Below are 72,089 nucleotides of genomic sequence, written 5' to 3'. Positions count from 1 at the left end.
AAGCAATAAAAGCAGTGGTGACAGGGCGGGGGTGTGGAATAGAAGGAACTTTAACATGAATAAAGGAAGGGGAGCAGAGAAAAAAAGTAGTGAAGGAAGAATAAAAATGATTAATAAAAAAGGGCCATTAATGAGTGGTACAGCAAGTAAGAACACAGGGGAAACCTGATGAAAACTAAAGGCCCTATATTTAGTAATTCAAAATGAGAAGTGTTTGAAGTGAAAACTCCATTAGCTACTGAGTATTTGGGAAAGATCTTTCTGCACGCAAGACAAGGGAATACATCAACGATAGACGGAGGTGGGAAAAGAGAGAAAACCTGTGCATCAGCATGCTTCATTGTCCCTTCATGGTTTGTGAACCTCAAGGCCATGTAATTGTAAGCGTACAAAAGCACAGATATGCAGCGTGTTACTAAAACGCCACACAGGCTTCTCTACTTCGCTGCTGCTTCAATAAAAATCTTCACGGTAACATTTTTGCACAGGAAAAAAAAAAAAAAAAAAAAAACCTTTCAAGTCGATCGCTTCTCAAGGTCAACGTGCCCCATGCTTTCAGCATATCAAACAGCTCCAAGATCTTTGTATTCACGCGACACTTTCGGTTTGCTCGGTTGCATTCAAGTCGCCCTTTTCTTTGTGTCGTGATTATTTCAAGAGTTTCCAGTACTAAAATTCACATCACCAGCCTGGTGTGAAAGTGTGAAAGATACTGACATAGAGCAGAGGAAAACAAATGGGAGAAAGAAATATAAAATGTCACTTTTGCATCGTGTGTAAATGACAGAAATTGGAAGAGGAGTTTCTTACTCGATATAACCAGAAAAAAATGAATAATGTAAAGAGTGGATGGAGGCAGGAGTTTCCCCAGTTTGACTGAACGCACAAGCGAACTCTATATTCTCTATATTCATGGCAGCTAATAAAAAACAAAAAAAATTACTAACAGAGGAAAAAAAAGAAAGAAAGGGAAAACACAGATGTCATCTTAGACGTGAGGGAGGAAAACATGCCACGATCCTTCTAAGAACATTCTGTATGTAAATCTGTAGGCAAGAGGCACAATTTATAACAATAATATCCCTTCTGTTTTTTTTTTTTTTAGCTGTTTTGACAAATCATGGTTGAGCAGTCATTTGGGTGTTTGAGATAAACAGTTTGTGTAGAGAGTATAAAGAAACCCATTAAAAGTAATGCATGCCTATAAGCTTGTAATTATCTGCATATGAATGTAGATAGCTAGAGATAGAGATAAGCCAAAAAAAACCACAATAGTTCTGGTTTTAGATGTTGTTGCTCAATTGCAACTTGGATTGTAAATGGTAAATGGTAGAAGTCTTGAGTCAGAGATTCGCTGTCTACACAAGAAATATGCCCCTGTCTCCAGACGGCGATTTGTCACCAGGCAATAGCTGATTTGACTAACTTGATAACATCACAATGGGAGGATTCAAAAGATACACTTTCTTTTTATATACACTAGTGCAGTACCCGTGGGAAGTATGTGCAAATCAAATCTTGTAAAGCAATTCCAAGATGGCACCAGTCACAAAATAGCTAGTGACGCTAATGCTAATTGTAGCCTCGCTAGCCTAGCTATGGAACCAGGTTCGCCAAGTTAGCCGCAAAATAGTAGCATGCTAATGCGAAATAAATATGTGCTCGCGTATCGGCGAATGGACACTTAACACCATGTTCTACGTTGAAACCTCGAGGACAGCCTCTTCACTCCCACCGCCCCGCTCCAGACAGCGCAGCCGCTGCTGATGAGCCGCTGCCTGCCTGGTGTAGGGTGATAAATCAGCGAACATTAAAATGACTCCAAAAAATGTGAAAATCACACCATAGGGCCATCTTAGGCTGATCTGACTAACGGTCAGTAAGATATGCCTGTCACAGACAGACGCACAACTTGCTTTATAGATGGCAACATATGCATATCAATATCAGAACATTCATTCATTCATTCAAGTATGAAGATTATGTCACACTTATGTAAAAAAAAAAACAGCTTGTGTTTTGCAGGTACAGCAGTATATATAAAAGTAATTATTGATTTTTTTTGTAAGGGATGACATGATATGCATGCAAGCTTCCACACACACCCACACACACACATACAAACTCACAGTTTTTCTTTTTTTCGGACACTGCATTGACTTCCATTCCTTTGGACAGCCGAAACAAAACATTATCCCTATAACCTTAACCACAACCAGGTGATGCCTGACTCTAACCTTTACTTCACCACAATTCAAATATTCGCCTCAGATTGTTACCGCTTTCCTCAGGTATTTCCGTTCTGCCTTACTAGCACCAGCCTTTGGTCTCCATGAGGACTACCGGTCCTGACAAGGTCAGTGTTTATGCCAGAAAAAGGTCCTTAGGAGGTAACAAAATACAAGTTCACACACTGCACGAGATACACAGAGCGAGAGAGAGAGAGAGATGCTGTCTTTCAGAGATCTAGCAGAGGAGGGAAACAGACATTCACTAATGGCTCTCTTGTTACATGACCTCTCTGCTTAACTCTTCCCCCTCTCATTTACATCTCTTTCTTAGTTATTTCACACTTCACTCTCCGCCACCCAATCCCCTGTATAAGAAGGCAGGAATGACACACAAGCGATTTTTTTCCCACTCTTTAAGACCTGGTGCAGCCCGATGACCTGCAAAAATACAGTAATGAGTGTTTATTTGGGTCTGATGGCAACGACGAGAGCAAGATGTACATTATAGTTTATAATGTGGCTCAGGGACGAAAAGGACGTGCTTGTTAAATATCACAGGAAGCAAAGAGCAGCATAGTGTGTATGTGTGTGTGTGTGTGTGTGTGCGAGCATTACAGTAAACCTGAGGCTGCGGTTAGTGTTACGGGCGAGTGCAGCGCGACAAGCATTAATGTACCGTGCTCGTGGCCGCAATCACCTCATTATCTACTGTACTGACAGCGAGAGGACAGAGCGTTAGAAAGACGACACAGAGAGCGACGGGGGGGGGGGGGGGGGGGCAGACAGTGAAAAGGAGGAGAACAACAGAAGGACATAAACAACTGTGTGAGAGACAGAAGGTATAGATAGACAGAAAGAAGAGTGGGGAGAAGGACTCATGTAACATGAGAGCCATTAGATAGCTTCTGTTTCCCCTTCTGTGTGTGTATGTGTGTGTCTGTTGTAGGTTGTGAGGGCATTTTTGACCCCACAAAGAGCGGGTTTCGGAGTGAATACTTGGTTTTTTGGCGTGAGGTGTTAAGTTGTGGTAGTTAGGGGGAAGGAGCTTGGGAATTAATTGTCTACGAGAGTCCTTACTAAGAATGCTGCACAAGAAAATGTGTGTGTGTGTGTGTGTGTGTGTGTTGGATCCCAGCGTTGTACTCGATCGATATCGGTGGTGAAAGTCTGTCTGGGCAACTGTTTATCCACAGGGTATGACTGTGTGGATTTGCAGCTTCTGCAATGTGTCGTACAGAGAAGGATTTTAAAAAATCGGACAATACTATTATGTGAAGAGACTGTGATTGTAACAGTTAAGCAGGCAAATGTTTCAGACTCATCTCTATTGCTTTCCTGTTACCTTTTCCCCTGTGATTTCTTGACTTTTTTGTAACCTCTGTATCTGTAGCTCCTTCCTCATGATCGCTTTTTTCGATGCTCACATTAACCAGTTTGTGTTTCCCATGATGTGGGATTATATTTTAACTCTCTCAGGGCCTGACAGTTGACACATAACCAGAGACCTCTTTTTTTGTCCAGGCCACGATGTTCTATGTGGCCACATACTTACATTGTGGAGCAACACTGGTGTTTTTCCAGTGGTGGAGAAAGGATGTAGGCTGGTGGTGGTGGTGGCGGCTGCAAATTTAATGTAATGTGTATTCTCTTGCAAAAGTCGTTCCCTTAAAGGCTATTACATTCATCCTGAGTTCCAGAAGCCGAGCAGTGATATAAAGTTTCAGGTTCAATAAAAAAAACCTTTGGAACTTTCCATACCAGTCTCCAAACATGGGTTCAATCATGCTTCAGTGTGTCATCAGCTAACAGCTATATATTATACATTATATATTTGTGTCAGTGTCTGGGAGATAAAAGGATCGTTTTTTTAAACCAACAATTTAAGTAAGTTTAATTTTCCTTCAAGGTCATTCATAAGTTTTTTGTTTGTTTTTTATTAAGCTGAAAACTAAACTAAAACTTGCTAAAAATGTGAACAATGGTATTTTGCCCTCTGAGAGGTTCAACTCAAAGATGTTTCTCGGGGTTAAATATGAGGCATCTGCTGCAGTGGGAGGGAAAAACAGCATGCATTTCACCAATGACTTTACAAAGAATGATCATCACATCTCATAGGCTGTAATCATGTTGATCCCCGCTGTGAAAGTATCCCACATCCCACTCCATGGGAAGGTCTGGGTCAGCAACAGAAAAGCACAATCAGAGTCAAAGATGTTTTTTTTCATTTTTTCTTTTTGAAGGGCAGAGTCTGTCACCCACAAGGGTTTTTCCTACATGTCCTGACAAAGACTGGACCAAGAAGACATTATCAAAGCTTCATGGTTGGCCCAAATGCCATTTAAAGGGGTAACATTATCCCCTATTTCCCCAAGTTAACCTAGTTCCCTGGTGTCCTAATGAACATGTCTGTGACGTCTGTGATGTCATGCTTTGGTCAAAATACCATAAGGATGAAGCACCACAGCAGTTCAATCACCCTGCCAAAACAGCCCTGTTCAGAACGCTCTGTTTAGTAGTATCTCTTTAGGTCCACCTTTAAAAAAAAAAAAGTAAAATGAAACTTAAGGGACAGGAAATGACATCAGCCACAGTGGCTACTGGGAGCTAACAGCAGTTAGCATTTGGAAAAGTGATCATTTGCAGGCTCTAGCAGGCACATTGCCGTCATATATAACATGTATCCACCGGACAGATGAATCCTCTGAGGCTGGAAGTTTGTGTAGAACTCTGTGCTGCACTGTGGAGCCAAGAATAGAACTTTTCACAGACTTCTGGTTTTTGGATACTGTTGCCCTCGCCAGCACTCTCGCGTGTTTTACGGACAAAGCGGAGCTCAGCGAGACAACAATTCCAGGGATTTAGCGCATTGTGACGTCCCAGTGAGTGGGGAAGTCAACACCGCATGTTTTATCTCTTGTACTTAGACTGAGGAGGACCACAAAAACATGAGTGAGTCATCTTTTTTCACACTTTGCCGAATGATAGGACTTCCACAGTCCCAAATATAAGGATGTAGATGATTAAAAAGTAGATTTTGCATAGTATGTCTCCTTTAAAACACTATAAAGTTGTTGTTGGGAAGTAGTCAACATATCCTATATTTAGTTTCATGCAACTATGTAGAAAAGTACCTGTCAAACAATCCTACAGTTATCAACTGTCAAAAAATAGGGCATATTTGGAACGATGCAAAGTGAAAATCAACATCAAAAACATACATTTGAATAGAACATCTTAAGACTGAATAGTGGTTCATGTTGCATTGGTGGTTATCCAATATTATTTATAGATTTTTCATACTCCACAGACATTCTATATCTTGTTTTTGGGTCTTTTCTTTGAAATGCACCACTTTGTTTTAAGCCATTATTAGGGACACATTTTCCAAAGAGACTGTGGAGAACAACCAGGGAGAGAGCTATTTATTTACTAGACTGCAAACTGTTGCTAGGTTGCAGCGACTGTTATCTCGTCGGAAACACAAAATCTTACTCTAAACAAGTTTGACATGACATTTTGTTCAGACATGGAGACGATGTCGAGATATGGCTCCACAGTCAGAATACATGAGCTGCACTGTGAGGACACCGGTTGACAGGCCCTGGTCTCTTTTCACACACTCTTTGGATTATCTCAAGATCAATTTTCAACCAATCAGTGGTGTGAGGTTTTCTGCATCTCATTAGCTTGCCCTGTTTCATAGACCAGCAGTTGACAATACATTTATTTATTTCACTAAAATGTTGTCAGAACACTAGTCAGGGTGATAAAGTGTGACCAAAAATCTTTGGTGTGCAATTCTCCTCCTCCCAAATGTATGTCCACAAACCACCGTCTTCTCTACCCTCACTTGCTAAAACTCACCCTCTCAGAAGGATGACATTGTAGTCAAAAGCAAAGACAGAAGTGGACAGAATACTTAGTAGACCACACTACATCACAGTGGCAGCAACAACGCCAACAAAAGAAGGCAACTTCTGTTATGCAAACGTAAATAATGACTCACACAGTGTATGGTGTGTACCTGGTTAATTACATTCTGTGTACGTATGTTTCATGGGCATGGACGCTGGTAAAATGAGTGTAGTTCACTGGTTCCGTCCAGATTCCATCCCAGGGAGGAGGATCTTTGTTGTTTGCTGCTTGTATTGATGCATACAGGAAAAGACAAAAATTGTAGCAGTGTAGAAAAAAAGTAGAAAATTGGATTCACCTAAGTGTTGGGATGGTCGACTTGAATGAAAAAGTTAGGTGCACCACTGCAACCATTGCAAAAAGTTTGCTTTTAGTGCACTGTATGTTTGAATTTATGTTTGATGCAAACGGAACCTTGAAGCAATGTGTATCTTGGATAAAAACCAGTATCACTGCTTATCCTCATACAACAAGTGCAGCCTCTCTCTCTCTCTCACTGTTTCCCTCTCCTCTGAGCCTCTCTCTGTCTTTGAAAACAAAACTCCACATTCATTTCTTGTGAGATCTCCAGACCAATCTCACACTTTCTCACAGCCCCCATACACACACACACTCTCACTACTCCCCCACAACCGTACAACACGCACACACACACACAAGCATGCACTTCCCACCTCCTCACTGTTACCATCCATGTGTCATTGGTCGTTGCTAAGTTACAGGCCCCTACCAAGTTTTTTTTTTTTTTTTTTCATCCAATAAAGGCTTTGCTTTTTGTCAGATACCCCATTCTGGAGGAGCCCTTTTGTCTTTGCTTGGCTCTATCCTTATATTTTAACATTGCTTTGCCTTCCTGTGGTCTAGTCTTGTCCATCATTCGCTTGTTGTCATGTTTTTCCATGTTTTGACTCAAGTATTTGCTCACAAACTTCAAAACTTGCTCAATCTATTCATCAGCAAGACAGGGATAAGATGAAGAGGGTTTTTTTTCTTTTTCATTGATTGTTGACATATTGTCAATTCAACTCCACATAGATTTGTATCATGGTTGATCACTAAAACATTATAGAGATATTAGACTGTAGCGGAGGGCTGAGCGATTATTGCTCCATGTACTGGGTAACATCTACTGCACGTCTGTCCGTCCAGGGAGTGGATCCCTCACCTGTGGTTCTCCCTAAGGTTTCTACCCTTTTTCCCTGGTAGTTTTTCCTTACCCTGGTCGAAGGTCTAAGGACAGGGGATGTTACCAACCCTGTGAAGTCCCGTGAGACAAACAATGTTTTGTAAACTGTGGGCTATACAAATAAAGATTGATTGATTGGCACATATGGACGTAAACACACAAGATTGCACTCAGTTATAGTTCAGTTTTAGCTGAACTTACAGTAGATTTGATGTTTGCCTGTAAATATGTACAACATGGTTCTGTGAGAATGCAGTTCTATGGTCGTTAAATAAATAAAAAAATCTAATATCACATGGCTAGACTGTACACACATGCACACAGAAAAAAAGAACAAAAACATACACAAAATCTACAAGGGGGAAAAACCTCCTTACAAGCTTTAGCACTGCAATGAGGAAACTGTTTCTAATTTTTAAATCCACTCACCATTATATCAAGAGCCATATGTGTTTATCTATTTCCACTAATTAAAGCACAACATTGCTTTCAAGATACAATGTGTCTTACTGTTGTCCACAGCATTTACAGGCACCTAACCTCCGCCCACCATCTACTGGTTTTACTGTATTTTTGTTTTGTGATAGCTGAAATGTTTTTTATCACTCAACTCCTTCTGTAAGGGGATGCCATGAAGAACAATCTCGACTTGGTCATCGAAACAGAGATTAAAACGAAAGATATGTAGGAGCCTGATAAATCTTATTTGACACACCGACGAGATAAGCACTGTAGGTTGGAAAAGCAGGTTGAGCTGAGACTTACCGTGATTGAATTTACAGCAACACAATGCAATGTTACACAGGTGGAACTATTCTTTGAACAGATCTCACAAAGAGGGTTAAGGTTTTGTCAGAAGTGATAAAATAAGAGGCCTGAGAAGGAAGAATATAGGCTTTCAATTGTTGGAAAGAAGTGGCAGGATAACTGACTGAGGGCGAACTGGCCCCCGTTACTGTTGGACTAGTATGTTGTACTATGCAAACTAAAGCACCATTGTTCTTTTGCCATTCTTTTTAGGGATAGTTTTTGACTTTATAATCAAAACAAAGGGGGGGGGGGTACAAGGACAGAGCCTTGAGGGACACCACATCTAAGCTGTGGATTAAGTCATTTAAATCTGGAGTTATTAGTGAGCCATTATTACCGCAGTTTGTAAATATTAGTATTCACCTCATCAGGACCTGGAAATAACCAAATGAAGAAGAATGTTGGTCATGGCTGTTTCTAGATCTGAAAATATAATAAAATAAAATCATTTCCTGTCTTAAAATATTTCTGCCAAATTAGTAGTCGAGTAGAGTAGAGTAGGAGTGGTGCCGTACCGGCAATATGACAAAACATTTATATGACAAAATGTTTCCAAACTTCAACAGTTTCATGGTACACAAAATATTTTTTTCATTCTTTTATTTGAGTTGGTGGAGCAAAGTGCTCATTGCTGCAGTTACTACCACAGTTCTTCTTCAGATACTCTAGCATGTGTGGTGCAGCAATGAAAAGGGTCCCCAATCGAACTGTGTTTTGCCACGTTCCGTTTTTTCATATACCGCTCTTGCGATATACGAAAAATTAATATAATTAAAAAAAAAGAAATACCTGTTTTGGGTATGAACAGTACATGATCCAGCACTAATTTAAATGGTAGTGAATGCCAATGGCTTTAAATTGTTATGATACAGAGCCTTCAATGGTAAGTCATCATACTCATACATACAACTCATTAATTTCCTATAGATAATGGGACCTTTTGGCACCAGCTCTTTATCCACCAAACTACGAGCTCGAGGATTAATCAAAACGTAAAAATGTCAGACTGACCACATATAATCCATACAAAAGAACGAGGACTCGGTGTATAAGTACGTGTGCAGATACATGCAACGCAATCATGCTTTAGTGCAGGTACAGTAAATCACATACAAGACACAGTAGTCCATCTCCATTGTGAGACAGTCTACTGTAAGACGAGAGTTTGCACACACACACACATACAGACGCAACATAGACATATATAGAAATAGCATGTGCTGAGTGCAAAAGCTCACATCAGTGAATTACTTTAACTTCAAATTCAGAATGATCTGATTCAAGTGCTTATCATAATTGAAAATGCTGATATTACTCTCATTTTACATTTAATCATATCTAGAGCTGCAACTAACGATTATTTTCGTAATCGATTAATCTGTCGATTATTTTCTTGATTAATCGATGAGTCGCTTGGTCCATAAAATGGCAGAAAATGTTAAAAAAAACATCGATCAGTGTTTGTCAAACCTGGAAAATGACGATGTTCGTGAATGTCTTGTTTTGTCCACAAAGCAAAATGATTCAGTTTTAATGATTTCTTTGTTTTGTGGAGCAAAGAAACCAAGAAAATATTCACATTTAAGAAGCTAAAACAATCAGAAATCTTGTTTGAATCATGAAAAAAGCTTCAAACCGATTATCGATTATCAAAATAGTTGGCGATTCATTTAGTAATCGATTAATAATTCTAATCACTACTTCTTGCTTGCATCGCCAATGGCCATTGGCATTATATTCAAGTAGGTGGAGGATTGTCTTGGTATGGTGGTGTGACTTTGAAGTGAGGCGGTGGAGATGAGCACTAATGGGCTTTGGGCCAATCTAATCCCTGTATGACACCACGATGTCACTTCAGTGCAAGTGAGCCTTGCAGATTGTGAGTTCAAAGGCTGAAGGAGTTAAAGCGTATCGCTACCCTCCGAGTAAAAAATGTTTTCTTTTGAAACCCGCGAAGACATTACATAGTTAGGACTTGTGTGCTTGTAGCACACGCCGCCGCTGTAAAACGTATCTTTCATTGGGCAATTAAGGGAGCCATAAGATGACATTTGCCTCCTCAGAGGTTACGGTCCTTACCTCATTAAGCCAGGCATTGCAAATGTGGGAGCAGAATATGTACTCCTGTCTGGAAGTTCACATATCATCTTGAAAAACCATCCCCATAATACTACTGATCTGGGGTATTAGCAGAGCAAGTGGGTCAAGTCAACCAGGTGACGGAGAGCGCGTCTTCCTCACGATTCAATTATTTCAAACATTCTTTTGCTTATCTAGATATACTGGGGGGTGATGGAGCAGGAACAAGTGCAATTGACTCATTTCTCAGGGATCCTATTTGACACAATCCCCTTCTATTTGCTTCTTTCTTTCCTCACATCATCCTTCCTCACTACTCCATTCACCGTGATTCAATTTTAACTATCTCGGTTGCACGTCCAATTGTTCTCTTTTTACGGTGAACACGGCTCCCCTGCGGTTTCTGTCTCCATCCCTTTCGTGAGCTCATTTCAGTGTGTCTGTATTGCTACCTGGGAGCTGCATGTCACTGCTTCTTAGGTTTTTTTGGTTTCATCTTGGTTCGGCAGGTGTATTCTGCATTTTAATGTCATATTTGTTATTGTGCTCGCCAATATACAACGCTGTTGTTTCCAATTTTCCATGGTTATAATGTAAATTCATTTTACATGCAAAGACGCTAAAGAGCTTTAGTGGACTTAAGGTTACTCAGATCACATTTCTGACTGAAGAGCATTCATTTACTCAGAGGGAAGTCCATTTTAATCAAGACTACGCTCCTTTGTGGCTTTTTTTTCAAACAAGGTAAACACATCACTGCAGCCGGTTATATTTAAGATGAACATATTCGTAAAGGCAGCTGCTTATTTTCATTGATCGGGTATAATAAAAACTGAGGGGACCTTCATTTGATCCTCACAGTGTTGATATCACCTGTGAAGGAGTTTCTTTTCTTATTAAGAAATATATATGTGGTGCTTTTACACTAAATGTTTCTAATTCCTGCTTTCTTCATAATTTCCTTTTATAACCGAAGTTAAACAGCTTTAAACCGTGCTGCCGTTTTCGTTTCCACAAAGGCAGTGTTAGCTGAATTTCTCCTTCCCCCCCCCCCCCCCATACCTAACAAAGCAATGCAGATTTTCAGTCAGCTTCAATATCAACTATAAACACATTGAAAATGTTCTGCTGCTAGTGAGATTGGTCAGCGGATTGATTCACAAATGCAACGTAGAGATCATTTTTGCTTGTGTGTTTGTTTCTGATGTTGTTTTACATTGCATTGAGGAAAAAAAAAAAAAAATCAATTGTCCCTGCTGAAAACAAGCTCAGTGTTGTTCTGGCAGCGTTTACTGTCGCTTCTAGAAAATGATCAATGCAGAATTCCCCACTAAAATAGTTTATAATATGGAGAAAGATTATTTCAACTTTGAGCTCCCTATAGCTGTTTAATGTATTTATTTTTTTCTTTCAAAGTGGACACCGCCCCAAGGCAAGAAATAAAAGTGTAGTAAAACTCTAATAATAATATGCGTCCTATGTCTACGTCAAATGCGACATTAACAACAACAATCTGAAAATATGGAATATGAAGTCTTGAGTACATGAAGGAAGTACACATTTGGAGCCCATACTACACACATACTGCTTTTCTCAAACATCAATCAATCAATCAAATTGTATTTGTATAGCCCACAGTTTACGAAACATCGTTTTTGTCTCACGGGACTTCACAGGGTTGGTAACATCCTCTGTCATTAGACCTTCGACCTTCAAACATAGACCACATGTACAATCCAAATGGTGTTTTATTTATTTCAAAGTGGGTAGGCTCTGTAGACTATCCTTGGTGAAAATCAAATTTTTCAAAATTGGACAGCACCGAAGTTGTGCTGTCCACGTGCACCCAACGTGCTCTTTGCGCGTTGATTAAGATTAAGATTAAGAACCCTTTAAGTCCCGCAAGGGGAAATTTAATTCTGCAGTGAGTTAGTGAACACACACAGCACACAGTGAGGTGGAGAACATGCTAACCCAGCGCAGTGAGCTGCCATGCCAGTGAGCGGCGCTCGGGGAGCAGTGAGGGGGTTAGGTGCCTTGCTCAACAGCACTTCAGCTGCGGACTGATCGGGGATTGAACCGGCTACCTTCCGGTCTCGAGCTCGATGCCCCAACCACTAGGCCACAGCTGCCCTAATGATGCAATCGGCGCCATGCACACTATGCGCGCTGGGTCCGTGCGCTAGAGTTTAGATTCTCTGCCAATTATTTCCCACCACTATCCTCGGGCCGGGCCGGGCCGGGTCAGGCCCTTGATCAAGCATTTGCGTTTTTTCTCCCTCGTCGTGTGTTCACGTGGTATGTTACAGCACTTCGTATTGTGTGAAGGTGTAAAAACCTGCGGCCATGAACGCATCATTTAAAAACCAGGAAGCGCATCGTCACTAGCAACATATGCGTTTCATGGAAGCGGATCTCAGCGGCTCTGTTATTGTTGTAAATTAGACTGTTGGGAGGACGTACGTGTATATTTACTGCTCGCGTATTTTTTAAAAAAAATGTCGGGTTTAATTCGGGCTCGGAATTACAGTTAATGTGTCGGGTCGGGCTTGATTTTTTGGGGACCGATCTAAGCTCTACCGTGCGCGGAAGTATTCCTGGGCCTTAACCCCACCTAAGTACCACCAAACACAAATAACTTACTAAAGACAAGAGTAAGAAAATAGAACGAGATTAAATAAAAAACCTGATACTTTCAAGACCATCTTTTCCATATGACTTGATTTTATAAACTAAAGTATAGCCTCAAGAACCATGCTGAATAATGCACTTATTATTATTATTATCAGCAGTATTTCGACTATCACGCAGCATGAAACTTTGAGTGAACACAGCCAGTGGCTACATCACGAGTGATTTGAAAAACCAGGTGCAGTTTTAATTGAGCTGGGACAAAACAACTGTCAAGGTGTCTCAACAGTTATTGCAAAGCATTAGTTTGCAATTCAAATCAATGCCAGAGACTACAACGGTCCTGTGTTATAAACCTGGTTACAGCTGAACAGGCACTGCGGGGAGGAATGTTGTGTGACCGATCACCATCATCCACACTGTGTTACACAGAAAACAACAACAACAAGCACATATTCAAAGCTCTTCTATACTCATTGATTGCTCTAGCATGAAAGAAAATGTTAATAAATAAGAAAAATTAATTTTTCTGTAAATAATAATAATACTGTGGCGGCGACAAATATTAATGATTGGGCATTGTGCAAAATCACTTCCACCTCGGGGCTGTGAGAGTGCACCGCTGCTTCCTCTGAAGACACACAAACACAAGAATGACTTTATAACAGTGGAGGTATGAATAGTATTGTGTAATTCTATACCAAACTCAGTATAGAAGCGGGTGATTTATGTCTGAATGTTTAAGACAGCTGCATTAGTTACAGTACAGTATATCAAGCAGAGGGTTTAAAATAACGGTTGGGAGACATTTGTACACATTAAATATACATTATGCACAATATACATATAAATAAACAGGGTGGCACAGTGAGCGATGCATGGCGGGGCGGAAATATGGAGCGAGCACAGGAAAGAATGAGAGAAAGAGAGAAAGATCGAGGAATGGGGTTTGTAAGATAGTTGATCATGAGAAAAAAACAAGAAAATGAAAAGCACGTTGGTTGGAGGACACGATTAAGAATGAGAAGTCAATCGTCTGCAGGAAACCATTCTTTACCTCGCTGACACTGTAAACTGCTGCTTTGCACGACCAGTTTCAGAGTGCACACTTTGTACAGTCTTTTATCTCTGGCTTCGACATATTGCACAATGCCCAAACTGCACAGATTTTTTGGGGTTTGTTTTACATTCATATATCTCCTTTGGAAAGAATTGTGCTCTACTCTTTATTTTCTGACTAGGGTCCAAGCGCACAAAGGAGTTATTTTGTATTTTGGAGCAAATTCCTTGTATCGTGTAAGCTTTACCTGGCAATAAACCCGTTTCTGATTCTGGCTCTACAAAAAAAAAAAAAAATAGATAGTCAGAAGACCTGAAAGGCAGGGGCAATGAGAAAAATAAGGGATGTGTGATAGAAATGTAGATTAGGCCGAATGAAGAAATGCATTAGTTACAGAGAATAGCAAACAGGAAGAGAAAATGATATAAAGAAAATGGGAGCAGGGATACCGTGAACCTGAGCCAACATTACAAATAATCAGAATAGTGAAAAAGCATGTGTTTATAATAGATGTGATGTATTCACATGAGTTTAGAAAAATAGGGACCATTGAATGAGTAAAGCATGAAAAGAGAAGAGAAAAAAGCCTACTGGTATGAGGTTTTCTCAGAACAGGTGAAAAAGGTCTGCGCACAGAAAAGGAGATGGGGAAGGTGTTGTAGAGGGAATTATCAACAGTATAATACGTAGACCTTGAATGATAGAACATCATCAACAGAGAATGCACTGAAGGCTGACAGAGGACATTTTGTGTTTCTGTTCTGGAGAACCACTGCACATCCAATCACAACTGATCTATACACATTTAGTCAGGATAGAGAGGTGGTACACATGCACTTTACTTCAATGTAGCTCAATGCTATCGATTAGCCCCGTAGCTAGGCTAACACACTGCTGCCGACAGATAAACATGCATGGACATGTATTGATTGTGCCTAACTTAGCTTCTAAATTAGCAATTAAATCATTTATTTTCATAATCCACAAATTGCTTCATTACAGGGAACCAGCCATGATTGTGTGCCACCACATTATGGTATGGGAGTCACATGTCAGCCTATAATTTAATTACAGGTTACAGGAAGGGATGTTCCTGGGGAGGTTTATGGAAAGAGGCGTTTTGTGACAGTTATTGAAAGCCCAAAAAATAAATACATGGACATAGTCTTCCATTTTGCCAGTGAAGCTAATTAGGAGATAAGAAGTAAATTGAAGAGCCACCAGGGGGCAACTAAGCTGGATGCAAAAAAGAACAGTGTATGAATAAAAGTCCAAAGAAGAATAAGTCTACTTCACACCTAATTTACAACATCAGTAAACACTAGGAGTTTTCCTCTGAGTTAATGGTCTTAATTGCGAGTTGCAGATCTTCTTCAATCAATGTTATACAAAATGTTCCCATTTAGAGGAAAATAGACGATTAAGCAGAGTACGTGAATGTGTGTGGACACCAGTTTGATTGACAGCTGGTATTGCTCAATAGACTTTGCATTTGCAAAATCTTAACACGGATCAGATTGTGAATTTCAAGGCTTCAGAATGTGAGTCCTATGGGTGACATCACGTTTTTTTTTCTTTTAAATAATAGTCAAGTGTGTATATATAACGTAAAGTAGATGGTGGCTGAAATGGGAGGGGACAAATATGATATGGATAATATTTTGCACACCACCGGGTGTGATTGAGATGTAACCATAAGGCAACACTTGTATGTTTTACTGACTGTGACTCGCTGACTTATTTCTTCATTTTGTGTCACAATTTAATAGAAAAGTAAATAATAGGTACGGGTTAGTCACATCACAGCACGACGACAGAACAGTCATTTGTATTAGCGCGGCGCCCAATTGACCAGTCGACTTACTGACGATATGCACCTTGCTGATAATTAGACATATTTAGCACGTAAGCAGACAAGGAACCCATTTGTAACACCTGTGGTTAACAACTCTTTGACTTTGACTCACAAGTATGCAGCATAAGTACTACACAGTGCAGAATGGAATAGTATGCCAGTTAAACTGTGTTCCTTGTATTACTATATAGTATTATTTTAACATTTTAAACCATTAAGGCCTGAAACGCCAGGAAAAAAATGCCTCCAAAACCTGAGGTTCAATGCCTACTAAATGACTGATTTCTCAGCCTCTGTAGCAAATGTAGGAACACAATTGAAAAAGCATTTGAGAGCTTACGCTTGTGGCTTTCCAGGGAAATTGAGTTCATTTAGATACAAAAAAAATGTAAAAGTAAAGTGAATAACTATTTTCAATTAAAAAAACAGCAGGAAATATGAACAGCATGTAATGACTGTAACAGTCTGCTTCACATGTGACGGTGATAGTGCTTACAGCGCTGTGGCATCTGCAGGTAAATCCACTGTCACCCCCTGGTGTGCGGTTGAAAACACTCCGCAGATTACGGTGGTAATTCTCCGTCTTCCGTGACTTTCAAAACCTTCAAACTCATCGTCGTTATCGCCGTTCTCGTCGCCTTCAAACATTATTGTGTCTTAACCATAAATCCCGGTCGATTCGTTCAGCGCGTTCAATGTTATCAGCGATGACGTCATCGAAGCCGAGAAAAAATCCTCAAAATCACTGCCTTCAATAATTTCTTCAGTGTCAAAGTCCTTGAAACAACGCAGCGAGGAATCCTTATACCCCCCCGGAAATTGACGTATCTGCTTTACCGGCGTCTATGGTAGAACAAGCGTAGCCGCGCTCCCGACTCTAATGGTAGAAACGCGGCAATGCTTTCCCGGCGTCAATGGGTTAACATACAGTGCACTCCCTACTCCACAGTACCACTACACTTTGATACTGAAATATACTTCATGTTGTTAAAACATAAAAAAACAACGTATCACACAATGAGAGTCCAGTATGAACTGATTGCAATTTGAATTCATTTAATTTCCAGTCTTCATTCTCTGTCTTGACTTTAATTATTTGTTTATTTATTAAGTTTTTAAGAAAGTGTCTTTTTTTCGCGACCCTCCGGTGGAGGATAAAGCGGACATTAACAGTGTCTCTGAAACTAACCCACCTTTTCTTTAGTGACACCATATTTGAAAACCACCCAAAATGCATTGCTGTGTTTCTATCTGTTTTCCAGGTGACCTGTTTCCATTGGAGGATAATGGAACGGCTGTGGCTGTCTTTGCTGTTGCTGGCCGCAGCATGCAGAGGACAGCCGTGTCCAAAACGCTGCATGTGCCAGAGCCTCTCTCCGTCGCTGGCGATCCTCTGCTCCAAGACGGGCTTGCTGTTTGTTCCTGCAGCCATTGACCGGCGCACCGTGGAGCTACGACTTCAAGAGAACTTCATCACAGGTAATGTACCTGCCAGTCTTTATCGGGATATTATTCAATTTAGTACAGCATGGGAATTCAAATCACACATTAGAGCGCAGCATGTTTCACAAGAGTGCTGCAACGTTCTTTATAAACTGGTCCATTTGTTTCACCTAATTTGCCATTAACTGTAATTTGATGGGTATATTTGGATTGGTTGTTCACATGGAAACAGATTCAGTGGCTGCTTGTATGTATTGTGGCACATTCACCTTACCTTGGAACAATTGCTTGCAACTAAACTACTCAACTGAGTGCACACACAAGGCACATCTCTTTTCAGTCCACTACAGTAGTAGAGTACATCATTTTTTAATTGTATTTGCTTATTTTTAAGAACTGAAGTGTGACTTCGTCCTTTCATTTGAATGTTGATCGTCATTTGGTCCGTCCAAAGTCATGCACCTAATCATCCGAGGCGTGACTGAAAACAATTATACATACTGAAAAACTATTACTGCTTTCACATAAGATAAGATATTGTGATGTGCCGTGCATTAAATCACACAGCAGTGTTTCTCCTACTGTGCATTATTTCAGGTCTGCCACTGCTGCAAGAATATCGAGGACAATGCAAAAATGTCACATGATAATTAATATCATTGTACCGCTAATGATTATCACTGATAACTTACACAACAGAGCACCTGAAAGCTGCAAATGAAGATACAAAAGATAGCAAATGCTAATCTACAATGATAATCAATTGAAACAAATATGGGCCTTGCTGTTCTGGCATCCTCACAACAGCACTGCTGCTGAAACAAATTGTAGGGAGAAAAAAAAACTTTAAGTCAAATTATGCATGTCACATAACACTCCTCTTCAAAACATAAGTTACTGCTTGCTATTTTAGACAATGGACTAAAGTGACTCATTATTGTTGTCCAACATAAGTGCGACTATACATTTGTTTTCACTCCACTTCAAGTGGATTCCATGCTTCAGAGCCATCCAAATCTCCTTCAGCTCTACCTTTTCAGTATATCTAGCCCTTTGCATTTTAGCTTATGGAGTTTTTCCTTGTGTCTTCTCTTTGTGTTTTTTTCTGCTCGCCACCAGCTGTCCGAAGAAAGGATTTTGCCAACATGACCAGCCTGCTACATTTGACCCTGTCCAGAAACACTATCAGTCAGATACTCCCTTCAGCATTTAGTGACCTGCGACGGCTGAGAGCGCTCCACCTAGACTCTAATAGATTAACTGTGATAAAGGTAAGACTGATGGTGCCAAACAAGCAAAGTGTATAGCAGGGGCATGGATACACTTCTTCTACTACTTCTTCGTCTTTTGGCTTCTCCCTTTAGGGGGTCGCCAAAGCGGATCATAAGCCTCCATCTTGCTCTATCAACTGTCCTCATGTCCATGAACCTTCTCTGTGGTCTTCCTCAATTCCTACTGCCCGGCAGCTCCATCTTTAACATCCTTTGTAAAATATATTCTCTATCGTTCAACCTGAGCTGTCGCTCGGATATGCTAATTTTTAATCCCGTTCATCCTGTTCACTCCAGGATCTCAATATCTACGACACCGTCTCTAAGCCATACATTATAGCTAGCTTCAGTTCAGGTTTGAAGTAAATAACAAACAAATAAAACGAACTATATGAGTATTTTAGATGGAGGCCTGACAATGTTGTGGTTTGTAAACTCTGCAAGTTGGAAAAGGCTCGTCATCACAGCAGTAAAACTGCTATGCAGGAACGCCTGAAGCAAAAGCATCCCAGAGCGTTTTGTCAAGATGTTGTCGTTGCTGCCAAACTATAAATATGTCATATCTTGATACACAAACCACATTTTTACATTCTAAATGACATAAATTCTTAAAACAAGTTCTGAGCCAGGGGATAATATGACAATAGGACGGGCCGAGAACGCTGATCCGTGCTGGGCACTGTGCGCACCGAGCACCAACAACATTTGCTGCCAAACTAACTATGTCATATCTTGATACATAAACTTGAATAGGACAAGCACTTGATTTCATTTTATTTAGGAGAGTATCATGTTGGACTGTAAAACAAAGATTACCAGTTAAGAGTGCATATTTATTAAATTTTTTTTGTATTTTGTTGTCATTTTATTTGAAAGAGAAGATGATTATATAACATATCAAAATATTAATGAGACAAGCATTGCATTGATATATTAAACATAGGAATGGAGTAATAAAATAATAATCATTAGAATAATCGCTAAATGAATCGATAGAAAAATAATCGTAAGGTGCAGCACTCGTCTTGACCCACATCACCCTGCCTGCATTCACTTCTTCACCTCTCTTGAGCGCTGTCCATTACTTTGGATGGTTGACTCCAGGTATTTAAACTCACCCATTTTTCACTGCCTCTACTCGGTGCATCTTAACTCTCCACATGTCTCACTGTCATTCACACACAGGTATTCTGTCTTGCTCCTGACTGACCTTCATTCCTCTTATCTTCAGTACATAATTCCACCTCTCCAGGCTCTCTTCCACCTGTCCCCTACTTTCACTACAGATTACAATATCATCTGCAAAACGGCGTAGTCCACGAAGACTCCTGCCTGACCTCATCCGTCAACCTGTCCATCACCATTGCAAACAAGGAGGAGCTCAGAGCCGATCTCTGATGCAATCCCGCCTTTACCTTCAACTGCAAACCTCACCACTGTTTTAGTGTCTTCACACATGTCCTGCACCACCCTCACATACTTCTTTGCCAATGCAGACTTCCTCACACAACACCACAATTCCTATCTTGGCACCGGATCATAAGCTTTCTTCTAGATCCACAAAGACGCAGTGCAACGCCTTCTGGCCGACTCTATATTTCTCCATCAGCAGTCTCAAAGCAAAAAAAATCACATGTGCGATACTCTTTATTTGGCATGAACCCACACTGCTGCTTGCCGATCTTCACTTCTTTCCTTAAACGAGCTCCAACAACTCTTTATCATGTCTTCATGGTGTGGGTGATCAACTTAATACCTCTGCACATCGATCCACTTCGCCTTATCGATCCAGTACTTTGGTTCTTATTTGTTCAGAAAGCATACTGTTGTAATAGAATCACATTTTATCTTGTTCTTTTCGGGTCGGACCAGGAGAAGTAAAGAGAGACGTAGCTTGATTTGCTGCAGCTGCTACAATTAAACCAAAATGTTGCAAACTTTAAAATGGATAACGTATGTATTTATAGATTCAGTTTGGCTATTCATTTTATTAATGATGTATTAATGAATTTGTGATTGAATTAGTATGTACTTGTAGGGGCTAGACTCAATCAATAGCTTAATTACATATTATCTATTCATGATACAACTGTATTTTCTTTTCATATCAGGTTTTAGTACCCATCCCTTATAGACACCTTTAAGAGATGTGTGTTTATGGAATGATACGGATTCTCACTGCATTTACTTCACTCATCAGGACGATCATTTCAAAGGCCTGAACAACCTGCGCCACCTAATACTGGCCAACAACCAGCTCCACAACATATCGCCCCACGCCTTTGATGACTTTCTGTCAACACTGGAGGATCTTGACCTCAGTTACAACAACCTTGCCCACGTGCCATGGGACACGGTTGGGCGCCTGACCAATGTCAATACCCTAAATATGGATCATAACCTCATAGAGAATGTTCCCCAGGGGGTGTTCACCAACCTGCACAAACTGGCAAGGTAAAAGGATGTATAGAATGCAGAGGAAAGAAAGTGTGATGTGTGTTAACTCAAGAATACAGTTATGACTTTAATGATGATTAAACGCATCGTTAATTTCTTGAGTTATGGACTTATTTATCCCGCTGATTATGTGTTGAATGGTTAACCAATTAGCTAAATTAATTTCGATCCATCTAACATACATTTAAGTCTCCATCTCTTCCTAATGTCCCTCACTGTCCATATACAGGCTAGATATGACATCCAACAAACTGAAGAAAATTCCCCCTGATCCCTTGTTCCTGAGAATCCCAGTTTATGCCAAGTCCAAAGGATCGCCTCTGTCCTCGCTGGTGCTGAGTTTTGGTGGTAACCCACTTCACTGCAATTGCGAACTTCTGTGGTTGAGGAGACTTACCAGGGAAGATGACCTCGAGACATGCGCCTCTCCCACTGACCTCAGTGCCAAATATTTCTGGACAATACCTGAAGAGGTCAGGTTTGACAAAATAAAAAATGCAGCTCAAAACCAATGCGGATTCGAAATCGCGACTTAAGCTGTTTTCTATCCTTTAGGAGTTCATTTGTGACCCACCTGTTCTAACCCGGAAGTCACCTCACACCACGGCAATGGAGGGCCAACCTGCCAGCCTGAAATGCAAAGCAAATGGCGATCCAGAGCCCGAAGTCCACTGGATCAGCCCCGAGGGAAGACTTATATCTAACAGCTCCAGGTATTACGTTTTGAACTGCAGTATTGTATAGTTCACAATCTTTCAAAAGGAAATGGTGCTAATGTAATATCCACTGAGGCCACAGGTCAGAAACTTGTCTCTGAAGGTTCTCAGTCATGCAGGTCATATCTTCAATGGTCAGCTATAGGCGACCAGACTTGCTTGAGTTATGTTGAAAACCTTTTTTAAAAAAAAGAAAAAAAATACTGCTGACATTGTTCAGCATTGACATCTGGAACAAAAAAGCCAACAGTGCTCATACAATAACTGTGTGGGCAGAAAATATGCATGTCAAACCTTTGCAAATGTGCAGTTTGGCATTGGGCAGCAAACACTCGCTCAAAGCAGTGCTCGCTTCACTTCTCAGCTATGAATTGAGAATTTACGTAAGTAAGCAAACACAATAACACAGCTTTGTGGGTTTTTCGGACCAGTACAAGTGGGAGGAGACCAGGGAGAGCAATTGGATCTAATATCAAACATATTATTACCAGATAGCCATGTAATCATGTTTAGAACATCATAGATTTCAATGCCAGGGTTGACAGGGTTTTTCTGTATGTTGTCCCACCCCTTTAAACCTTTTTTTTAATTGGGTTAGGGCTAACCCTTTGGAATTTCTGTTTTTCATTCTGACCAAAAAATAAACCGAGCTTGTGGATATAAAGCGATGTTGATTATTTTTATTTTTTTTTGGCAAGTACCATTTGGGCTTATGCCTAAACTTGTGGGGGTAAAGCCATAAATCCTCAGGCTGCAAGTCATTATAGTGATTCTGGATGAGAATCTGGATGGATGCTGGCATGCCACACTGGCAGCAGCATCAGGTCCTGCAGGCGTCAAAGTGGAGGTGTGGGTAAATGAGTTGATTTGGAGAAAAATAATAATTTAACAGTTGGCCCATGTATGGGTGACAAGGGAGGCCAGCTTAAGTCGTTTGATGGAAAGAATGAGCGTTGGGTGCATACATACATGTACCTGAGTTTGGCAGATGGACAATATTATTTTTCTTCAATTGATTATTCATTCAAATATGAAGGTTGTAAGTCTTTTTTTATTTTTGTATTAATTTCTTACAGAACTTTAGTTTTCCCAAATGGAAGCCTGGAGATCAACGTAACATCACTGAAGGATTCCGGAAACTTCACGTGCATCGCCTCTAACGCAGCTGGCGAGTCCACGGGGAGGGTGGAGCTCGTCGTCACGGCGATGCCCCACCTTGCAAACAGCACGAGTCGAAGCCGAGACCCGTCCTCTGAGCCCGCCCCCTCTGATAGTTTAACATCCTCCAAGGTAGCACTGCCTAACAATGAGACGCGGGGAGCAGACCGGAGAGTTTCGTTGGTGGAACTGAGAGGAAACTCGGCCCTCATTAGATGGACCAGCCAGACGCCGCCTATATCCGGAGTCAGGATGTTCCAAATTCAGTACAACAGCTCTGGGGACGACGCACTGGTTTACAGGTCTGTCTATCCACACTCCCAATTTGTGATCCGTCCGTATGTCTCTGTTAAATTTACTGACAATGACGCATGTTAATTTTTTTAAAGATGTGTTTTTAGTAAGAAGTGTCTGTAAGTGCGTATTCAGCAGATGTCACCCACTGCTGTGAGGGTGACAAAATATGACGGATGACGCAAGTGGAGATAAACCATTCGTCCAGTCATAAAAGTCTAATCATCTGAAATGATTAAGACATCTGTAATGAAGCCGAGCCATTGTCAGGTTCAGTGACTGCAGTCTGGGTCCAAATGTGAGGAGAGTTGCCGTTAACCAAGTTTCAATGCTTTTCCCTGTCAGTTTGCTTCATTAATGCATTGCTCTGCTGATATTTATTTTTTTTACTGTGTGGTTTCACTGCTGGTTATGAACACTACAGTTTTGTGATGTGTATGTTTGGTGGAATTTTAAGCGACTGGGATTTCAGTGGGTGTCAGATTTTTTACTCCGACTGAGACTTCTTGTGTGTGTGTGGGCATATTCTACTGGACATAAACATGTTGTCACACATAACCAGTCTAAAATGTGTGAATGGACACAAATAGAGTTTGAATAAATATATGGAATACAGTACTATAGTAATTCTACTTGATAGTTGTTAGGACATTATTGAGCTTTATTTGACGTGCAGAATTTGATCATATTAATCAATAAACTTGGTTAATGTTGTCTCTTGCATTGAAGGCATGTGGATCTGCACGAGATTCTGAGGAATTAAATTGATGGCCCAGTTAGTGCTTTATGACAGATATTGACAAATCAGTCATTTTGTGTCATGTGTCTTCATAATGTCCAGCCCCATCACATTTGCAGCAAAGTGATCAATGGCAGACTGTCGCAGCCATTGGACGTTGAAGGCAAATCATTAAACTAACAGTATTACCGAACATTCGCTCAAAGATTCCCTGTAGCAATACGTCAAAACGTTGGACTTGTCGTATGTGCTGAAGCTTCAGCATTTGGCTCACCTGGTTCGTTAACTGGGAGACAAATTTTAAATATGATATGTACTCACTCTTTCTGTTTTTTATGGATGGATCATTTTCTAATTTTATATTACAGTAAAGACACTGTTCCACCCCTTCGTTATTAGGGTGCGAGTCACGAATGGCAGGGGCTGAAACGGCTCCTGGCACAAATTTTGTGCGATTAACCCGTTTTCCTTCAGATTATTATCATATCTGTAGTTTTGCGGTCTTTGCGGGGGTTAACTTGCGTAAAAAAAACTCTTGAAACTTGGCATAAAGGTCAGGTCTGGCGAAAAAAAGAGGTACAATTGAGTTCCACCGAATTTCCCGAAACTTGGTGGGAAGATTTTATAGACCAAGACGAACAAAAAAGTCGACTGTAACCATGGCCTCAACTCAAGAGGAAATAGGACGTTTGGAATTTTGGCGTCCAGTTTGGCAATTTGCACCCTGCGTAAATGAGCTAGAAAAGTTGTCGAAAGGTTTTGCGGATTCAAAAGCGAGGTCAGGGAACTGCTGCACTTTCTTCCACTTACTACTTCTGTACAGTGTGAATGTTGCAGGATCTGTGCTACAGTTGTGAGAGGGGGAAAAAACACAACATGGATGAACTACTGAGCACTAATATGTGTTCAAGTTAAGTTCTCCTCTAAATCTGTGCCCTTGCGAATCATCCATTGTGCAAAACCGAAAGCCCTGCCAACATCACTGCAAAATCCCTCAGAAAGCCTGGAAATACCGTTTCTTTCAGTATTCGTAGGAGCGTTCATATGTTGTGAGGTCGTCATGACAACAGGGTAGGAAAAAACAGAAATCCTGATTTATACTCCCTCACTTGACACCTTTGAAAAGTGTCACTTGACAAACCAAAAGTCTTGCGACATTATGATTTTATTCTGTGGAGAAAGGTTTCACTCATCTCCTTAAAAGTAGGTGTAATATAATCCCAGAAACCACTGATTATTGATTTATCTCACCTTTTTTCCAGGTGCCGATGAAATGACAAGATATATCTGTTGCTACTGACGATCCTATTACTGTTAGTACAATAGTTCCCAAAATGCTTCATACAGCGTTACGCTTGTAACCACATTAGCTTTTGTCAGCCTTTTAACTTTGCCTCTTGGGAAAATGAAAATCCTCTCACAGAATATACCAAATGCATTAATTTGACTGAGGATCCAGACAATCTGTGCAAATTCAACCACTTGTGGGATATGGAAAATGATAGCACCTACTTTAAAAAAAAAAATGATTATAGTGGTATATCAAAGTAAGACAGCTCTCTAAATGAACACTAATTCATATGACAGTTCATCTTATAGTGAGAGACAGGCAGCTTCACTCACCTCTAACCATGACAACTATTCCATTGCATAGCAACTACCCAGCTGCACCTGTGTGTGTTTGAGGTTGGATGTAGATAGTGGGCACAGGGGCTAAGAATAGAGGTGAGTGTACCCGTGTGTATGCATGTCTCTGAATCAAGAATAATTGAAATCTATATTCAATCTTTAAGATTTGAAAATAAACAAAACAAGACAAAATATCTTGATAGTAAATGAGAATTTGAGTTCAGCCAATAAACATAAGCGTGAGGGTGAGAAGATAAATCACTGTGATGTGGGGTTACATGCCTTTCTGTTTCCTCCTCACGTCCCTGTCTTGATGCAACTTCCCCTCTTGTTCTCTCGTTTGTCCTGCTCTGCAAGATTTCTTAAGAGCTGTTATTGCTGTGTAATATAACATGTTTAAAGAGAGAGACAATGTGAATGTCATTCAAATGTGTCGACAATTCTTAAGGAGGATATTTAAGAAATACTCAAACGCACCCACTTCCAAAATCGACACCACAAGTTGTCAAATAGACAAATAGATACCAAAAAAGAACAACTTTTTCAAAATGTTACCCATTGATTTACTTGATCCTTAGGCACAAGCAACAAAAAAAAAACATGCCGATCTATGTGTTCTCTCATGGGTTAAGCAAAAATAAACGTTTCAGATTACACTGGAGGCCAAAACAGTGATAACACATTACCCAGTCAAACACAGTGGCATCAGATAGGGATGCAGTCTGTAGCTCATCAGGATAAACCCGACTACCTGTTTCATCTAAGCAATGATTTATGTTGGCTTTATTGTCAGATGTTTAATTTTAACTGTGTGTCTACTGTGAGTCAGTCTCTGTCACTCTTCTGCCACAAGTAACTCACATAACCTGTGGTTTTAGAACATGACTTGGTGCAGGGTAAATCCAGATTAATGAGAGCATGTAAATATGTCAGTAGGTAGTTATTGTATATTGTACACGATAAGTGCAAGGGCTTAGTCAATGTCAGGTATGAATATGCAACAATGGGTTCAGTTTTGTACTGCGAGTCCTCTGGTCGCATGGGTTTACTTATTTATTTATTTATTTATTTAATTCAATACATTTATCATACAGTGTCCTGGCACACTGAGCTGTAAGCATCATTCAGTTTGGCATTTTGCAGGTTCAAAACCAGGGAAAGTGCATCAGTATTTGACAAAGAGAGGCAGATTGACTTAAAGAAATAAAACAATAGACAAAACAACATGCAGGTGCTTCGACTGCAAAATCTTAAAATGTTAAGTAATGTGCAATTGCGTTTTTTCGCAGTGTGTTAGCCTCCAGACAGACACACCTCTTCTGCATAATAATAATAACGATGAGGGAGCAAGACTGCCTTTAAGGTGCAGATATAAATACAGCTTGTGAAGAGATTTCTTTGAAAAAAACAACAACAACAACAACAACAAAAAACAACCTACAGTTACATTTAAGGCTTTGATTCGTTTTTTTATTCCACACCACCTTGCTCCATCTAGGTCAGGTATGACTGAGATAGCATGTGGGCTAAGGTTTTTGTCGATATGTGTTTTGGCTTCAGTGTTATTATTTGCCTCACATTTTCCTCACCACACAAGGGCAGAAAAAGGTCAGCGCAAAAAACGTATTTTCACACAGAAACATCCACATGTAGACACACACACACACACACACACACACACACACACGCAAAAACACACAAAATACAGGTGAGACATGAGCTCAAATATCTGTGTCCTAACTCTCTGTGTCCTAACTCCTCTGCACAGTCCACAGTTTTAGATCATGGACTCACAGTGATGCAGCGTTAGTTAGACCTCCTCTCATTCCAATTCCTTACTTACTCAGATGGCGTGTACAAAATTGGGCATTACACGGATGATGACAAGCTTTGACACACATGTCCTATAATTAGTGTGTCTTAATCAGTTTATAGTGCTGATAGTCAAAGCTGTTCCCCCCAACACACTGTAAAAAAAAAAAAAAATCTCTGAAATGCTATCAATTCTCTTTGGAATGAAAAGTGCAGACATTGAACATCCATCCATTATCTACTGCTTTATCCTCCACTGGAGGGTCTCGGGGGGTGCTGGGCCTATCTCAGCTGACATAGGGTGATAGGTGGGGTACACCCTGGACGGTTTGCCAGTCCATCACAGGGCCACATATAGAGACAAACAACCATTCATTCACACTCTCACATGTACAGTGAATTAAGAGTGACCAATTCACCTAATCCCCAAATCTGCATGTTTTTTTGGACTGTGGGAGGAAGCCGGAGAACCCGGAGAAAACCCACGCACACACGGGAACAACTCAAATGCAGAAAAGGCCCTTGTTCCAACTGGGGCTTGAACCCGGGTCTTTTTGCTGCAAAGGCAAGAGCGCTAACCACTACGCCAACCGTGTCGCCCCCAGACATTGAATATGCAGAATGGAATTTTAAAACCCAGTTGAGTACTTTGTGTGATATTATATGAATTTTCAAGCATCATTAAACTGAAATATACGAATAGAACTCAAGTCCGCGCATAAGCAATATCTGTGTGTGTGTTCGTTGTCTCTTGAGGACCGTCTTTGGCATAAACACTGACCTTGTCAGGGCCAGTAGTCATTTTGGGCTGATCCGATTTAAGTTTAGGGTAACGCGTTACCTGGTTACGGCTAAGTTTAGGCCGTCTAAATGACTGTACTGTCCTGAAAAGGATAGTTTCTTGAACCTGCGTGTGTGTGTGTGTGTGTGTACACGAGTGGGTGATTATGATAGAGGAAGTTGTGGGTTAATAGCTTTTGAGCAGGTGGTGGGAGCATCTGGAACAAAGCTGGGTGGGCTGAGGTGTGCGTCCATGTGGGTGACTGTGCAGAGTGAGATGGAGGATAGAGGGAGTGTCTAGAGAGTCGTCTTTCAACTAGTCCACATGCCAATGTGTCCATGGGCAAGACAGTGTTACTCCTCCTGACGGCTGTGCCGGCAGCGTGTGAATGGGCATGAAAGATGTGTAATACATACATGTGCCGCTGTATTAAAGTGTATTTGAATGGGTGAAAGGCAAAACTGTAGTGTAAAGCAGCTCTGAATGGTCATACAGACTAGAAAAGCGCTGTATAAATACAGACCATTTACCATGTGTGCAGATGTGCGCAGTGCAACTTCCTATATATTTCGACCTCTATAGTTATTTTATAAACTCAAACCAGGATCGTGGGAGTTCCAGCAGCGTGGACAATCTTTTTTTTTTTTGCCACAGCAACCACATCCATACACACAACAGCACAAAGCAAATAACAAAGAAGCAACCTTAACCTAGAAAATGTGGCTTTACTTGACCAAACTGCAGTCTGCCACCACGATTCAAAAAGTGACCACTCTTGATTAGAATGTATGCAGTTACGTATTTATTTTGTGATCAACTGCACATCATGGCCAAATAGTGTCTGTCTGTAGTGACCGTTGTAAAGAAAATGACCTTTGGGATGTGAAATGATGGCTTAAATCACTCAAACGGACAGAAAAACTCATGAAAGAATGTTGCAGCAGCTACCTTTTCTAATGTTTTAACACCAATATCTATGCCACTATGCATTCACCATGTAAGTGTGTGTGCTTGTCTGTCACAATGCACCCACAATCAATCACACACTATAGCGGCAGTGAGGAGGCAGTTTGTTATTGCTCTTTGTCGTCGAAATTGAATGATTCACCGCATGCAAACTAATGAGCTTCAAGAGCCTAATGACAGATGACTGTTTGCACACTTACATGCACTCCCACACCCTCACATCGTGGCCAGCAGCTGTATTTTTGCCAATTAAACGTATAACTAATGATTCAGATCAGGAAGGTTACGTTCAAAGACAGGAAAGACATTCGTTGCACAGCTTCCATTTACCATAATTCCCCCCCTTATTCTTTTACTTCAGTCGTCTCTCTCTCTCTCTCTTTTCATAGCCTATTCGTTTGCTATGTAGTCCTTGTTTTCCCTCCACATATCGCCTCTTCCTCTCCTCTCCTGGATGTTTGCAGAGCTCAGCAAAACACCACGGGCTGTCCGACCCATAATTCCCTTGTCTGGCACCTTGTTGCTGGTTTCATCATCGTTCCAAATCGATGTTTAATTATCCCAAGACACACCCCAACCCTACTACCCCACCCACCTCCCTGCTCTTCCTCTTTCCCCACCCAGCCTTAGGTTTGTCATGGCTGCAGGGAAGTGTAATTAAAAAGGACACATGACACACGCTGACATAAAGATAGACTGAGGGAACGGGAGAGAGATAAAAAAAAAGGTACTAAATGAGAGGAGAGGATGGCATAAAGGAAGAGAGGGAGTGATGGAGTCAGAGGGATAGAGGAGGGGCTAAAGCAGAGGAGATAAGGGAAGTGATGTGTGGATAAGGGAAACAGACAAGAGGTGATTTTAATGGTAAGTATGGATAAGATCTGCTGGATTGCACCTAACAGCACTTAATAAAATATGAGTAAAAACTATATAATTTAAACTATAATAAGTCTGGTTTATCTATGCTTTTAAGTAGAAATGGAATAACATAGGTTAAGGCCTTAGTGGGTGCATGAAAAATCAATGCGTTGTTGAAAATGTAGAATGAGCTAAACTGACAAAAGCTATTTTATCCTTTTTTCTTTTTCTTTTTTTTCAAAGCCCCAACAAAATGCACATGTTGTAAATGAGAACGGAGGCTTGTTAAAATATTTAAGAGATTTGTCTCTGCCAGAGGACACCTTATGCTTGGAACAGAGAATAATGGATGAAAATGAAGTGAATGAATAGGGAATCCATACTTGGTAAACTGTATTATAGATGGTTGAAATATTTTATGAGATCACTTTTTTTTTATTATTATTATTGTTCATTTGTTATCAACCCACAAGAACATCAACGCAGGAGTCAATATTAAAGGAGACACGTCTAAATAAATCAAATCGCTGAGGCCCAATCCAATATATTGAGTGTATAGTAATTTAGTTCAGCACTAAGCCAGGAGAGAAGATTACAAAGTATTAAGCTTTTTGTCCTTGTCCTATTTGTTACCACTTTGCGACCGACTTGCGTTTACAAAATGAATACAAACTGAAAGTGGAGCAAGTTCCATTGATTGTTGTCTTCAGGGATGTAAACATAACTTTGCATCCCATATTGTGTGTGGTGGGTGTATGGGATAATATTTACAGCACGAGCACAAAAGGTTAAAAGGTAAAAATACACACTCAAGCAATATTTATCTCACTTTGCCCATAATAGCTACCAAATTAAAACTGTACAGTCAGTTCGAAAACGGGAGAATGTCCAATTACTGTCATGAGGACAAATGAGGACAGTGTCGCTGTCAAAAATGCTGATGAATTTCCACTTTTTTTCTTTTCTTTTTTTTAGAATAAGGAGGGGAAACTGTCACGAGTAGTTTCCATTTCTATTCCACCTTGAACGTTTAACTTCTCAATTGAATAAAAAACGTTTACCTCTAAGGGAGATTTTTGTGAATCCCTGCGTCTGATGCTGAACAAGCATATGACACACGAGACATCATTAGAGCACGTCTGTTTACAGGTAATGGGGAAACGGGATTAGAACGGCGATATCGATGTTATATGTTGGGTGAAAGTGTCAGGTGTCTCGGAATGATCTATTCTTTTCCTGTTCTTATAGATTCTTATAGATTATAGGTAGTCTTTCATCCGTGCATTATTCATGCTCTAGTCCTATTACCCTGTTTTCCGGTGTCTTCTTTAGTTTCCTCTTGTACCTCATCATCGAAGCTCTGGCCCACATGCTTATATGCATACATTGATGCAGTCACCGTCTTGCACTCGGTCAAACATTTTACATTTTTTCAAACGCATTTAGATCTGCTGTATTGTCTGCCTTTGAGCCCTTTCCCTTTAAATGTCCTCCTTTTCTCGCTGTCTCTCTTCTCCAGTCTTTGTTCATTTTGGTTTTTATAATCCCTTTAACAATTTCTCCATTTATTCCATTGTTGTATGACTGAACCCCTTAGAGCTGCATTATAATTACTTGTGAGTTTTGATTTTCCTAATTGTTATGCATTTTACCTCACAGTCTTGAAGCGCCATTGAGTCAGCCACACATAGTCTGAACCGGAGATAATGAGAGCTTATTTTTGGGGATCTCACTATGGACAATTCTGTTAATTTAGGAATTAATAAAACTGCTTAATGTGATCACAATCAGTAGGGGGCTTTTAGAGTCAATGAATATGAAAAACAAAATGAAAAGCCAATTTATGTGTGACGTGTGTTGTGACAAGTTAAAAAAAAAAAGGGTGAAAAAGAGGATGCATAAGTGAAAATGATCATAGCATCTGCCTTAACTTGACAGTCAGTAAATTAACAATTATATTAAAAGTTACCTGACAGATTGTAATGGAGTTTGCATGTTCTCCCCATGTGTGCGTGGGCTGTTTGTCACCATATGTGGCCCTGCGATGGACTGGCCAATTTACATCAGCCGCAGAGGCTACTGGGAGCTAACTGCAGTTAGCATTTGGAAAAGTTAATCATTTGCAAGCTCTAGCAGGCACATTGCCGTCATATATAACATGTATCCACTGGACAGATAAATCCTCTGAGGCTGGAAGTTTGTGTAGAACTCTGTGCTGTACTGTGGAGCCAAGAATAGAATGTTTTGCGGACGTTGCCCTCGCCAGCACTCTCGCGCGTTTTACGGACAAATCGGAGCTCCGCGAGACAACAATTCCAAGAATTTAGCAATTTAGCAGGTGATTCTCACGCACCAAGTCTGCTTTGCTGCAATAGGCTAGCAATTGAGGCTATTGTTTCGTGTCCTCAAGAACGACGCAGGGTTAGTGCTCGTAATCGACACCAAGAGGATGCAATGAGTCCACATACTGGTAGTTCGTCAGTACAACAACACAGTTACTGATCTACAGCTATGAAGCCTCGTGAAACAAGCTCAGGGGTCCCCGCTAATTCAGCGGGATGGTGAGTTCTATTTTTACGCACATTTTTTACAAATATTGATTACATGAACTATGTCTGTGGCACAAAATAGGTTGGGGACCACTGCTTTATGACATATGTGGCCTTATTCTGTAAGCTGTGTGAACATAAAATATGTGCCCTGGACCCACATTAAAGGACCACCATTGCGATATCAGGTGTGGACAGCTGTCCATGTGTGATTGGATCACAGATGTTACTGTAATACCAGGTCAAGATCTTTGGTTGATGTCAACAGATTTACATTTATTCATAACACTTAACACAAAGTGTAGATTGAGCAGGAGGCTTACAGTATGGGGTTGGGCCATTGCAGATGGCTGACAGTCACGATGTCGAGCCCAACATCGTGCATGTACTTAATTTTTTATGACTGCAAATTGCTGCGCCAGCTCAGCTCATAACTGTTGGTTATGTATGGATGTATAGTGTGTTGAGTGATTGTTAGAAAAGTGAGCTGAAATGTGCTGCATTGCAGACATGAGTTCAAACACAGTGGGTCCTCTCACATACACAAGCACCAACAAACGACTCAAGAGCACTTGCTTTGTTCTATAATGTTACATGGTCATGGATACGGGAGGACTCACTAAACATCTAGGGCAATTCTCCTTAAAACATACAAATCCAATTGTAACATTGTAAACATCAAGTATGTGGAGTTTACATTTGCAAAAAAATAGATTACTATATATATTGCTCCTGCAGTATCTGCTTGTGGCAAAGCATCTTTGATGTATATATATATATATATATTTCACCGTATATCACAATATGAAATCGCCTCACACACAGAAGTAGTGTGACCCTTATTCTCTGTGCAGCCTATGAACACACTGTATCTTTATTTGAAAATGCGGCAGGTGTTGTTGAGCATTGTACACGCAAGCTTTAAAGTCGAAGTGGCTCTCCATATTTAATTATCGGAGCTTTTCAACAATTCTCTCAGATATGCTTTGACCTTCACAGGCACCAGTCATTATGGTCAAAGTGTAGTTTAATATTCTTTCCATAAAATCCATTCATTAAATCAGCTAAGCAACTCACACTCTGCTGCGAATACATAAAGAACTTGATGATGCATTTGAAATAGGTCTGTTAAACTTTTCCATTCCTGCTGATAATGAAGAATATTTATGACATTGCTGCGTATGTGCGTATGTCCTTTTTCTGACATGTAGATGTGAATATTGAGATGAATTCTCACCAACGTGACATCTCTTCATTCCAAATGACATCTGGCAGCCATCTATAGCTTTCAGTTTTCTTTGATCCTCGTCTACATAAACACAAATAAAGCATTTGGCAAATCTCCTCATCCATGAGATCCATTATCCATTACAATAACTTCAAAGGTATAAAGTAAAGAGGACAGTGTGAGGAGCCAGATGCACAAAACATGGGATGAGTCGCCTGGACACGTGAAAAATAAGAGAGAAGAGGTGGGTAGAAAGAGGAGGAAGTAGAGACCGGGGGGGGAGGAAGAAAGAGGAAGGCCAAGGCCATCGAGATGAAAAGAGGAGCAGTGAGGATGGGGAGGTAGTTTAAGAGGTTACAATAGGTGGATGGAGAATGGAAGATGAAATGAAATGGGGAGAGCGGAAGGAAGGAGCAGTTCATTAGGAGGATGGACCCTGGCTCAGCTATTAACAGAAGACCCGCTGTCAAGGGTCCTGCGCTGAAAACCAAGTGAGTCGCCAAGGTCCCAAACAGACAACTGCATATTTCATTTATCTATCCAGAGAGCGCAAAAGACAAAACAAATATATGTGAATATACAGTATGTGTGTCAGAGATGTGCCCACACACATAGACATTTGCGCAGCAATCAAAGTGAGGACCCCCATAGACATAATGCATTATCTAGCTCCTTACCCTAACCTGAAAAAACCCTTTAAAGCCACGAGGACCAGCTAAAATCCTCTCTTTCCTAAAATGTCCTCACTCTGTATGTTTTTTTTGGTGGTCCTCACAATGATACACATACAAGAACCCACACACACACCAAGACATACTGACATTTAGAAGACACACATACCTCGACCAAGTGCTGCCAGCAAGAAACTATCAAAAGTGAGACAATGACAGGTTGCTGCGTTGTCACTTTTTTCCCCAGCAGAGTTAAATGCATCTCAGTAGTAAAGGTACATGTGTAGGTCATTAAACTTCTGCAGAATTCATATTTGGCAATATACGGTATTGCCTATGTTTAGTATCGGATGAATAAAATGGTCTGGATGCACTTGTGGTTACCCAGCACTATCAAAAAAACTGACTGGGTCTACAGCACTGTTTTTGTCCATGAAATGTTTGTTTGCTTCAGATAAAACTAGAGATAACATGTCAGGGACAGGATGGATATGAAAATGTGAGCTAACTGAGAATAAGTTGGATGTGATATGAAACACACACCTGTGATTCTAATATTTATGATTACAGCACATGTGAGGTTTAGTTATTCTGTGAAATACAGATAAGGCAATTTCAGCAGTTACGTTGGCTTGCGTGTAGAGGGTAAGAGTTATTAGTAAGTAGTACATCTATAGTCCACCATCAGCCAATCCTTTGAGTATTAATTATAGCTACAAATGTTTGGCTGCAGGGAGCAGTAAAAGTACTTTGCCTAGAAGGACACGACGAAACTTCCAGCCAAGAACAAACAGACCCTCAGGAAATCGGGAAAGCCTCATCAGACGCTGAAGCCAAACACAGATTGTTGACAGAAAAAAAGAAGCCTGGTTTTCGTGTGCAAAGAAATTACAGAATAACAGTATAAATCCTCATTAGCCAATCACACACAAGGCTTTCAATTGTGTCATAGTGTTGCTAAAGGTAACTGTGGTGCTAAACGTTACTGAAGACTGCTTGGGGAAAGAATGCTTGTTGACTTGTTCATTTCATGACACTTTGCCAGGTTTTTCTGGTGAACATTTTATAAAAGTGAAAAAAAAAAAAAAACAGGTCTTCTAAAATCACTATGGACTACACTCATTGCTGCAAAAGCCAGAAATTCCTCCAAAACAAACAACAGAATATGTTGTTTACCCATGCCATCTAAAAAAAATAGAAAATAATAATGATTACAATAACAGAGGCTGAGGCAGGACAGTGACTCGGGGTTAAAAGCATCAATTGTGTTATTTCTAATAACTTGCTTTCACGTGAAACCACATGTGGTGATGGGGAAATAGAAGCCATTCCAAACACGGCAGACGATGCAGACCTGCTCATGCACCCTGTTGTCTTTAAAGATATATATATATATATATATACATGCACATATATATACACATATATATACACACACATATATATATGCACACGCATATATACACACACATACACACATATATAGATAGATAGATAGATAGATAGATAGATAGATAGATAGAGAGATAGAGAGATAGATAGATAGATAGATAGATAGATAGATAGATAGATAGATAGATAGATAGATAGATAGATAGATAGATAGATAGATAGATAGATAGATAGATAGATTCTTTATATTGCTCCTGAGAAGGGTTTGTCTTTAAAGGTCAGGTGATCTTCCTGAACAAGGCAAGTTTATTTTGATTGTGTTGTTTCAGTGCTAAGTGTTTTATGCCTCCTCTGTGTCCCGAGCTAACGGCCTCACACAGGTTCTGAGCAATCAGAGTTAACTGTCGAAAACAGCGCCCTGTTTCTGCTAATAGGCCAATAACTCAGTTGCAGCCTAGTTTAATTGGCCAATTTGAGTTTGGTATACTCCCGAGTGCTGTATTTGCATGTGTGTTTGTGCGCGCGTGTGCACGCGCACACGTACATGTTCATGAGTGGGATCTTCCATGTAATATTGAGTCATAATTACTCATCTCTCCTCTGTTCGTCACGCTCCCTCCGTCTCGTCTCCCTGTGACTTGTTTTTCCTGCCTCTTCTCTTTCTGCTTTGTCTTTAATTCTCTCTCTTCCCCCCCTCCCCTCGTCTCATTTTTATTACTCTCCTCCTCAACAGGAAGCGACGGTAATGACCAGCTATTAAATAATCACCATACACAGGCTCAGTGAATTATAGGAGCAAGAAAAGAATACAATAAACACAAATCACACCGTCATGGATGCACATGCGGAAAAGCTGCGAGTTCTTATTATGGGACTTATAAACAAGGAGACAGAGGAGGCAAGAGTAGAAAAGAGGTGAGGGGGCGCCACATGGAGAGAGCCATTAAAGTCTGCAGATGAGAATAATCAGAAACTGCCAACTCCTTGCTGCACTGCCTGTGCTCATAATTTTAATGCGTCTATGCCAGTGTGTGCTCTACATACACAGCAGCGCGCAGTCAAATACCAGTCGATCGAGCCTGTAGTCTGTGTATTATTCAGTACCCGTTTGTGCACGAGTGTCCATATAATCACACGATGAAGATTCATTAGTTGTTAAAAATGACGCCGCTCACCTGTGCTCAGCGATATTCAGGCTTGTGTCTTCTTATGTGACGTCGAGTCAAAGTTATGATTCATTTTACATCGGTGATATAAAGTTGTGCAGAAATCACAAAATAGACCATTTTTCACTTTTATTTTTGTTGATAAAAACGGACCAGGTGAACTTTGAACTGTGTTTTATCACAAATTCAATTCGACATTTGTGCTACTTTTCGCTCAGTTGTGTTTATAGTAGGTCAAAATGACAGACATTTTTCATCAGATTGCCTAGATAGGTTGTGCTGAAAAAAAGGATATAAGACACTATTATTGCACATTGTTATAACCTCAGTATATACAATATAGTAATGTAAAATGTAAAAAAACTGCCGAAATGCTCTGTGTTCTCAGGGTTAAAACTTGTTTGTATGAGTGTATTTGGTGCAGCGTGTGGACAGACGTCGAGCCAATGGTGATATTGCATTTTCATACACATATACAGCTTTTGCATAAGCCAAGTAAGACCATCTTGTGAGCGTGTGGACATGCAGCCAAGCATTTTACGCTTCTTTAAGAGCACTAGGCAGAGTTTCCTTCTTCTTTTTTTTTTTTACAAATCAATGCAGGAGAGGATTATACATGAACGTCTCAAATGAAAACTTTGAACAATGTCAATAGATTTTGTGTACAGTAACAGCGAGGCAGCTATTTTGTGTCGGTGTCAGTCTGCGTTTCCAAAGACTTCAAAAACCTTGATGTGTGTTTGTGTGTGTGTGTGTGTGCATAAAGAAAGTGTGTTATTACAGCTCCCAGTTTTATAGATTCTTTGTAGCTTGACAGTTTCGCCGAACATTCTCGAGTATGAATATTTACTTTCTCATTATAATTCATAGAATGCGGTTATCTAACTACGTTGGGTTCTGTTTTGTATTTTGAGGGGGTTTCAGGGCCTTAGGGTCAGGGACCTTACTCAGCACAAACTGGAGAGTACATTCAATTAAAAAAAGGTAAAAAAAAAAAAGTATCCTTTCAAGTTAGGCAGTTGTAATTTACCAAGAGCAATTTATTAAAGTGGAAGAATCTCCGCTTGACAGTGTTGAACCTCCAGCGTGTCTCAAGTACAACTCGTCATTGAACTCAAAGTTCACCCCAGCCCTGACGAGACTCTGAAGACATTCACAAGCATCACTCTCTGCCCCGATAGTCCACTTAGATGGATGTAAAATTAGGCTTTAATCCTCCAGCTGAACTAAATGCATCCTCCCCAGTGTGGACACTGCTCATTCTAAAATATTTCTTCGTTGTCAAATGTCCTTTATTTTCCCTTTCCCCCCTAAGTCAGTCTACTCCTTTTTTTTTTTTTTTTTTTTTATCTGTGATAGATGCACAAAATTTAGCCTCTTGCCCCCTCTGTCAACAAAGCACATGATAAGAATTTAATCTCCTTTCTCTCATTCTCACTTTGTATCTCCCTCTCCCTCTCCTCCGTGCTTGATGGACCGAGAGCAGTTTGTGGATCGATAGTTTTGATAAACAGGAGGAAATCTGACAAAGGCTTCAAAAAAATCGTACCCATCACAACTGGTTTAGGAGCTAAACTGGTTGAGTGTCTGCTCTTTGTGTGTGTGTGTGTGTGTGTGTATCCCAGCAAACACACCGACAAACGGATACAGGCAGGAGGAGAAGCAGACAGACGAGCAGAGATACAGTAAATGTTCTTAATGGACACCAAAACCCAAATCGTTATTGTCCAGCAGTACAGACGTGGTTCGATTACTCTTCATGCAAAAATACTGTTATCGCCGCTGTGTGTACTTGCATTATAGATTTTGGGTTTGACTTCCTTTCAGGCTGCAGGGGAAATCACCAAATTATAAGAGATGGGAAATTCAGTTCAAGCAAAAATACCAGCACCTGGCCACACATTCTACACTACCGGGTCAAAGGTTTGGGGTCACCTATACAATTGTGTTGTGTTTTCCAATAAAAGTCACACTTTTATATATCAAAAGAGTTGCCAATTGAATAGTAAATATAGTCAAGACATTGACAAGATTAGAAATAGTGATTTTTATTCCAAATAAGAATTTTGCCCTTGAAACTTTGCTTTCATCAAGAACCAGCTAAACTGTTTTCAGCTGTGCTAACATCATTGCACAAGGATTTTCAAGGGTTTTATCTAATCATACAAAAGCCTTCTAACGTGATTAGCAAACACCATGTACCATTAGAACACTGGAGAGATGGTTGCTGGAAATGGGCCTCTATACACCTATGTACATATTCCATTAAAACCAGACGTTTGCAGCTAGAATAGTCGTTGACCACATTAACAATGTATAAAGTGTATTTCTGATTCATTTAATGTTATATTTATTGAAAAGAAAGTGCCTTTCCTTCAAAAATAAGGGACGTTTCCAAGTGACCCTGAACAGGCTGCACTAGTGCTGCGATTTGATCCAATCTTGCCAGTATTTGTCATATCACATATTAGTTCCTCATTGTATCTGGATATACATTCTTTCTTTTCATAAACCCACAGGTAAGGGTTTGTTGTGCAGAACACAACAATTCACGTCACTGTGATTATCGTCAACATGTGACAATACACTACAGATGGGAGAGTTTGTGCTCTCGAAGATCTGGGATGGGAATTAGAACGGACAACTCAAATAAAATGTAATTCGCCTCTGGAAGAGTGGCTTAATTACTTGGATCCAAAATGAATACATAAAATGGCCAGAGTTATGGATCCAGGCCTCTGTTTAAAAAGAGAATCATGTCAACAGTGTTTGGCTTAAGCTGCATGGAAATGGGTCTGTATTTTTTATACCTGTCACCCTGCATTTAGCAGCTGTTCCACCAATTTTAAATTAAATTATATTCTGTCACCTACATTTATATGATGGCATGTTTTTTTGTTTTGTTTTAATATTTTTCCGCCAAAATCATGACAATGTCTAAAGCTCAAAGGTAAAATGTTGAATGAAAACATTTAAAACAAACACGCAAAGTGGCTTTTTAATTACTGTTTTTCTTAAAAAAAAATTACATACCCACTGGGTTAAGTGTATCATAAAAGCCAAAGTAGTGCACAGCATGGCAGCTTTTAAAGTAACATTGTAATCAATCAATCAGTGTGTACAGAATGTTATGTTGTCATTATAAAATAACACAAAACGCCCACTTTTATAGGAAATGTAAAGCACTTTCGACAAAAGGGAATTGGAAGCAAATGACAGAAATGTCAGAAACTAACACTGCAGGCGTGTCGAACACAATCTATTGATGTTTTTCAAGGCTACCTGCAGTCATTCTACCTTTAAAATGTACATGAATATAAATAACTAACAAGCACTTTCTAAGACATTGCAAACTGCGGACAGCTCAGTGTGCAATCATGTCAACACCAACAACTAAGAACACCCTTCACGCACGCACGCACACAGTCAGTTACTGTGCTGCTTAGAGCAGTGGACTAATCAATCCCATGTTGCCTTATTGCAAAAAAAAAAAAAAAACATTCTTAAAATGAATACAGTGTAACTGAAGTCTTTTGCATTGTGTTGCATGATGGGATATTTGTAGCACGATGCTGCTGGGCTTGCATGGGTTGCATCAGTCTTCACAGTTAAACGTGCAGGAGCCTGTGAAGCTGCTGTGACACAATCTGCTGCCACAGAGGAAAATAAGTGCACGACGAGTGAAAATTGACTTGTTAATGTTTCCTGACGTCTTAAAGGCAGAAATTATCATAAGGAGGGAAAAAAAAAAAATAAGGGGAAAATCTGTCAAACAGCCAAGAATTACTTTGTCTGTCACAGATGATGGTTACGGGGTAGATAAGCTTTTCAAATCCACGTCGTCATCTCATCAGTGTTCAGAAACGTGTACCTGAGGCCATAATGCTCTTTCAGACACTTTACAAAGGAAGACTTTGGCATACTTTTACTTTCTATCTAGCTGCTGTCTGAATGTGCTGTTTTTATAAATGTATGGAAATCAATTATATACAAAAATGACACACACTTGCCAAACCCAAGCCTCTCAAGAAGTGCAGTCTAAAACTTAAGGCCTGCGGGCCACATACGGCCCTCCAATCATTTTCATGTGGCTATCCAAACAATATGAAGTTATAACGATTCATTTCTGTATGTTTTAATAGATTTTTTTTTTTTTAAAGGTCCCATATTATGCAAAATAAACTTTTTAATAATTTTAATGCTAATATTTGGGACTCTGGAGGCCCGATCAGTCGCCAAAGTGTGAAAAAAGATGACCCACTCATGTTTTTGTGGTCCTCCTCAGTCTAAGTACAGGAGATAAAACACATAATGTTGACTTCCGCGCTCCTTGGGACGTCACAAGGCGCTAAATTCCTTGAATTGTTTTCTCACGGAGCTCCGATTTGTCCGTAAAACACGCAAGAGTGCTGGCGAGGGCAACGGCAACCGAAAAGTTCTATTCTTGTGCAGCACAGAGTTCTACACAAACTTCCAGCCTCAGAGGATTTATCTGTCCAGTGGATAAATGTTATATATGACAGCAATGTGCCTGCTAGAGCCTGCAAATGATCACTTTTCCAAATGCTAACTGCTGTTAGCTCCCAGTAGCCTCTGTGGCTGATGTCATTCCCTGTCCCTTCAGTTTCGTTTCCCTTAAGTATGTTTTTTGTAAACTTAATATTGTCGTATATTAAAACACTTTTTTTAAGTTCTCCAATTCAACTTTATTTGTAAAGCACTTTAAAACAACAACAGTGGACCAAGGTGCGGTTCAGAATAATAAATAAATGCTCCCGCCAGAAAAAAAAATATATATCAAAAGCTCATCACGACCACCCCCACCATAAAAGTTGGGCTATTTTTTTAACCTGTGACTGACTCCCTCCTGACCAGGTCATTTGAATTTAAGACTCCTGCTCTAAAAATCACTAGCCCTACAGAAATACACCCGCTTGCCTACTTGCAGATACATTTATTTTATTGATTTTCAAAATGCTACTTTTTTTGTCCCATGGTGAATGTCTCTATTTTCAAAAGCCCACTGGGGAACACTCTAAGCATGCCTGCCAATGTGTTAGTAAAGCTATATTCAAGACAGACAGAAATATCTGCTCTTGCTGGCGCTCTCTTCAAAGCCAGTGTCAGAAAGCCATGTTTCGTCTAATGCTAATGTAGCCAAGGGATAAAGTTCATTGGTTAAATAGCTGGTCTTTGACCATCGTTTGTGTGCGTGTGTGGTTCTGTTGCCACAGTTGAAGAACGGATTAGGTTTTGACAGCGTTTGATTTTGGCAAATCCTTTTCCACAGCGAAGCTGACCTCTGTACGGGTGGGTGGAGAGAAACGAGTTCATCCTCAAGATAAATACACACAGACACTCCGGCTCTCTCCGTCATGTACAGAGGGAAGTACAACAAAGAAACACACAAAAGACAGACGGAGGGAAACACACTGGCACAGACATACATACAAAGCACAGTGAGTTTGGTTGAATAATGGCCCAGTGAGTGGTGTGTGTGCCTATGGGGAAAGCTGTCAGTTTAATTGAATCCAGTATTCTCCATTCTCCCTGCCTGCTAATTGATTCTGTCAGGCTCTTCTGCTTGACAAAGAGACTGACATTTTCTCCTGCATGGTTATGACTGTCACAGTGTGAGTGAGCGGCTGTGTGTTTGTGTGTACTGTGTCTGTGTGTGTGTGTGTCCCATAAGTAATCATGCAGAAATGAATACTCCCGGTATACAGTAAAAATGACAACAACCACTTGCTGCACAGCACTGAATACTGAATACATTTGTAATTTCTTCATGTAGGTTGCCAAACACGGCGTTCAGATATTATCTTGTATCATGGAACCGAAAATTACGATCAAACAAACGACATATGAACCGCAAAATGTCAGAAATCCATTAAGTGACGCATGTAGCACCTTCACTAGATCAATAATCCAGCAACATACACATTAGAAAGGCATTTAAAAAACAATGTTTGACCCAAAAGTAAATGGCAGAGTCTGGTAAAGTTTACGGCCATGAATAAATGGTGATTTCAAGGAAATGGGCAATTTCAGTTTGTAATTCATTCACCCGTAGTGCTCATGCAGCACGGATCTGTGCCGCAGGTGCATCCATGGTAATTTGGCGTGTGAATAATATACAACTCCTTATATGGACATCCGGGTGTGTGTGTGTTTTGTGTATTATGTGTTGTTGAGTCAAAGTTATGATTCATTTCATATTGCATTTTTAGTAGTGATATAAAGTAGCAATAACTGTGCAGAAGTCACAAAATACACCATTTTCTATTTTCTTTGTTCATAAAAACATAAAAACAGTCCCAATTTCACAAATTAAATCCCATTTTCAACATTCTTGCTCTGGTGTGTTTATATAGTTGGTGAAATATGGTGTATATAAACATAGTAAACATAGTAATGGGAAACAAAAGCAGCCAAGATGCTCTGTGTTCTAAGGGTTAAGATGCATTGAAAATTTAAACATTTTAAATGTAGGTAAAATGTTGTCAAATGAACCTGTTAATCTATGTCTCCCTGTGTCTGACATGAAAATAAAGCATTGTCAGGCCAAAGCAATATTAAGTCTGTCAGCTGTTTAAAAAAAATAAAAATAAATAACATGACTTTCTGTCCCCATGTCTGACTTTTCATGTTGTCAATCTTTACGGCAAAGGAGGCACATTTTTTTTACAATAGTGTGGGCTCCCACATCATTTTTATTTCATTACACTTCAACTGTCAATATACTGCACTCACTTCAGTCAGGACACTCCAGGCCGTCTGCTGCCCTTTCAAACTGTACAAGATTGTCAGTGGGTAAAACACACACACAGATACCTGCCTGAAATCACACATGGGTAAATATGAGGTTTCAAATAATATGCAAATTAGTCTCATATGTCCGTTTAACAGTAGGGGGTTAAAAGACTGCTGCTTTTTTTTTTTTAAAAAGTGTGTGTGTTGTTGTTTTTTTGTTCCTGTAATAGAGAAAAACACATTTTCAGGTTTCTCACTTTAGCTTTAAAGGTCCCATATAATATCTTATTTCTCCAAGTTAACCTAGTTCCCTGGTGTCCTAATGAACATGTCTGTGACATGCTTTGGTCAAAATACCATAAGGATGAAGCACCACAGCAGTTCAATCACCCTGCAAAAACAGCCCTGTTCAGAACTACTGTACTGGGAGCTAACAGCAGTTAGCATTTGGAAAAGTGATCATTTGCAGGCTCTAGCAGGCACATTGCCGTCATATATAACATGTATCCACCGGACAGATAAATCCTCTGAGGCTGGAAGTTTGTGTAGAACTCTGTGCTGCACTGTGGAGCCAAGAATAGAACGTTTCACGGACTTTCAGATTCTGTTGCCCTCGCCAGCACTCTTTTACGGACAAAACGGACAATTCCAGGAATTTAGCGTCTTGTTTGGACGACTGGTAGGGCCTCCAGAGTCCCAAATATAAGCATTAAAATAATTAAAAATGGATTTTGCATAATATGGGACCTTTAAAATGAACAAGCCCAAAGACCAACATCATATTTCCCCCGTGAAGGCAAGTCCACGTACCCTGATCAAGGACAGAGTGACGTCTTACAGAACATGATTTGTGAACAAGCAATGCACGTGAAAGTATAGCATTATACTGAAAACAGTTTCATAACTGTATGCAATAGCGATAGCAGAAGGAGTGAACTTTTAGAACTGCACTGACAAATATGGATTATCCCATCATGGCCAGGACACCCATTTTACATAACTGGGTCAATATTGCCATTGATAACCTTTCAAAGTGCTTCTCCTATGACAGCCGTTTGACCTTTACCGGGCTTTTTAGAGTCAACACCGTGCGGACGCTTCCATCTCAGGACACCGGCTTCAAGCCGTTCACTGATGTGTGGAAAAGCAAAACATAAACTTTATAAAATATGCAACATGTAACTCTTATTTACTGGAAGACTCGTGTTTTCCATTAAGCTATTCATACAGGAAATAGAGGGATGAAAGGTCAGGTGCTTTGCCGCTTCGAGGGGTTAGTAAGTGACTTTTAAAGTGTGAAGCGATAACGGCGCAGGTCACGGAACACGAGGAGAAAGAAAAATCATCCGAAAAGGCGCTGCAGCCAACTCGACAACCTCTCAAGCCTACTCGCGCAGGGCCACTTGTCAATGTCAGTCTTGTCCCTTCCTGTTTATTTGTTTCTCTCTCTTTCTCTTGTCAGAACCATCCATCTCTCTATATTTGACTACGAAACTGCCCACCTGTCTGTTTACCTCCCTTCAGTCCATCCCTGCGTCTGTTTCTCTATCATTCACTCACGGGGGCCGGTGTGTCCTTTGAATCCAGTTCTTCCGCCACATACACACAACACAACAGTAGACACAACTAATCTCAGCGTAATCTCTGGCCAGATTATCTCTTCCTGTTTCCTGGGTAATGGAAAGGGGCGGGGGAGAGGGGGGGGGGGTAATACAGAGCAAGAGGGGAAGTGACAGATTAATGCTATGGGGTCAACGACGTCTCCAGTTTGTTCAGACACGTCTTATGAAACTCTGACAGCTTTAAGAGTTTTATAGGTGTTTAACTTTGACAGAGACGTCAGAATATTTTACCGTGCGGCAACAGACTGACAGTTTTAGAAGGGTCAATACGGAGGTAAATGGATAAAGTGTTGTGCTACATATATCAGGGCAGAAAAGAGCTGTTGCTTCTGCCACTATATTTCGATAATAAACAGTGCCGAATAGTAGTGTTATAAATATTACATCAACAAGCTGCTTGGAGAGGGATTAAAACTGAGTGCTGCTGTTGAGGTAGTTAACATTTTTTTCTTGTACTTTCACGACGCATTTTAAATATTTTAATAGACTAAGTCAGCTTAACTCTTGGGTTTTCCCCTACTATGCCAGTCAGTTCAAAAATTCATTGAGGAATGCCGTGAGCAAATTTATGAAATTAAATTAATGACTTGTACTTTACTGTCTCAAGATCATTTCTTGATCAACGTCTAATTAATGTCTGTGAAATAATTATTTCAGTCACACCTGAGGAAATGTTTATCAAACATCAAAATCATCAACAACAACAAAAAACAACCTAGAAATGAATATACATTATTTGTATTTTAAACGCGAATGTGCTTGCATGTTTGAAACACGTACTACCATTCCTTTGTGTTTGACTGGAACATCGCCAGGGGTCAGGATTAAAAAAGGTTTCGGGGTCAGAGGGTTTATTTAATTAACCCTTGGAGATATAAACCTCTTATTATAACCTCGAGGGAGACCTGGGTGATGATGTTACAATACAGGGCAACACAGGCTATTACTTAAGGACACTATTAATATAAAATATGACATGTATTTATACCCTAAAGGTCAGCCATTGTCCACGGATTTAGGAGTAAGGTCAAAGATTATTAATCGCAGCACCACAGAAGATTATTCTAGTATGCACCACACACATAATATGTATGTGGTGCAAAAATAAACCATATATTATATTATTTATTTTATATATATTATAATATTATATATTATTTTCAATATTCAAACAAAAGAGTTAGGATATTTGCTCCACTGTGCATTACAGTCCAACAAAGAGGTTTTGTTCTTTTTTTTTTTTTTGTTAGAAGGACAGAGTGTATCACTAACCATGAACTCTTGTCTATATGTGGTGGGAAGACCTAGAGAGGTTATTTTCCCACGTAGATCAATAAAATACCTGATCAGATTTGTGAGAAGAATATTGTGTGGGCAGGATACTCATGTGAAAACTGATAACGGCGATCATAGCCGCTTTGGGGAATAGCACACAGTGCGGCAGAACTGAGTCGCTCCGCTGCCTCCACCCATCTGCAGGAGGTATTGGACTGTGAGAGTGAAGCAGATGATAGAATTCACAGTAAATTCATTTCCCCATTAAAGTGTGGACTTCTGAGAAATTACCCAAAAAAAGTGTGGTCTCTGACCTCACGTTGGTCTCGCTCACCCCCGCTCAAAAAAGAAAAAGTGATGTTTAAAGAGAAAGAGAGAACGAGAAGCAATAGTGATGTTTCATTCTATGATGCTATGGTTAGGTCTCTGCTTGTACATCTGTCTATTAACATAGCGATACTTCCATCCGTCCATCCAGGAGCTGCATGGTGAAGGAAACAGCAGCTGCTGTAATTAGCACATACAGAGGCAGCTGTTCGTGGAACAGTTCATTTGCTTTCTGTTCTGTTGGCGGAGCACGCATCGTCAATACTGCACAATCACGTCGGCGAGAAGCCAAAATGGTGATTGTGATTAACATATAATTGTGAAGTTCCTCTGAATGTCCAAGTTTATTTTTCCACTTCTGAAACATTTTATGGGCACTTGTGGGTATTTTCAGCTATAGTGCTGCTGTGTGAAGTTGCCTCGTTTTACTCACGCTGTGGGCTTCTTCCGCCTCGTCTGCTCAGTCGTGATGTATGACGTGTCACTCTGTGTGGGAAAGTTGCCAAAGACGCAAAAAACAAATTGCTGCCGTACTGAAAGAGTGTCACACAGAGCTGATAGACTTTAGCCAGTATTGTGTGAACATGTTTTACATTGGCTTGAAGTGGACATTGTTTATATTTAAATGTTTCACACTACAGCTTTAAAGGCTGTGTTGACAGTAATTACAGCAGAGCTGATGGGTTGCAGTCATGTATTCATGTTAATCATGATAGTTAGATTTTATTTCAACCATGCACACTTCAGATAATAACTCCTTTGGATATTAACCTTTCCTCGACAGGATTTGTTTACCATTTGTGATATCTAGAAAATTCAAAAACTACCCCGCCTGTCACCCTATGTCAACTGAGATTGGAACAGCACCCACTGTAAACCCTCATGTGGAGGATAAAGCGGTAGAAGATGGTTGGATGGCTACTGGAAAGTACAAAAATAAAGCTTTGCACCCACATACTGTACTTTACGGTAGCCCTCAGGACTTCCGCGAAACAAGCGTCCAATCACAGACAAGATTCACCATCTTGCAAAAAGCGGGCAGAAGCACTCGCTCATTGAACATGATCTGACAATTCTACAGGCGGCATGATTATCATGATGGTCAGAAGAGGGTTAATAAACAAATTCTGGCATAGTAGCAGCGGGTGTGCGACTGGTCTTCCCTTATGGCGTTTGTATTTGTCCCCCTTGTACCCATCAGTTTCCTGATGGCACTCCAGTTTCCTCCCACAGTCCAAGTCTCTAAATGTTGGCCCTGCGATGGACAGGTAACCTGTCGTCAGGCGGTATTGGCTCCAGCTCCCTGCAACCCTCTTTTGGAGGATAAAGCTGTAAACCAGTGGCCTCAAACTCAAAATGACATGGGGGCTAGTGAACTTCTAGTCTGGTTAAGAGGGGCCAGGTCAAGTGGAAAAAAGTTCAACAATTGAGGAAAAATGAACGGTTTAGTGATTCGAATTTTAAATTATATCTTGATAATCCAGTGTTTGTTTTGATATATAGTTCACAACAAAAAAAACATATATGATGCAAAATGAAGCTGTAAATAACCAAAATAGACAGAAAGCCCAGCATTGCAAATGAGGGAAGAAATAAAAAGGAGGGCGCAGAACAGTGGACAGGAGATAAAGTTTGTACATAAATAAATTGAGATTTAACTCTTAGTTGTATTTTTCAAGTTTACTTTACAGTGTCGGCACGGGTGAATTAAATTTTTTTAGTAAATCAGTAATTCAGTGTTTCAAAGTAATTTCTACAGATACAATAGATGAACATTAATAACCACCTGCAGTGTTTTTAAGGCCATTTAGTTTGAAATGATTTGGACTGCATTAATATGGATCACATCCTCGTGGACACGGTACAACAGCAACTGTAATGAAGTCACAAAACCCTGGAAGCTGAAAGGCAGTAAACATAAGCAGCAATCTGGACAAAGTGAAAGAAGAGCTCAACAGAAAATTAAATAGCATATCTCAGTTTATTGAATGTGCAGTGAGTCATTTGTATTAACTCAGAAAATTGAATTTGTATTATCCCATTGAAGACATTGTCTTGAGGTAAATCCTACAAATTTATACATCATTACAAAAGATTACTTCTATATTTATCTTGTATAATATGTACTATGTGAACAGGGCATGTATGCTTAGCAGCCTCTATTATATAAAGTGTATAAAGATAATACTAACACCAGGGATTAGCGCTGACATTCTCATACTGGTTTATCCCCAGCCCTCTGACTCAATGACAATGAAGGTCATGCCTCTTGTAACACTGAATCATATGTCACCCGGAGAGTATTATTGATTTATTTTATCTTTGAGGGCAAAGTGTTAATAGTAAAGCAGAAAACACAGCGACAGGACGCAGGGGGGGCAGTCATATATTGCAGAAAGTTGCAGACAGCTTGTGAAGATTTAATGTGACTTCAGGTAGAATACCATCAAATCAACTGACCTACTTATAAAAGCACTCACAAATGCAACTTGTTGAGCCCCCTCCCTTTGCCTCTGCTTCCACTGGGCATTTGAATTGTACTTCAGCCACAAGACAGACAGTTCCAGTTCCATCGTATATGCAACACCTTACCCCCTCATTCACTTTGCAATGTGCATCCCGCTAACAACCTGCCCCCTAAGGTCTGTTCCATATTGAGCAGTCAGATGTCATGTTCAACTTCTATTCACACAGACTGATAAAACCTCCTTGCTGCCTTCTTAACATTATTTGAGAAATACTCTACCTGTAAAATATAATAATACACAGAAGAGGGAATTATAAAACCACATCTGCCATTAAATGTGCACGATGATGAGCTGCACTAATATGCTTACCCCCCTCCCCGAGCAATCACCGCTTGTACATTATTCTGGTGTCATGGCTCAGTGCAATTACATTCACATCAATAATTTAGGAATCCAAGTTTCGCAGACTGACTTATTATTAAACACACATTAACCGAATCAAATGCTTATTTTCTTTGCGAGGAACACAATACATTTTAGCGTCTGCCTCTCCTGTGCTGGTGAGTAAAATAACGATAATAAATAAATAAAATACGCCACAGGTGTAAGGGAGCGGGGTTTATAAAGGTTTAATGCTTGACTTCAAGCATTAAGGCTCCGTCCCAACACCTCCCTCTTAAAATGTCCCCTTGGTTTTGAGTGCCCTCAACCGTAAAATTCCCCTCGCTGAGGGAAGTGGTATTGGGACACAACTACATGCAAATTAGCGTAGTGAACGAATGTGCTAACCTACGTCACATGTTGACAATTCTACCAGTGGAGCGTGCTACTATTTTCATTAAGGAAAAATGCCGGCGGATCCAGCTGTTGTGTTGCCTGTTGCTCTGGTTGCGTTTGTTTTTCCGCCAACGCCGTTTCTTCTCCGTCCTCGTAAACCCTATATCACGAATGTGATTGAAATCTGACAAGTCCAGGGTATTCGTGGGAACATGTGAACCCCGTTACACACATCCAAAACACGGACAAAACTACCCAGATGTAGCAGAGCAAGCTAGCGGCTATTTGGCGACTGCTTCGAGAGCGTTCGCAGCTCTACATGATGGCAAATAGCCGCTAACCAGCTAGTTAGCTAGCTGCTTTCTGACATTAGTGTTCCAAACTCAACGGTCCTGTGGATGTATATCAAACCAACATATTCCAACACAATTCGACATTGTAACATGCTTGCTGAATTTGCAAAGCATCATGGGTAATTTCATCTTCCACTTCTTTTTAAGCCCGCATTGGAGCTCACTTCATTTTGAGGGTTGATTATAAGGGGAAAATCACATTTCACCTTGCTCTTTCCTACAAGTGAATAGGATAAGGGGAGGTATTGGGACACGGCCTCAGTCTCCAGGTTCTCCGGTTTCCTCCCACAGTTAAAAAAAATGCAATATGGGGTAAATTGGAAACTCTAAATTGACTGTGTGAGAGTGGACGGTTGTTTGACTCTATATGTGGCCCTGTGATGGACTGGCGAACTGTCCAGGGTGTGACCCCACCTATGTCAGCTGAGATTGGCGCAGCACCCCCAGCTACCCTCATATGGGGGATAAAGCAGTAGAAAATGGATGGATGGATAGTGGTGTCTGTATTTTAGGATTAAATATAAGAAATAATATGATTTTAAAAATTAAAGTACAAAGTAAAATACAGATACTGTCCAATCAGGTAACGGTTTACAGTCTTTCATCTTCATGTCAAGTAGAGCAATGTATTGTATGTCTATTTCAATGCTAGCTGCTCATATTGGGAGTCCTCCTGGCAGCTGGAGCCCTTTGCAGCATCGCACATGATGAGACAGCATCTCTAACAGGTACCCAACAACCTCAGGCGACTCCTTTGACTCCTGACAAGTGGCAGCTATATACCGAGACCCACTGGACTGCCTGGTGCATGCTGCTCGAATCCATAATCATACTCCTCTGGTCACTACAGAGGCTCCTTCGGTGAAGGTCAAAATAGAAAAAGATTTGTGAATTGAATGCATTTATGCATCATATCTGACCTCCTCTGCCATCGGCCAAAAACGACAGATGAGGTGGATGGAGCACCTGAATTTATACAGCTGACTTATCTAGATAGTAGATCCTGATATGCTCCGTAGACCATGGCCAAGAGGAAAGGAACTGGGCTTGTAACCGGGGGGGTTGCCAGTTCAAGTTCAGGCTGGGGTGCCCGTGAGCAAGGCCCCCATTGCTCCTTGGGTGCAAATAAGTGCTGGTGTGTAAAAGGATACACAGGTTACTTGCAGAGGTCAAATTCGCTATCGCTAATTAGTGTCTGTGGACAAAAATAACATACTAATTGTACTATGACCCTTCCCTAAAGCAGATTTAATGTTCAACAATAAAATGCTGTAGTGCACAAAGCAAACCTGCAAAGTCAAGGACATAATGCATGAAAGAAAAGGCCTTCATAATCTCACAGACTTGGATCTCACACCCGTTTGCAAAGGATACTGTGGAAGAGGGTCTCCTGGACACGTGACGATTAAAGCCTCTACCATTCCATTGCCTCAAACGTATACAATTCCCTAAAAATATATATATTACTTGCTTCCATGTGTTAGTAAGTCACAAAAGGAGAGTGCACAATTATCACAAAGGGGGGGCGACAAAATTGTGATGATTTTCAGAGTGCATTATGTTGCCATATTACACAAAATCAAGCATGTAATCTTGAGTGTGGGGGACAAAATAGCTAAGCCTCTTAAACGGAATCAGTGAAATTTCACAATCACAAGTAATAATGGGGATTATGGTACATTATTTATCTTTATAAGGCATAACTGCATTTACAATAGTATCCCAAATACAAGCAGGCATTAAGAGTGTCCTGTCAGTCTGTATTAATAATATGAGTCGTATTTAGAGAACATGATATAGTGGTTACGTCAAGTCTTTTATGTTGAAAATTGTATAAAGCTTTGGGGGGAGAGAACTACTGCTGACCAGGATTCATTGATATAGTTCATATAAATTATTCATATAATAAACCATGACACATTACGTGAGGCGAAATGCACAGTGGACACAAAGACATTTCCACAAGAAAGATTATTTTAATAATTTTATGGTACTTTCCATTAACCATGACTTAATCGATAACACTGCTCTTCTAAAAACATAAAGAAAATGCTCGATTGATTTTAAAAGGGCATGTGAAGTGCGAAACAAACGGAGGACGTGTTGTTTCCCGTAAGGATCTATAACTTAGTTTTCTTTATTCTTTGCTCTTCATAATTGATCTGGCTCACACGCTATAGGTTCACTCCATGCATAACTCAATGCCATCTCTTAAGATATTTTGTCCACATCTTATTATATTTGCTTGGTGGCTGCACCTGTGTCCCTGAAAAGCATCATGTGATCTTTGTTGGTAAGAGAATATTTTTTTCCAGGAGGACAGCTTGCTCTCTGTTTGTTTAGGTCCTTGGGAAAGCTTTCTTTCTCCATTAGAAATCCAGAACTGGACCATAAACGTTAGCCTGTAAAAACATGCTGAAATATTTACTTGATTATTTACTAGCTTTTTTTTTTTTTTTGTCCATGCAGGACAGAGGATTGAAGGAGGTCATGTAGAAGTGGTGTGTTGTAAAGGAGAGTGGTGAAAGGGCATTAAATAGAAAATGGGGGGGGGAAAAAGGAAGGGAGTGATGAGAGTGGAAGGAGGAGAAATATAAATAAATAAATCAGGAATAAAACGGACAAAAGCACAAAACTCAACTCTCGCCATTCATTTATCTATACCGGTTACAATTTTTGAGTTCTAAAAATAGTATATACACATATATATATATACACATACATACATATATATATATATATACACATACATATATATATACATACATATACATATATATACATACATACATATACATATATATACATACATACATATACATATATAAACATACATACATATACATATATATACATACATATACATATATATATATACATATATATACATACATACATATACATACATACATATATATATACATATATATATACATATACATATACATATACATATACATACATACATATATACATATACATATACATACATACATATATACATATACATAAACATACATACATATATACATATACATACATACATATATACATATACATACATATACACATATACATACATACATATACATACATATACACATGCATATATACATATATATATATACACATGCATACATACATATATACACATACATACACACATATATATACATATAACCACATAAATACATACATATATATATACGTATATACACAAAAATACATATATGTATATATATTGCATCTACTACTGTGGACTATGGTGATTATTGTATTCTATGTTTTTATTCCCCATTCTCTTTGAAACCAGTAGAAAACACACTCTACACATAAGAAAATTCCTGACCTCCAGAGAAACTGTCGTAACTAAACTACTAAGAGAGCGAGGCCGTTACGATCATCAGTCAGTACGGGATATTGATTCATATTTTCTGTAATCTGCTGTAAAAGTGCAAACAATTTAGATCCTCTCGTGTTTGTCTCGCAACTCTGAAATATGAGCCATCTGAACACTGGTGTTGTTGAAAAATAAATACAAAGAGAGGCAGAGAAATCGGAGATAATGGGGGAAATTAAGCAGGAGCGCGAAAGGAAAGGAAAAGAGGACGTGTCAAAGCACTGGAGGACTGAAAGGCGAACATATCCAGCCTCTCGGTTGAACCTTAAAAATAGTGACTCATTTCCCAGAGGGAAGATGAAGGGGGACAGCTCACCTAACGCAGGTCAACAAGACGTGCCCCTCAGCTCATGAGTTCCCAAAGCTGTGGCGAATGATTTATTATTTGGCACTTATTTTCATAATTAAAGCTTGTAACATCAACGTTTTTCCCTGGGTTGTGTGAATACCCAATGGCTGCTCTCTCGTACAAAAAGTGACAGTTTTTTTGGTTAATTCACCAGTGTAAACACTTGCTGCTCTGAGACAGGAATGAAAAATGTCCCTTGTGCTCAGCAACAGAAAGCAGCATCCCTCAAAAAGGGAAACACAAGAAAATCATTCAGGTTTTAGTAATTGAAAGAATTATCATGTTGGAATTTCATCAATAACTTCTCTTTTAAAAGCTACTTAAGAAGCTCAGCGGTTTCCTCCCTCTGGCTCCACTGCCAGCTGCAGACTGTTTTGCTTCTGTATCTTACAGTACGAGTTACAATACCTTTTGTTCAGATATAACCCGAGCTTTTGTCACACACCTGCCTGAGCTGAGTGCACTGCGGTCGCCACGGGGGGTTTGGAAACAAAGCTGCTGTGTGCACGGAGCCTAATGATCGCTTGTAGCAAATGCATTCAAAGAGCATCAGTAAATTGTGGCTACAGAAAAACAACCTGGGTTAAACTCACTTGAAAATGAAGACTTATTGCCATTAATAATTTACCTATTATGCAGATCGACAGTTGGTTTGAAATTGAATCCATCCATTTCCCCAACTTTTCCCAAGTGATACATGATTTGCCTTAATTTGCAGTGTGTTTTCAGAGGATGGACACGATGTGTGTGCGATGCAATGACTTCGCCGTCAACCCTCTGCCCTCCTCCGTTCAGACCTGCCCACACTGTATGTGTAATTGGCACATTCAATTATTTAAAACCAGCCGGAGCCACATTATCATAAATATTCACTTGACGTTTTTGCTTAGATCAACAGTCAGAACCTAGGGCTCCGGATGTGACTTCATGACATCTCGTCTCTCTCCCTCTCTCTCTTTCCCTCAATCTCCATGTGCAAATTGAAGTGTACGTATGCATTTTGATTGCCCACGGGCTGATTGATGGACGGCATTTGCAAACAAAGCGTCCCCGCTGTCAGTCAACGTGACTGAACGCAGACAGCGCGAAAATGTCAGGCTCATGCACAGAAACAGATGTGCACACGAGCGTCTCCATGTCCATGCTGGGCATGGTAATGTCAGCCACACGTACATGTGCGCAGAGTCGTGAACATGCCGACACGAGGCTTGTCAGCGCAACACTCACTGTCAGTCCACTGTTGGAACAAGTGCCTCTAATGAACCTGTCACTGGCCCCACCTGAGAAAGGACAATAATGGCACGCTAACAAAGGGGAGGTCCTAATAACAAGTCTATTATCATCTATTAATGCGCTTTATTAGCACAGACACTGATGCCTCTCTAGGCTTTTGGCTGCACACAATGGCAGCTCTTGTACCATTCAGTACTAAACACAGTTTGTGTAAGCTCGACCTTGTCTATTAGTGCTGGGAATATCCAACAACCTCATGCTACAATATGTATCACAACACAGAGGCCACAGTTAAATACATAAATGAATAATGGCCATAACCTGCACAGATTTTTTTTTTTATGAAAACAGCTATAGGACAATTAACAAGTACTATATGACAGTAACAGACATTGCTGCAATCCACTGGCTTTATTCTGCACTGCACCTTTACTGTATGTCCTAAGACTACCGTCACATCATTTGCTGTTGTAGAGATTCAGTAACATCTGGGGGCAAGGTGTACCACATGATTATGATGGTTAAAAGGCGCGAGAGCAGTAGAACATGCTCACGAGCAAATAATATTACTACACGCGCGCAGATATTAATCTACGATGGTGCAATAAAGATCGCGCGCATATTAAACAACTGCAAGCGGTTCAGACACATGCGTACGAGAGAAAACAAACTAAACTAAAACTACTTCTGCTTTACATGCGCAAGTGAAGTCTGCTCGCAAATTTAAAATCTGCTCGTACGAGTGGACCAGACTTTTGACAGTTTGGAGGTGGAGACCAAGGAGGGCACTGGTCCTCTTATGACTGGTGTGTGATCACACCCACAAGGAACTTCCTGTATTTGATTGACACCTATCACCACAAGACATGTCTTGTACGTTAATATCTGCGCACGTGCAGTGATATTATTCGCTCATGAGCATGTTGTACTGTTCGCAGGACTTTTGACATAATGCCATACTCCCTCTTATTTTCTAGCACTACCAAACTGTCTATATCACTTTTTTCTACAATATCTGTCTTTATCTACCTACACTACCATTCATAAGTTTGGGGTCACTTAGAAATGTCCTTATTTTGTAAGGAAAATCGCTTTTTTTTTCAATGAATATAACATTAAATGAATCAGAAATACACTCTATACATTGTTAATGAGGTAAACGACTATTCTAGCTGCAAACATCTGGATTTTACTGGAATATGTATATAGGTGTATAGAGGCCCATTTCCAGCAACCATCTCTCCAGTGTTCTAATGGTACATTGTGTTTGTTAATTGCGTTAGAAGGCTATTGGATGATTAGAAAACCCTTGAAAACCCTTGCGCAATTATGTTAGCACAGCTGAAAACAGTTTAGCTGGTTCTTGACAAAAGCTGAATCATTATTTTCTAATCTTGTCAATGTCTTGACTATATTTTCTATTCGTTTTCAAGTCTTTTGATGAATTAAGTGTGCGTTTTAATGGAAAACACAAAAAAATTGTATGGGTGACCCCAAACTTTTGAACGGCAGTGTATATCTACAGTATCCATTTACCTAGCATTTGTTTTGTATTATACTTTCTGAAAGAAATGAGGTTTGACTCATATGAATTTGTTGAACGACATGTGAATTCTCTGTGGGGTTTTCCCATTGCACTTATAGACACTGATTTGCACAGTTAAGTTTGTATTGCACAGTTGATAAATGACCCCAGGGAAATGACAGCAGTCTAAGCTAATCACACGTCATAGATTGTTGTGTTATGAAAACAGTTACAGATGAAAAACCAAGAAAGGATTGCTGGTGAAGTGGGGGATGTGTGGGGGGGAGTGTCAGTATGCATTTTTTGATAATAACTAGAGACGCGTTAAGAAAATCAGAATGACGTTAACTAAGAGGAGAATAAAAGCATCTGAAAACATGTTTTTTTTTTCCTCCGGAACACATCACACCCAAAATACATGTAGCGGTAACAGCTTTGCCGTAACTACTCGGAATTCAAGGCGATATGTGCTGTGACAGATTGTGCTCGATCACAGCACAGGCGGAGGGTTTTCTGCTTCCCAGTTCCCACTGGCCACTGTGAAATCTCATTGATCTCACGGACGGAGGTTAAAAATAGTCTGCTGAGATTGGTGTCGTTTGAAATAGCTTCGCATTATTAAAAACCTAAAGACTTTTATGTACAGGAAACAAAGGACGGCTCTGTAAACGGAGGCAATATTTCTAGGTATTTGTACATAATCGAAATAAACTGCAAGACACTGTTAAATTATGTAATGAACGCATGAATGAGCATTTGGTTGAGCATTTGTTTGTCTTGCTTTTTATAGTGCTGAAGACGAAGACGTACAAGGACGCACATTCAGAGCACAGGGTGTACGGGAATGTGTCAACAAAAATAAATGACACATATTACTCAGCTGTTATGACATTTCCGCAGACTTACCACGGCCAGGTTTTTACAGTGACGTCTGTCACAAGATCGAAATGACCTGCAGAGAGGAGAATACTATTTTAAGGTGTAATTCTTGCCAAGAACCTCAGCAGCGTAGCACTTTTGTTGTATTGAATTCCGATAGCTGTACTTAGGCACCAGGGCAGTGTGTTTCCCATGTGAAGCTTCCAGTCACATCACACAATCATGTGTTTGGACAATTGACAGTGTGCACCTGCAACTTTAATCTGCAGTTTTGCATGATGCATATTCCACAGCACCAGAGGACTGTTTCGAGTTGAGTTTTTAGCTAATTGAAACACAGCAATCAGCCTATAATCAAGCTTGCAATATGCGCGTGTACACAGAATCCAATACCAAGGCGCACGCTAATCTGTTCAAACAATGAGATTATTTATCGGTTTGTGTATTTGAATCGTTTTTTTTTGTAGTCTTTCAGCTCTGTGTGGGCACAGATTTAATGTGGACGTATGTTTGTGCACGTGCTTGTGGGCGTGAAGATGAACCAAGGGATGGCAAAACTTGATTGACTGCTGATTTGTTTGTGCAGCGCGTGAGGGAGCAGCAGAGTCTTACAAAGCATTTGTTTTGCTCGGGAGCTTTGTGTGTGTGTGTGTGTGAATAGTAGTGGAGGTAAGGAATCCATTAAGATGTTAAACCTGAAAGAAAGAGAGAGAATAAACAGTGCGTGTGCATGAGCGTGTGGCGAATGTGCTTAATGTAGCGTTTCCCCTTGGCCCAAAAGTCCGTGTCCTTTTTAAAGTCATGCCACACTTGCACAAGTCCAAAAAAATCCCCAACTATGTTTAATTACTGATCGGTTGAAAACATTGTATCCTCTCAACACAAACAGGTGCTGGCCAATGAGCTGATCACACGCCATATGCCGATTTCATCAGATATAATTAAAGTAGCTGGAATCATTCTTGTACATCTGGAGGAAGAAAAAAAAAAAACAACTGTCCTTGTGGGAGGCCCAGATTCAGATCCCTGCATCGGCAGCACTTCTCGACTGAGCCATTAATTTGTGCTTGGCTTCAAGGTTATCCTGTAAATTACCCTATTTGAGGTGATTATGGATGGACCAGAAAAGAAAAAAAAAAAAAAAAAAAAAACCTCATCGCATATTTTCCATTCACAGATGCCTTTTAGCGAAGCCGTGAGGCAGTGGAGGTTTCTCAGTTTGATTGCGATTAAGAACAGAGAACTACAGGCGGGGTGTGTGGGGAGGTGGGTGGCAACACCATGTGTGTGTGTGTGTGTGTCTGTGTGCAAGTGTGTGTTCTGGCTCTGGTTGGATAACATTGATCTGTGCTGCTTCAGTGAGAACATAATCAATATTTATGACCTGACATTTGGTCCTGATCAAGTTTAGTGGTGTGTGGGATTTACAGATTTATGAGACTCAAAGCGAAGGTGAGGAGAAGACTGTGTCGCATAATGATGATGAATACTCATTTGATGACAATTAAAAAGCTCTGTGTTACATTAGGTTTAAATTAAATGTCAGTCTGCAGCCTTGGGTTGCATGCGCTGTAGCAGCAAAACACATCTGCAGCACATACTGCAAAACACAGAATACCATTCACCCCGCCCGCATCTTAAAAGCATGTTATTAAAACCTACAGTGGCCTTCAGAGAGCATAAAAAAACATTAGAGGACCTATCTAGAGCCAGTATTAGTTTGACCTGTGTACTCTACTGTAGAAACACCGCAGTACAATAGAGTGGGCTCTGAAAAAGAGGACTCACTTCCCTTGTAGATATAAAAGGCTCATTCAAAGCTAATGGAAACACAGAGATTCAAAGATGTAGTATAATATAGTCTAATAAAAACATTCTATTTTATTCTATTCCGAGTGACAGATCCCTTGATACCACATGCTCAACTTTTGATCCTCATCTTGTGACATCTTAGACTTCTCGAGAGGCATTTTTTTCCCAGCTAGATTAACAAAAAAAAAAAAACAAATTCCCAATTCAGCTCCAAAATTGATTCATACAATCCTGAGAATGAACTTGTAATATTTCCCATTTCCTGTGTCCTTTGCACAAACCCTGCAAGACTATCACAATCATGCTGGGCTTGACCATAATAGTCTGTCGTGGCTGTGAGAAGTTTAATATGGTGAAGCTACGAGCCGAGACACACATTTCCCGATGCGCCGGTCTTGTGATTATTCGCTTAGGACAGTTTAGTTTATTTCTGTCCTTAATTGTCACTGTAAAACAACATTGGGTCACTGCTGTCTTGTTCTGATGAACAAAGAGGGCTCACAGCACCCTCTGCTGGACAGCTTGTAAATTACTTTCAAATGTCTGATACATTTCTAGGCTAGATTTGTTTGTGTTTTGTTGTTTAAATTGAACAGGTTTGTAATGAGAGAGTTTAAACTACCAACTACAACTGTATTGTAGAGTTGTACTGTGTGGTCAAATTGCATTAAAGGGGACATATTATGCAAAATTAAACTTTTTAATGATTTAAATCCTTAAATTTGTGACACTGGAGGCCCTATCAGTCGCCAAAGTGTGAACAAAGATGACTCTCTCATGTGTTTGTGGTCCTCCTCAGTCTAAGTACAGGATATGAAACACACGATGTTGACTTCCGTGCTCACTGGGACGTCACAATGCGCTAAATTCTTGGAATCGTTGTCTCGCTGAGCTCCGCTTTGTCCGTAAAACACAGAAGAGCGCTGGCGAGGGCAACAGTATCCGAAAACCGGAAGTCCGAGAAAAGTTATATTCTTGGCTCCACAGTGCAGCACAGAGTTCTACACAAACGTCCAGCCTCAGAGGATTCATCTGTCCAGTGGATACATGTTATATATGACGGCAATGTGCCTGCTAGAGCCTGCAAATGATAACTTTTCCAAATGCTAACTGTTGTTAGCTCCCAGTAGCCTCTGTGGCTGATGCAATTTCCTGTCCCTTAAGTTTTGTTATACTTATTTTTAAGGTGGACCTAAAGAGATACTACTAAACAGAGCAGTTCTGTACAGGGCTGTTTTGGCAGGGTGATTGAACTGCTGTGGTGCTTCATCCTTATGGTGTTTTGACCAAAGCATGTCACAGACATGTTCATTAGGACACCAGGGAACTAGGTTCACTTGGAGAAATAGGGTATAATATGACCCCTTTAAATGAACTACTTTGGGGGTCATTTAACGAAATAAATATGACAAAAAAAATGACAGCACAAATCACAACAAAGTGGAACATTTCAAGGGCTGCTGGCTCATCAGCAATGCTCCATCTTTGGTTCCTTCTGGTTATTGTACAGAACATTAACAAAATAACCCAGAGCACTTCCCAGACTGGAATCTCACTCTGTGAAATGAGACATTTAGTAGATTAAAAAAAAACAAGTGTATGACATAGGAGTGGAGACATCACAGTCACAAATAGTGAAACCTGTGCTCCGTCTCCATGACAATTTAATTATAAGAAGTCACGACTTTTACATAATCTGATTCTGAGAGAGATCATTTGGTTCCTACACTGAGGCTACTTGCAAACACCTCACATGGAATCACAGCTTTTTCGCAGGCAATGAAAACACATTGTGAGTCGAAGCAGATGCTTAGATTGGAGACACTGTATTAGCAGCTCATGTGAGCTCAAGGTGTCAGTCGACTGTCAGGACTGGACATAATTGATTCCCATAAGTTTCTCCTTTAATACACTAAGATCAACTCTGCCTCTCTGTGAGTATGAGAGAGGAGACAAACAGCTGGGTACCATTTTTTGTTCAGATCCATTTGGGAGATCTTCCATTCTGTGCTTCTTGAAGTTTAATACAGTGAACTGGAGGGCTGTTGTGTGTGTGACATTTTTTATGTCGGTATCCCATGCTGAAATTGCTCACAGGAACTGCAGCGCAGCCCTGTTTCTCAGAGTTTCAGCAAGGCAGTTAAACGTTCTTTCTTTTACAATTTCTATTACAAAGTCGGTCCATGGTATCAACACACAGGCACACATACTATTACTCGGATTTTTGTCCCCATAATATATGACAATGTAGATTTATGATCCTATAACACAAGAAATACCTACCTACATCACACACACGCAGCTATATATGAAAGAAAAATCCCAGATGGAGATTTAATGGCATCAATGAGCTTGGCATTGAGTCTGGCTATCCTCTGATGCCCGCTGGCTCTCAAACACACACACACACACACACAAACATGGCTCCAATCACTTTCATTCTAAATATGATGTTAGGCCTGTCCCTGTCCCTCTCCATGCACAGGTGGAAATATGTTTATAGAGGAAAGACTCACAGTACCCTGGGAAACATTTGAATTAAACAGATTACGCAGAAGAGAAAATGCGAGATAAAATATAGTGAAGTGGGCCCTCTGGAGAAAACGGTGCAACGAGGAGAAACAAAGCAAAACCACAGTAAGCACAGGGAAGCATTGTTCTTGTTTACCAGGGTGATTTTGTCCCCGTGAATTTCCCACAGGAAAGAATGCTGGTGCGGAAAAACGAGAGCTCAATTATTTACCTTGGGAAATACCAAGACAGAGGTTGACAATAAGAAGAATCAGGAAATGTGTCTAATCAGGAAATGAAGACTTCGATAGCTGGAGGGGATGAATCTTTGTGAGTGTTTGTCAGATAACAGGCTCATGAATTCCAGCTCTGTGGGGAAATAAGGAGGACGAGGTGGCTGCCACTGGCAGCACAGCGTGCAAATATATAATGATAGTACATATGTCATCGCCGCTGCTTCCTCATAATAGCACACAATGGTATACAAGTAGATGGAATAAGTCATATTTGGACAGGGTTTTACATCGCATGATTGGTTTAGTGTAGAGGTGAATGACAGAGCTGGACAGAGAGAGGTTGGTGTTGGCAGGTACTTTGGCTTTCAGACTTGGCTCCGTGATAAGTGTTAATCTGATAAGTAGGCTCTCCACACCACATCAAGTGTAATGTCATTTTATGATTATTTTACCTCTGTTAAGCATTATTTTAAAACTTTTATATGTATACTGCACGATATTAGTTTTTTTTTGTTAGACTTTAACGAACTGAGGCCATGTCAGTTTAACAAACCCTTAATAAAATGTTTTTGTTCAAATTGTTCAAGTAATAGTTTGCCTACCACTTCCTGTTTAACCTCAAAAAACAAAAATGAAATATGTTTTATTTATTTATTACTTTGGGAAATTGGTTGATAGGACCGTTTACTAGCCTTCAATTCTCTCTAACTGAAACTTGTATTTCCAGGTAGTTCCAGGAGACACACTTTGTGCATGGTTTTAATTCTTCATGTCTATTGCAGATCAGCACTCGCAGAGGAATGATGCTCCTTTATGTTTAAGTTTTGCCAGATGTGTCTTAAATTAGATAAATGTGATCAAATATTCTAACATTGGTATCTTTTGTTTTCTTTGGCAGGATGATCCCATCCACCAGCAATGACTTCCTGGTACGGGACCTTGCCGCTGGACGCAGCTATGATCTCTGCGTCCTGGCCGTGTTTGATGATGTCATTACATCGCTGACTGCAACGCGACCTTTGGGCTGTCTGTCGTTTACCACAGACACAGAGTTCAGCCAGTGTCAAGCACTGCACAGCCACTTCCTAGGCGGAACTATGATCATCATCATCGGAGGGATTATTGTTGCTTCTGTGCTGGTGTTTATCATCATCCTGATGATACGTTACAAGGTTTACAGCCACCAGGGTGCAGGCCACGAGAAAGCAGCCATTGCAGCAAATGTGCCAAGACCGCAGAGCAATGGACAAGGAGGAAGTGGACAAGTCCAAGTCCTCCCTCACTCTGCTTCAAAAATCACTGAGACTCACGAGGACCAAGCGCTAGCATCGTCCCGAGCCCTGTCGCCTAGCAACACCCTGAGAGACACAGTGGCACTGGTAGAGGAGAGCAGTGGACGGAGCATAATGACAAGGACCGACTCCCTGGCCAATGAGGAGTTGCTCTCGCCCACAAAAGCCCGCTTCTCCTCCAGGGTCGCCATTGAGATGAAAAGCAGACCGCCGTCTGTTGCCAAAGAGCCCACCTCCCCCAAGGAACTGGCAGGTAGAAAGTGATCGACATAGATGTAGAGGAAGCACAACAGCACAGAGAGGAGGAAGCACTTGAGAGCGGTGGGGAGGGGGAGGGGGGGGGAGCAACAATCTTGACCTAGACAGTGCAAGGGAGAATAAGATTCCGACTCCAGTCCCACAGAAAGAGATGAAGGGATGTGAGACAGACAGAGTGCGACAGAGGGTGTGAAATTAAGCGAGAATAATAACAGAGAGTGGAATACTGAGAAAATGAGTGTGAGAAAGAACATGAATAAGAGAGATGCCACCCTTGTGGAATAGTTGATGGCAGGAGTGTTAGACATGTGTTCCCCGTTTGTCTACAGAACTGAAGCAGCGTCTACATTTGTTGTGAGCGCTCTCCCCCTTGGTCTTTGGAACAATTGCATAAGAAGCGTTTTTTGAATGAAATCCACCTTTTAATGAGACAAAGTAAAATCAGATTAATTCAAACAGAAGGATCAAAGATAGATACATGTTTCTAATATCAAATAAAGTAAATACATCTAATTGGCTCTGTGGTGTAGTGTGGATGGATCAGTCCGTCGCTGAACGAGCTGAACGACGCACCAACTCTCAGCTAGTTGCCGAATCGTTAGCATCACAGTCAATACGTCGTACCCAAGGTTGTGTCACACATTCTTCAAGCACATCAGGTCGTTTTGTTATTCATATTATTAGCAGACGCTCACATGTTCCCGTTACGGCTTATTATACGACCATCAGCGTATCATTTGCATTTTAAAACGACAATACTGAGCTATGAAAAATAGTTTTTTAAATTATTGTATGTGAATTCGAACAAACGCTAACGTAGCATAGACTAACAACGTTAATTAAAACTAACCCATATATATATATACATATATATAATTCACAGTATATGTATATATATATATATATATATATATATATATATAGAATGTTTTTGGTTAAACAGTTTTTTTTTTCTCAGTGTGAAAGACCATGCATAATCTTTGGGATTTTTCAAAAGCAACATGTATCAAGTAAAAACAATACACTGCTGTTAGCTGTTCAGGCACTGATATAATAAAGTTAAACATTTACTACAGTTTACGCATGAATGTTTACACAGCTGTATACACTCACTGTTCAGATTGTGTGCCCCCAGGGTGCTCTACATACAACACAGGCCAAGTCCTTCAGATCCAGACTGTGAGACCGTAATGGCATCGCCTAAGGGTAACACAACAGTATCACATAGATACATCCAATTTAGAGGGAATGTATTATACACAGCACTGTGATGCAATCTCAGCCATTATTGTTGTCTATATTGCAGAATAAGCAACTGGAAGAAGATTAAATTGTGGTGGTGGAGAAATGTGAATCCATGAGAGCACATTGTGGGGGTGAAGAGATGCAGCACTTAGTAGTAAGCAGTACAAGCACTTAGAAAAGGCCAAGGGCAGGAAAGTTTTTACAGCGCTTCCTATACAAACTTCTTTGCCATGATTATTAATGTTAACATATGAGGTGGAAAGTGAGAAAAAAATTTGGGAAAACATTAGTAAGTTCCCACAAAAAAAAGAAGGCAAAATATTCATGTGGAGAGCTTGCATCTTTGACACCAAAAAATGAGAAAACCAGACTCGGAGCCCTTACTGAAGACTCATCTTTGAAGATGTTGCACGGAGTGTAAACAACAATCTAAAAGTTGAGTGGAGTCTAAACCCAAAATACTGCAGTGAAGTAAGTACATTTCTAGCAGATCATCTATCACATCACCCCACTTATGCCAACTTTCCAACAGTTATCTTAATCCATTAAGGATTATGAGTTAGGGTTAACGCCTCTTTCCCATTTTCTAAAGCACTTAACAGTCCTAACATAATAGACATTGACAGGAGTATTTGAATTTACTATTCAGGTGGACTTTTACCCTGCATTAAACCCAGTGCTCCACTCAGGGATGTAGGGGTTTCATTGAAACAGATAAATGGAGACACTATTTTCACATAGGTGGCTGAAACAGCTGTCTCAGAATACCTTATCAGTGGCTGTTTAATCATTCACATGGCCTCTGTGAAGGGATTAAAATGAGGAGTCAATGAGCCTCACGTTGATAGGAGAGACCTGTGCTGAGTACAGCTGTTTAACCAGCGGAATTCAGTGAAGGTTTTCACCTCCAAGACATCCGCTGGATCCGTAGTCAGTCTGACATTTTAGAACACAATTAAATGAGCCGGGCATCACTCACATCACAGACTTTAACGATTGCATGATAAAAGAGTTGCAAATATTGTTTATAGTGTCAAGAGCTCGCTCCAAGTAACAAGCTACCTTGGTTATTAATTGGTTTATGAAATCAGAGTGAAACGAATTTCTTTCTTTCTCGTTGTTTTTTTTTTTTATCACCTCTGAAACGAGCTTGTTCAGATGTAGTTGAGCAAGTGTTCTGGGAGGTTTAATGGCCAAGTTGGAGTTGCATATGAGAGAGGGTGGGGAGTGCTCATTAGGGCAGTAACAGGGTAGAAATATTTAAACTCGCGTCAAGAACTTTTTTTTTTTACTTTGTTGCAGCGCTAAGGTGTCCCTATATGCACAATCACAATCAAATACAATCAACCCCCCCCCCCCCACAGCCCTAATTAAAGCCGTAACCTCATCTTAGCCTCAGTCTCATCTGACTGTCTGACAAAGGCGTTCTCAAAGAGAATCCAGACAAGAGAAGAAGCAAAGCAATAAATACAGTTTTATTTTGACATTTAACACAGGAAGAAGGAAATAATGCTGGCCTTAGTATTCTTTGTTTCTTCGCCTTTGATTCGAGGTTCAGTGGCACTTTGAGGCCAACCTGCAATGAAGGCTGATATGCGTGTGTTTGAACACAGGCTGTTGGGGTTTCTCAAGTGTAGCCGTGTCTGTGATGTGTTTTACTGGTTGCTGCATTGCAGTGAAAGGCAACATTGATCTGATCAGAGAGAGAGAGAGCTGCAGTGAGTCTCAGTGCCTGAGGAACAGTGCAACCGACAGATACACAGAGACCCCATTAAAAGGCAACGGGTGTCAACATGTGGTCCTACCTGAAGTGACATGAAAAAAAAAAAAAAACGAAAAAAAAAATCAATTGAAATCTCGGGTTTCAAAGTCGAGATCTCGAGTTTCCAAAAAAAAATGTTTTCATCATGTTTTGGAAACTCGAGATCTCGACTTCGAAATTCGAGATTACATTTTTCTTTTTTTTTGAGCGTCTTTTTTGGAACCTCAAGATCTCGAATTTCCAAAAATATTTTGAATTTTTTTTTTAAGGATTTTTAATTTTTTTTTACTACAGAGCCCCAGAAGTGACATGAGAAAAAAAAAAAAGACTTTTTTTTTTTATCTCGGGTTTCAAAGTTGAGATCTCGAGTTTCCAAAAAAAAATTTAAAAATTTAAAAAAAAAAGAAATGTTCCATCATTTTTTGGAAGCTCAATAAATGTTTATCTCGAGTTTCAATATTTTTTTTCCAAAAAATTATGAAAAAAAAACGTTTTCCATTATTTATTTTTTTTCTCATGTCACTTCCCTATGATCCAACATACCGGGTGATGATGGATTTGCCTTTGTTTGATTTTGCTGTTCATGGGATGAAATGGATACCTAATTGTGAATTTGTAATTATACAGTACCCTTGATAAATATTCCCTTTTTTCCAGCTTTACTTTCATACCAAGTAGACATGACAGGTTCAGGTTTAAAGAGTTATCAGTTTCTGAAATGGTTCCAACTGATTTACAGTTATATGAAATAGTCCAGTGCAAGAAACAGTATTAATACATCTTCCCATCTTTGTACACATAGTTTTTTTCAGGTTTGAAGTTTGTGCACGTTTCTATTTTGGCTGTCTAAAGTAGATATCCTCCAAATAACTCACATATTCATATTTTCAATGCATAAAAAAAAGAGTCTGTTGTGCCCAAGCTGGGATTATACGTGTGCTGTGTACATTATGTGTGAACTGTAACTAGACTCGTATCCCATATTTAGTAATTAACACACATGGTCGAAAACTTTCCGGCTTTCAAGTCACCTTGGAGCTTAAAGGTCTAGTCTGTGACTCTAGTGGATATAGCATCACTGAACCTGAATATCAAGTGGGAAATATTCAACAAATTTCCCCATGAAACGAACATGTTTATGCCAAGCAGTGCCATTAGTTCAAGAACAGCCACTGAATATGCAAGTTATTCATCATTTTATGAGGACAAAATTCTCTACACAGTCGCACAGGGAGGGGGAATAAGTATCGCACGGTAGATCATTTTCATTTTAAGGGCTTCAGTTAGGGATGGGACTTTTTTTGTCTGCTTTGATAGTCAATATTGGACATCACAGCTATGTTTTTGAGCCTAAAATGAAGTGGTACAGTGCAGAGTGTATTTTCCACCCCCGCATTGACAATTCGACAAAAATTTGTCACGTGGGCCTCGACAATCGACTCTCAAAATGTCGTGTCATTCCCATCCCTGGCTTATAGCGTAAGTGCGTGAGTGAATTGCAATCGGAAAAAAAAAAATCTTCTGAAAACAGACCCCCTCAAAAAAATCTCATAAAAAAGAGCCTTTTAAAAATATATATTTTAGCTGAATGCTTACATACACTCATGATCATGCATAAAAAATACAGTGGAATACATTTTTGGTCATGCCGCCCAACACTAGGCTTAAAGCAGGACCTAGAACGGAAGTTCCAATTAACGCTGTTGTTTAGTGTGTATCTGCGTCACCTTTTACCTTTTAAATATCGCGGCTGAGGAACAGCATTAGAAAAGAGGGATTTCTATCGGCTCGTTTACAGCAACTAGGAGGTTTTTGACCATAAAAACAAGTTAATGTATATAAGCAGACGTCAATAACTAACATTAGGTGCAACAGGACCACTCTATGTGACCTTTAAGTCTTACATTTAAGCCTCCTGGTAATGAATGTAAAATTGACAGAACTGACTCTTTTGTGCTGCAAACTTGCTGAAGGTGTTGGTATTATATTGCTGTTGTGTCCAAGGTCGAACAGCCTTGAGCCAATGGAAATGTTCCCACAAGGTTAGGCAGGGGAGGATAACAAAAAAAAACATGTGTGACTGTGTGTGAAGTGCAAGTGTGTGTGTGTGTGTCCTCCCCGTGGTCCATCCATGACCCCTTAGCAAGTCTGTCCTCCGTGAATTTTAATCCATCATCACTCCTTTCACCGTCAGCCTGTATGTGCAGCCTTGTTCTTCACCACTACCTGTCTCACTGAATTCTTTTCTCTGAATCTCCTTTTCTTCACACCCTGCTGTGTTTCTCAAGCACTCTTTGTCACCTTAGCCCCATCTTTTCCTTTACACACTTCCTTTATGCGCTGTTTTTGCACTCCCCTCTCTTTTCTTTCCACTGTTTTGTTCCATCTGTGTCAGGGTTTTTCCTCCATTACTGTTTCCTAAAATGTCTCTTACTATTTTGCTGTTTGCCGACTCTGTCTCCTCTTTCTCTCCATGTCCCTCCTCTCTGTTTCTGTCTATTTCTTCGAAACACCTTCAGCAGCAGACAACAGGCGGCTCCATAGTGTCGAATGGAGAGACTTTAAGATCTGATGGTCTCTTGGCCTCACAATGAGATCGTGTCCACACTTCACATAAAGAGTAATGATTGGAACTAAGAACTTGAGCACCCCCTGTTCTGTTTTCCTTCCTGTAGTCATCTACCCTGCGGATTCTTGTCACCACCACTATACAATAAAGACAGAACTGCATTCGTTTACGGTCCCTAAAGCCTAGGAAATGCCAGAGTTGCAACAATTTCCATTTGAGCATTGATTTGTTTGCGATAATGGCATTATTTTTTTTAGATAATGTCACTCAATCCCTGGTTGCTCATCTAAAATTAGAGGATTTCCATGTGATGATTCTGTTTCAAATATTTGGAGTTGAAAAGTGACATCGCTGCCTATTGAAGAAGCAGAAAATGCCTTTATTGTATTAGGGTGAAGGCAGGAATAAAATGCTTGATAAAAATCTGCATGATCATTAACAACTAGAGGAAGTGGCTTTTGTAATGTGGATAAATCTTTTATAGAATCCCTTATTTATCATGCCTGGTTTTCCTTTTCCTTTAACAACACTACCGGCACTTGTACTGTCTCTCCAGCCATCCTTTTATCTATTTAGTCCATTTTTTTTATTGCTTTTTAGTACTCATCCTCTCATATTTCTCTTCCCCACCCTCTTCCTTATATAAAACACCTATACCTATGTTTTTTTCTATCCATCCACTCACTACTCACATTACAAGCAGCCATCACCTCCCCCCTTCCCCATCTCCTTCATCCATCCGCGTGGTATAAAGGGTGATGAAGATGAAAAGGGCAGAGGGGTGGAGGATGATGGAGGAGAAGACATTGAAGATGTGCAGTGGTTGTGATGGATGAATACGCACTGAAGCATTATGGAGACTGTGCTTCATTTTTAAACTGGCACAGTGAGCACTGCCTGTACATAAATGCGGTCAAGAAATATTCCTTCTGAAAAATACGGTTAAGAAATGCCCTCCTGACAAACGTACACACGACAAATAAGAGCTGGGACAACATACTGCCACAAAAACAGTTCCATCATTCTTTAAGCTGTTGCAGGCCTTGATGTACGTTGACCACGCATCGATTGCACTGTCAAACAACTCTCGATAACAGAGGTTCACTTTATGTTTTTTTAAAAATATGTATATATGACCAGCATACTTGGTTCCATTTTCCCTTGGGAGATTATATAGCCAAAAATAAGTATTTATTTTCAATGAAAAGTAGCATTTCTAAAACTTTTAATTCAATGCTTTTAATTCCACTGCTCAGGGAATATTTGATAAAGATGGCCTATGGGCAGGATCAAGTTTATGTCAACTCCAGCTATTTTGCAGAAGGTTTATTTCCCCCCAGATCAACAAAAAATTAATATGAGATGTATTGCGCATTTGGAAAATGGTGCTAAATTGTGTCTGCAAGTGCTCTTCTTTCGAATGTTTTTTATCCTGTTGTCAAAAGCTGATATTCTATCCACTGCCCTATTTATTTGACTTTCATTTCTAAGCACCCTCTTCTCAATATGTTCTTTGGAACAAAGATGATGCCCTTTATGCCTATTTCTTCCAGCATTAAAGAGTATTTTACTGTGCTATTTTAAAACATGCATGTTCTCACTTTTGTCTTTCTAGAGCCCTGATGATGTCGTTCTGGGTGGCAGATGTGGAGGATTAACATCACCACCAAGGAAAAGATGGTGAAGAAAAAAAAAAAAGGCCCTATAGCTTCTTTCTCTGTACCTCCCATTTACTCTACCCGTTACTTTGTGTCCATTAGCATCACAGGGTTATAGACCTCTACTGTCTGGCTTTCTTTTCACCGCTTCTCCTGGTTCTTGTGTCTCAACTGGACAACTGACTGTGTCATGACCAAGTGTGGAGGATTAAGCCGTTGGTGTGATCACCTTAATGACTTTTAATGAAGCGACACATGTAAGTGCCGCATGTTCCGCTTTGCATCGCCACAGAAATGGATACAGTGGGTATAAAGAGGCGTCTGGGTATATCTAACAACCAAAAAAAAAAAAAAAAAAAAAGCCAGGATATAAGGACGGACTTCAAACTACCTGGAACCTCTTCATGTGCAGACAGACACTGTGCAGATGGTAAATATGTGGAATAAACAGGATGCAGAGATAATCACATACAACCCGGATAAACGTCATGGTATACTGCAATAGACAGAAACTTATGAATGGGTCTTTCCTTGGATATAAATGTCTGTGAAACATCAGCATGCTGTTGCTGGCTCTTAAGTGGCTTGATCATGCAATTCTGAGCTGGAGCCGTTTAACCTTGCCTGGACCCTTTCATCTCACACTCGTGATGATGATCTGGAAAGAATATAAGGTACAGTTTATGGACATATGAATTTGGTTTGACCAGGCCAGAACTGAAAAAACACTGAACCCAGTGAAGAATTACCTTGCTGCTGTATACTGGTAATGGACCGGGACTGTGCCAGTTATCTAATGCAGACCAAACTGGACTAGACATAAAAGCCTGCGATCTATTGTTTTCCACTGAGTGGGAACCAGGAAGGACCTTAACTAGCCTCTCGCCC

At 40.1% G+C, this 72,089-nt stretch overlaps 1 protein-coding gene across 1 annotated transcript; it reads left to right on the top strand.

Moving 5' to 3' along the window:
- Window positions 1-17,053: 17,053 nt before the first annotated feature.
- LOC310924855 (leucine-rich repeat and fibronectin type III domain-containing protein 1-like protein) lies at window positions 17,054-69,546 on the top strand (the record flags this gene model as incomplete). Its single annotated transcript, XM_083886701.1, has 8 exons — window positions 17,054-17,246; window positions 18,330-18,481; window positions 20,682-20,935; window positions 21,168-21,411; window positions 21,494-21,651; window positions 22,731-23,114; window positions 63,316-63,962; window positions 69,494-69,546. The coding sequence occupies 8 exons, from the start codon at window positions 17,054-17,056 to the stop codon at window positions 69,544-69,546; spliced, it is 2,085 nt and encodes a 694-aa protein (XP_083742827.1).
- Between the last annotated feature and the right edge of the window lie 2,543 nt (window positions 69,547-72,089).

This window comes from Microchirus variegatus, assembly GCF_963457635.1.
Source record: "Microchirus variegatus genome assembly, chromosome: 3".
Classification (NCBI taxonomy): domain Eukaryota; kingdom Metazoa; phylum Chordata; class Actinopteri; order Pleuronectiformes; family Soleidae; genus Microchirus; species Microchirus variegatus.
Note: the sequence above shows the minus strand (reverse complement) of the source record. Positions and strands in the feature narration are given on the sequence as shown.